This window comes from Calonectris borealis, chromosome 1 (genome assembly GCF_964195595.1).
Source record: "Calonectris borealis chromosome 1, bCalBor7.hap1.2, whole genome shotgun sequence".
Lineage (NCBI taxonomy): Eukaryota > Metazoa > Chordata > Aves > Procellariiformes > Procellariidae > Calonectris > Calonectris borealis.
Genome location: NC_134312.1, coordinates 150,280,611 through 150,351,976, shown reverse-complemented (window position 1 = coordinate 150,351,976; position 71,366 = coordinate 150,280,611). Strand labels below are relative to the sequence as shown.

The window sequence follows — 71,366 nt, the reverse complement described above, 5'->3', positions numbered from 1 at the left end:
GGTGGAAGGGAAAGAAGGAAGGAAGGAAGGAAAGGAGGGAGGGAGGGAGGGAGGAAGGAAGGAAGCGGGGGGAGGAAGGGAGGGGGGGAGGGAGGAAGCGAACCTTGGATGCATTTTGTCTGCCCAAGTCAAGTCACTACCATACTTCTTCAGATTCACTTACAATTAAGTCTGTTGTTTTCTTACATATTTGCCATTGTTATGAAGTCACTCATATTCTAGGCAGTTTTTTATAGCTTAACATGATCAAAATATTAGTTTGCCAGAAGTGGCTGCTGAGCTTTTGTTGAGCCCACGGCTCAGAAACACTGACTCTTGAGGAAGTTCTGTGAGCAGAGGACATTCACAAGGGCATCCACTGTAGCCTTTTTTAGTTCCATGTGAGCTGTTCCTGCCCTTTCTCACATCACATTCATTTCTACCCAAAACTGGTGTGTTCCTAAAGCCACCCCCACTAAATCATCCTCCAAAGCAGAACAGACACGGTGTAGTCCCTGCTCTCTGCTGTTCCGTTAGACCTTGTTCACTACACATGAAAGGGCTTGCCAGCAAAGCTACACTAATATAATACCAACAGAGCCACCTCAGTGGAACAGTTTTGATGAACAAAATAATAAACCAGCAAAAAGACTGGTTTTTTTTTTCACTGATATTGTTCTGTCTACCTCAGGCAATTGTTTTCATGCTCCTGACTGACACAGCAAGGATGGCAAAACTCTCTGCGTAGACAAGAAATCCTGAGGGGGGGAACAGAATATTCACTGCTGGTTCTGGTTGCATCTCACTTGTCTCTCTGGGCTGGCTGCTTGCATGAGGGAGTTTGCTTTTAGAACTGTATTACTAGAGATTTGGGGCAAATGTCATTATTATTTTTTAATTCTCCTTTTTTAATATTGCTCATTTAAAAACAGCACTAAGGTCTAGCATTTTCTGATGCTATAGGAAATAAAAACTGGGCCAAAAAAAAAGGTGCTTTGAGAAAGATCAACAGATAGCCGAAGGACTGGCAATGTTTGACCATTGGGATGTATTTACTGAAAGAAGACCCTTTTTGAAGGACAGACTCCGTCTGAGCATCTGTGGAAATAGCCTTCTGGAAGCAAGTCTGGCAGAACTGATAAGCAGAGCTTTGAACTGAGAAATGAAGGGTACAGAGTCAAAGACTTGAATAATCTCCACATGCCTGTAGAACACCAGAAGAGAAAGCCTAGGTACGCGAGGGTATGCCAAAGGATAAAGAAATTTCAGTGATCAGAATGGCGGGGAATAAGAAGAAAGAAAGTGCAAACTGTGATGAGAACCGCTTCCAAATCGGCAATACAGTGAGTGTCAGGAGCAGATCTTAACAAAGCTGTGGTATGGGGTACAGAAATATTTAACAACAGTATATGTACCAAAAAAGGGAAAAGCATGAACTAAGCTGGCAGGGCATTAGGCAGGACAGGTATACACTGGTAACACAACAGAATAGCAATCACGGCTGCAACACTGGTCTCGAAGCGTATGCATTATTCAGGAAGGCAGAGATAAAGGTGAAGGTGGTGGCAGAGAACTGCATTAATGATACGAAAGACTGCAAAAGATGTGCAGAAGGGATAGCTGGCGAAAAGCAGAATTTGTTCCAGTTAAAATCACTTTGGGGAAAGCTGGTAGAAGAGAGTACTTGGAAAGTGCAAGCCCCCTGATTTGGTTCTGGTTATGGGTAAAGTCAGCAGTAATGCCATTAGAGAGACAAGTTCTGTTGGGTTTGTATCACGCAGGGAAATTTTTACCTTCCCAAATACAGATCAAAGAACAAATGCCACTAATGATGATAGAATCCAGATACTTCTGGATGTAGTAGTCAGCAAATTTCTTAATAAAATTCTCACAGAACCAGTGAAAAGTGATGCTGATTGAGACTTGGTTTTTGTAACTGATGATTGCAGCAAAAAATGACCTTGGCTGAAGTGGTCAGGGACTGACACTTCCTAATTAAATGGAACAGATAAATGAGTCTGTTAATAAGGTTTTGCATTTCAAAAGGGCAAAGTTTGGTAAACTCATGGAATTGATTAGTAAAGTCAGATGGATTGCAGAGTCTGGGCATTAAAATGTGAAAGAGGCCTGGAGCTTCTATAGGTCTGAGAGAATAAAGTTTTGGGAATCTGCGTAACAGGCAAAAGAGAAAGCCTGGTTGTATAACCACTTCAAGAGAGGTACTAGCACATTAGCTTATGTCTTTTAAAAGGAAGACTGGGTGCTAAACAGGGAATGGACTGAAATGTGACAGGAAAGATCACACCAAAGTCCTCCTAAGCTTTCTTGGACAAGATGATATCCCACACAGAGAGAACAAGGTAAATGCTGTCTATTTGCATTTTACTACATCATTTGATACAGTAGCACAGAAGACGTTATTTGTTAGCTGGAGCGCAGCAGAAAAACTGTATGTATAATAAGGATCTGGCTCGTAGCATACAGACACCACTGGAAAAAAGCATTACAAGGCTGGAGAGAAGCAATTAGGAGAGCTCTTCAAACTAAGTGTTGGGACCAATCTTGTTTAATATTTTCATAAATGATCATAACATAAGTACAGACTTTTAAATTTTTGATGATGCAACATTGAGAGGTGTCATTAATGCAATGAAAAGCATATCAAGACTCTGAAAACAGATAAAGATTAAAAAAAAAAAATTTAAATGCAAAGTTACGACTAACAGTACAATTTCCCTTAGTTGCTCCAAGCTTGTTAGTGAACAGAAATACCTGGCCACGCTATCAAAGGTGACTGTCATGCTATAGTATGACTCAGCCTTCAAAACAGGTGACTAAAATCCAGTGAGACAGAGATCAGAAAGTGTTAATGCTTTAGTACGAAACCTGATGGGACCTTGTGTGCAGCTCTGAGCACCCATGGGCAGGAAACCTCGATTCCAGCTGGAAGCACTGTGCAGAAACACAGCTAACTTGACCAAGAGGAAACAAGAAGAGGCCTGAATAACTTGGCTTGTTAAGCCGGAAAAAAAAAATGAGGACTGAGAAGACACAAGCTAGCCACAAGAAATCAGCAAAATCAGAAAATATTTCCTAGCTGTTAGAGTCATCAGTCTTGCTGTGGGAGAGAGTGAGCACCAAGAATCTGATGGCATTTAAGACTCAACCTGACACATCATTGAAAGCAAATCTATGTGTTTGTGATAGGAGCAAGTCTTGCTAGTCCAAGAATTCTCTTCTAGGCTGGTGGGCCTAACTGTGGCTGAGTATCTGAGGGAGAGATTAGAAGGAAAGATTTGTGTGATGAGAGAAGACTGCAGGTCTCCTTCAGTGTTTGATAAATCTTTTAGCTGCTTCTCAATTCTAAACTTTTGCTGTTTTGCCAAACATGAACTAAAACAGAAAGACCTAAATCTTGCAAAAAACTTTTCAAGTTTGAGCAATATTCAGTAGCTTGAATGGTGAAAGGGGAAGAACATGGATTTTCACGTAAAATTTAAAACATTTTTCTCAGACGTGTCTGACTACTCAGCTGAACTTCAGCATCTGAAATGTTCAGGCTGGCTTTGTCCTACGTAGAGAACAAGCCCCATTCACTACCTGCCTGCCAGCCAAACATCGCAAGTGAAAACAAAGTGACCTAGGACATTTGTTTAATACCATCTCATATGTATGCAGTGCTGCTGTTTGCCAGTTTGAAGCTAAACCTACTTGCAGAGCTAAGGGCTTGGGCTTGTTCTTGCAAGAGGCCATAGGAAACTACCCATTGGCTTCACTGGGATAATACATATGGAGTTCTTATAGCTGAGCAGGTGGATATTTTCTCCTCTGTCCACAGGGTCCATCTGCTTCTGCTGCTTCTCCAGAAAGGTCCTTGGAGTGAAATTTTCAATAAAGGTGACAGAGTCCGCCGAGATATGTTCTTCTGAAGAAACTGGTGCTTGGTTATTCTTCTGCTTCTGCCACTGTTAATCAGCCATTCCCTGTGTCATGCTCTGCTCTTGAGTCTCACCTGCCCGGCCCCCGTCTTGCACCGTGGCTCTGGCATCTTGCTTGTTTCCAGCCCAGTGCTGCAGGCTGCCTCAGGCTGCTGACCTCCCAGGCTAGGTGTGATTGATCCCCCCACCACCTGGCTCCAGCTGACACACGAACCCTTGGAGCGAAACACACAAAAAAAGGCTTTTGGGTATGTATATCTCTTCCACCACAGCCCAGCACAGCAGCTCCCTTGCCTTCATACCTCCCAGTTCATGGGGTCTCACTAACTGGGTAGAGAGAGAAAAGTTTGAGTTTATTATTTCGTAAATCTAACTCCGTACAAGCTGTGTGTGCCAGCCCTCGGTAAATGGGTGTATTTCACCCCAGCACAACCACGTGAGAAGATATTCCTGTATCCATTTCTGCCAGGTTTTAGTTTGGGGTTTGGAGGTCTTTGTTTTGTGTTTTATGACCAGTCTCATGCTGCTTGGCATTTCCTTTAATGCCTGGCTCCTAGACTCATATGGTTATGCAGAAAATATTTGAACAAAAGGGAGGGTCCAACTCACCTTTTTTCATGAAGAAAAACTAGAAGACCTCATGCTTCAGAGAAGCACCACAGCCTGGATGGCAAATAAAGAGGTGCCAAAGTAAAACTGCATTTCAGTCAGCATGACTGTAAATTGATCTGTAATTGAGCTGAGGGCTGGGGTCATGTTTCCTGAGCATTTTGCCACTGGCTACAGTATAAGTCAGGCCCCTTTTTTAAAAGTGAGCCCGTCCAAGAGATTTTGTTTGATATGGGCAAAATGCATTCACACCCAGTAATAACAGCTCATCTTGACTAGTCCTGAGTCCTGAGACAGTGCTGAATGCAGCTTGTCCTTGTCTTCACTGCCTACAGAGGATCCATCTACCCTAACTTCAGCCATCTGGACAGGTACGCTATAACTAAGCTAGCTGTCTGGCCTCCTGCTATAACTGACTGAGCAATGCAGGCAAGTTCAAAAGGTGACTCATCCCTCGCTTTAATAGGTGCCTAAGCTAGCTGGCATCAATCGCCCTCCGTCTTTCTCCGTTGAATACAGAGGGACCCCAGACTTGGCCTACACATTAACCAGTATATGGCTAAAGTTAGCGAAGATAAATCCCATCTGCAATCAGTGCTGGATCTGATAACTCAACTGCTAAAGCCACATTTGAAATGCAGGCATTGCTTTTAGAAATAGGTATCATAAACTTATTGGGATCAGATGTTCTCCATAAATGGGCAGTCCTAAAGGGGGGACAGGAGGGAGAGGAGGGATAGTAACCCCTTGATTGTGAAATTACATGATTACTAAATGAATATGATTCTTCAGCAGGCTGTTTTTAATGTCTAGGTTGTGTTTCTAATGAAGGAAAACATGTTGTATCACTGATCCATATCACAGTGCTCATGCTGTCTGCCATCAAGGGAAGGGAAGGCAAGCTCTAAACACAGGATCTCTTGGATTTTTATTCATACCTGCAGAAATAAAACCAGAAGGTTGTTCTTTTTTAAAATCAAAATAGTCTCTGTGCAGTGTATCTGATTCAAACCATATTGCCAGCAAGGTGGAACCTTGAAAACATTAAGATTTTTCTATGGTAAAAGTTAAAGATTAGAGGGCCCTGAGGAAACAGAACACATGGGCCAAAAGTTTTAAACCCAAATATTAAAGGTAGTCAGCCAAGTCAAAACATTGGCATCTACATGAAGGGCTCGTGAATTACAGAGGGACTGAGCACCCACTGAGTCTATTTATTCCCTAGCACTTCTGAAAACCACTCCAATTTTAATTAAATACCTTCATGTGGATGAAGCTGCTTCAATTTTGTACAAAGGAATTCATGTACTCCTTGCTTTACTAGGAAAAAAAACCAAAGAGTTTGATCCCTAATCTTTCTACACTGGAAAGGGAAGAACGACGAGAGAAGCCTTTGGGGCTGACAGAGGTTTTTTCAGCTGAATCAGAACTAACCCCCCGGAAAAAAAACAAAGGGACCCCTCACATAATCTCACATAATTCACCAATGGCTCAGCAAAAGGACTTTGGAGGAACAGAAACCTTCCACCACAACTTTAGCAGGTTCAGGATCAAAAGCTTAGGATGAGCTAACCTCCGTGAGTTGCACAGCAAAAGGTACCTTTGACTTGCCACAGCAGATCCTGCCTATGGCCCTCCCAGGACTGATCTGGGAAATGCATTGCCTTGACTTAGCTCAAGGAGCTGTTCTCATCTTTCGAGGATGAGAAAACTCACAACACTGAAATAATTTCAAAACCAAAGCTTAACTTCTTTGAATGATAAAGAAAAACCCAAGGTGCTCCAGATTATATAGTAAAAGAAAATAGGTGCCATATTTTAGGTCAAATTACAATGTTTGTGTCCCACCTGAAACAAATGAGTATCTGCTACTGGAGAGCTAAAAGTAGGTCTCCCTCACCAATGTCAGGAGGACCTTTCCTAAGCTGGAAGTTGTGACAGCAAAAAGTGCCATTTGCCATCCTTCTGGCCTTACGCTCCTTGTGGGGTGACTGAAGAACAAGCATGGGGAATGCTCCATCTGAAAGACATCGAACAGCTGTCATTCCATCACTCTTCACATAAAAGTGGAGGAAAAAATTTTCCTTTCTTAGTTTAAAAGATACTTTCAGGTGAAACCAGTAATTCACATTTCCCAATGTAACCACAAGCCTGGGCTTCTCTGCTGTTCCTGTCCTTCGCTGGACAGTATGGCTTTGGACAAGGCACAAAGGATTTGTCTGTATGTACTTTCTCCATTCACAGTATAGTGAGCCCTGGTGCCAAACACAACATCAGGGATGCCAGTCGCAGGGCAAGGCACTTGGAAGTTAAGTACTGAGACAACTAACTTTTAAGACATGTAAATCCTTCACTGGATTGAGTCATAGACCTCTCTAACCTAAATCTTCATAGGTGGCTACTGAACTCTGATGTGTCTGATTTTTCACGCCTATTGTGAGACATCCTAGCCTGACTATCGTAGGTTGTCTATTGTCCATATACCTGAAAATGCATTCTTATTTCAGTGTAGACAGAAATTGCCCTTCCTCCCAATCATTGAACAAGATGAGCATTCCCAGACTCAAGAATGAAAATCTATTCCTGTCTGAGAATATACACATTAAAATTTCTTGTCTATAAAACCAGTTCAGTGACAGTATTCTATTTCATTTTTGTCACGCAAAGTTTAGTTTGTATTTACAAGCCTTGTTTTCATACTGGAATAAATGTGTATTATTTTTAATTATTAGTGCTCATAAGGTGTCAGAAGATTACATGGGACAGGGATTATGAATCACACTTTCACCTCTGAAAATGCGAAACCCGATAAAATTTGACCGAGCAGCAGAGAATTGATCAGGCAGTCGTTACCGACACTTAATTGTCTGCTTTATGTAGTGGCCTGTGGTGCAGCACAATCAGAAAGGATAAAGTCCTGGTAACCTTGCACTTCAGATTCCTTCTGGTGTGTAGGAAGTTTTTGCTCCATATGATAAAGCAGGAAAGAGCACTTAAAAAGTCTGCTTCTGTCTGCCAGGGGACTTCAGAATTGAATTTCGAGGTGTAGGTTTTTCGACATATTTAGTCATTCTTCTGTTCAGAAGACATAGGCAACCTAGGTGGATGAATCCCATTTCCAAACGGTGTGGGTCCCATCAAAGATGTTTCAGACGTTACATCAAAATAAAAAGGGATTTAGAACCTAAATATTTTAGTATGGGCTTTAAGACAAAGGAAAGGATTTAGACTTGTAACTCTTGTTTAGGCTTTTATCTCCCTATTGGTGTCTGGAGGAAGTCAGGACCTCACAAAGGAGTTCGCAGCCTAAACCCTTGGGCTTGGGCTGGGCCTTAAATGCCTTACTTAGTAGTGGTAAACTTCAGCATCAACGGATGTCAGTGGCCTCAGGTACCTAATCTGCCAAAATCACTTCAGCAAATGTAACCTGGCCATCTAAGTCACATAGGATTTGCCACAGGCAGAAGTGATACCCAAGGGCATTGGACAACCTGGGCTGAAAAATAAATACAGTTTGAGTGGCTGATGCAAATACAGTTGTTGCTAGTCAAAGGCTACACTCCCATTTTATGACTTGAGGCATGGACAGAAAGATTTCTGTGCTTCTTTGGGGCTCCCTGCCAACATGCATGTACAGAAGACCTAGGTAAACACAGCAAAATTAGTATGTGTAATCGAAGACATAGCTCGTATTCTGTATCTGTAACAGAAATACAGAAGCAGAAGGAAGGTAAACTTCAAACCTAAAGAAAAACCTCTACCCTGGTTCAGCAGAAATGCCTGTATTCTCTCATTCTAACTTGAGCACTTAGAGGTGGCAAGAGCTGCAGAGAGGCAGGCACCTGTAGAGACTGGCTGTGATCTTACGTGAGCCCAAACGTGTGCTGGAGAGTCTCCGTTTCTTTTTGTTGCCCATGCCACGGGCCGGGGGTGAGCAGGATCCTAATCTGGGCAGCTCACTTGGTGCCTTAAATGAACTGGAGTGACCAGGTCAGCTGCCTCCCAAAATAAGTGTCACTCTGGCTGTGAACGCTGGTTTTTGCTTTTTTGGCTTCCCAGGATACCTGAGTAGTAGCAGAAATGGGGGCCCTATTCACTTGTAAGAAGCAGCAACTTGCTGGGGCCCTTCCTGACCTCCCAGAAAAGGGGCACAAGCAAAGGTGTTGGGTTGGGAGGGGCTCATCCCACCCACACTCTAGTCTGTCTGGCTTTGCTGAGACTTACTCATTCCACTTTTTCCTCTCCCTCCCCCCAATCCCCCCCCCCCCCAAAAAAAAAGAAGTAGCTCTATCAGCTCTTCACAGCTACAATAACATAAAAACTAAAAACGCAGAGGCTGGGGGAAGCCCCTGGGGGATAACCCGTCGGTCGGGTTACAAAGCACCTTTTGGGCAGGTTTTGCGCAGAGGATCAGCGCCCTTCCTCTTGCCACGGGCACCTCCTCGCTGCCAAGAGCGATCCCACCCCAGCCCCTCTCCCCACCGCCCCGCTCCCGCGCCCCTCCGCGCCCTTCCGCGCCCCGCGGGCGGTGCGGTTGAAGCCGCCGGCTGTCAGGGCAGCAGCCTGGGACGTGCCATTAAAGAAATCAGCTCGCCACGCAGCCGGCGCCTGCGTTCCCTGGGACAGGGGTGCTTAAAAAAAAAAAAAAAAAAAAAAAAGGAGCAAATAAAAAAAAGCAGCAAATCGATCCCCCCACTCCGAGCCCGGGCCCGTTAGGTGGCGCTACAGACTGTACAACGCGCGGGGCGGGGGGGATAATACCAAAAAATAGCCCTCTTATTGCCCGAAACGCGGAGACCCAGCCCCGCGGCGCCCGACGGCGGGATGCCCTTTCCTCGCGGGGAGCGCCCGGGGCTGCCCGCACCTCCGCGGCCCCCGGGGCCCCCCAAGGGCAAGGCAGGGGGCGAATGGGGGCCCGGGGGAAGATCCTGCCAGGGCCGGGGGAGGGGGGAGCCGCCTGCCTGTTCCCAGCCGGGGAGCTCGGTGAAACCCGTGTGCAGGTTCCCGTTTCCCGCCCCGCGGTAGTTTTCCTTTCCGAAAAGCTGCTGAGACAATCGGCACAGCCTGCCTGGGCTCTGTCGGTTGATTGTTTCATCAATTCTCCCCCCCTTTTTTAAAAATTTTATTTCGGAGTCCCACGTTTTCCCCCGGCTTAGGACCCGGTGCTGTAAACCCGGGAGTTTTCGGGCAGCCGGTCGGTGGCGGCCGCGGGGACCGGCCGGAGCGGGACTGCCCTCGGTGCGCGGCTCTGCCCCTCACCCATCCCGGCCGAGGAAGGGGGGAGACGGGAACGGTGCTGCCGGCTGAAAGCGCTGGTCTGCTGAAACGCGACTTATTAAGCCAGGGACCGACTTGCCATCGCTTCTCCGGCCAGTCCCGAGCAGAAAGGCGGCCGGGTCTCCCCAGCCCTGCTGCTGAGCGTGTAGACGAACACCTGGGGAAGGGGTTAGGGCTGTCCCGATGCAAAGGCCACCCCCGCACCCCTCGCCCCGCGCCTGCCGTCGGGCTGTGAACTTTCCGGTGGGGTAAGTTCTCCTTTAAGAAAGCGAACTGTTCCTTATGCATATTTAACGCTGTTTGTCTGCAGTGCCCAGCTGACGCGGGGCTGGAGGCTCACACGCGGGACCTGAATTGTAGGGGAGTAAATCATCCACACTTTAAACGCACCCTCTGCCAGGGCTCCAGTTGGGAGCCCCTTACCATTGCTCTAACCACATTTAAGTCAGAACCGAGGGGGCTGGGGAGGAGGAGGGGAGGCTGAGTCTGGTTTGGGAGATGAGTAGGCTATTTTGCTCATTCCCATCACAAAAAAAAAAAAAACAACACAAAACCAACCCAAAAAAAAAAACAACCCACAACAAACCAAAAAACACCAACCTGATAATACAGTTCAGGGTAAGAAATCTTGTCCATGGACTTTTTTTTTTTCTTTTTTTTTTTTTCGTATTATTTTCCGCCGAGCCCAGGGGCTCCTGACATGAAGCATGCGTGTGTCCCTAAGGTAGCCGAGCGGTGGGGTTTCGGGGCTCCCTCCCTCCTTTTGCCCTCCACCAGAGCGCTCTGCGGGGTGCGCAAGTGTGCGTGTGAGGGGCGGAGAGGAGCGCCGGGAGGGTAAGCGAGCCCTCGGCTTCAGACGGGGAGGGCAGGAGGCGAGCTCTCCTGTCACGGCGCATCAGAGGGCTCCTCCGCCACGCTGGGGGTGGGATCCCGAGCAGCCTCTTCAATCTGGAGCGAGCGGGGGGAGCCCCCCGGGGAAGCGAGCGCCTCGGAAAAGCCCCCTCCACGGCCAGGCACCCTGCCACCTATATGTGTATGTACTTCTGTACGTGTACGAAACGACAAAGCGTCTGTGAAGGTCAGACGGGCGATCTTCCACTGCAACTCAAGTGGGAAGGAGCAACTTTCAGTGCTGTGCTCTTAGCGGTTTCCTGCCTTTTAAAGTGAACTTGTTCGAGTGTGTTATTCAAAATGTGGTTCAGTAGTTATGCCTTCAAATTAAGTTGCTTCTCGGTCCTCATTGGGAAAAGCAGACATGTGTCCTCAATTGTATAGTATAAAAAAAAAATCTACTAGGTACTTTATGATTCCATCTGGAGAAATTAAAAGCCCAGAGCTGTAATGTTTATTCTTACATAGTTTACAAAAAAAGGGGGAAATGTGTGAGACACATGTCTCCAAATATAACCAAAGTGCTTTCCCTTCTGGTTAAAAAGTTGCATGCAAATGTTTTCATTTTAACACTCCCTGCCACCTGTACTTCGCAGGGAAACTTTTCTTGGAGTAAGTGATGAAGCACCAATAGTACTTATTAATGAATTAATTATTATTATGGCTGCTGAATTGACTTTGGAGTGCTTTGGAGGCCAAACTAATCCATGTTAATCAGTTACAATTAATTGTGTTTCAGCTGCTGTTTCAAACAGTTTCAAAGAGAGAGGCGAGGAGGCGGTGTATGGGGTGTAGGGGTGGGGGGGTGCTCCGGGGTGCCCTCCCCGGCCCCCAGCACTGAGATTTCCTTTCGGGTTGCGGAAACCGGCGCAACTTTGTCCCGGTGCCCGCGTCAGGTCACACAAAGGTGCGAGGGGCAACTTAGGTGACAAACTCCTCTTTCTCCTGGCGAAAGCTGCGAAGATTAAGGGACTCCCGGGCTTAGGAGGGAGATTTCCTTCTGGAGTTCGCATCGTGGAGAGGGCAGCGGGCGTGGGCTTTGCTGTGCCGTCTTTGCTCGACCGCTTTGGTCCGGGGCTTTTGTTTTGTCGGCGGAGACAAGGAGGAACCGGTGGGCAGCGGGGCTGAGCCGCGCTCTGCGGGGAGCTGAGCCCTCCCCAGAGGGCCCGGCTGCAGCCCGTGCCCGGGAGGGTTTGGGGAGAGGGAAGGGGGGAGAGAAGAAAAAACCCCCCCCGAGGGGACAAGCGGCAGCTGGGCCGGGCTCTGTGGGTGCCAGGGAGGGCAGGAAAAGCCGGGGCGTGCACGCAGGCAGCCGAGACACCAAGGGGATGGTCACCCCCTGCCCTGCCCGCTCCCCGGCCGCCCCGCCGCCGGCGGGACCTGGGTGCTGGGGGCGCCGGGCTCAGCGGTGCGGCGGCGGCGGGGAGAGCTGGGGAAGGGCAAGGCCGGGGAGCGGAGTTGGGAGAGTTTGGCAAAGCCTGGGAAAGCCCCCGGGGGCGATGGGCCGGGGGCGGGGCACGAGGGCCGCGGTTTGGCCAGCTGGTCTCAGGGTGGCCCGTTCGTGCCCGGCCAGGCGGCTGCGGGGAAGCATCCCCTCCCCGAGGGGTGAAACGCGAAAGCAGAGCGGGCCCTGGCTCAGGTGGACCGGGCGAAGGCGGGGGTTGGCCCGGCGGAGCCGGGGGCCGCGCACCGACTGCCCGTACCCCCGGAGGGAGCTGGCGGCGGGGGGGCTGGTCGCCCAGCTGCCTCTCTTCTGCCAGGGAAACGGGCTTTTCCGTAATAATAACGATCCCCATCCCTCCCAAAGTTAGGGGCGGGAGGGAGGGAGGGGGAGAGCCGGCGGTTCCCCCCCGGGCTGAGCACCGCACCCGCGCCCTGCCTGCTCCTGGGCCTCCGGCGGCCCCGGGAGGGGGGGGAGCCTGCCCCGGGGGGGCACCAGGTGTCACGAAGGATTGCTTGTCGTTAGAGACACTTCCACTTCGCAAAAGTAAAATTCTCCCCCCGCCACCTCCAGCTTTCAATGTGATTTTTTTCTTTTCCGAATGGCAGTCCGCAGAATGGCAATTGGGAAACTGTACTCCTTCCCATCTTTGGAATTGGGTTGCTGGGATTTTTTTGCGGTTTGATTTCTTCTTTTCCCACTCCGGCTCTTTCTCAAAGATTCACCCTCTTTTATATTTTTTTTCCTTCATCCCATTGACCCTACTCTGCTTTCGCTTAAGACGGGAAGCAAAAAACCAAACAACCCTCCTTCTCTACGTGCAAACAGACCTTTCGTGGAGAGCAGTAAAACAAACAAACAAAAAAACTTTTACCTGGAAGAGAAGATAGTGTACAAAATTATCCCCCCCCCCCCCCGTCCCGTATCGAATACAGCTGTAATTCAATGAAAATTGAGGGAAGAGCTGCATTTTCCACGTGGGAACGGAACAAGTAAGGTGGCAGCGGGCGGCCGGGTAGGTAGGACACCTCGTTCCTGCTCATCACGCGTGGAATCGTTTTCTCCAGCTGGGGCGGGTGGTGGTGTTCTCGCAGAGGTGCAGGAAACAAATCCCCGGCTCTCTACCACAAAAGCTGGCTGTGTTTGATAAAACATGCGTATTAACCAACTTTCTCCCCCTCCCTCCCTATTTTTATTTGTTTCCCTTGGTTGCGGGACCTAGGTGGTCAAAAAAAAGAATGCACTTGCGTTTGTGGCGGCACTTTGTCGCCGGGGCAGCACACCCGCATTAGATTATTGCCGGGGATTTATTTGCATGCAGCTGCAAACCCACAGCCCGGCTGCTGACCGCTGCGCATAAAGGGCTGCCGGGGCCGGCCCCTTGCCCGGCCGCCGCGGATCCCAGCGGGAGCGCGCCCCGGGCGCGCCGCGGGGGCGGGGGAAGGATTTGGGGGGTTGCTCCCGACACAGTCCGGAGGGGGGGTCCGAGCCGGCAGCGGCCGGGTTCCGAGCGCAGCCAGAGGCTGCAGGTGCGTGGGGGGGGGGGGCAGAGGGCAGCCCCGCGGCCCCAGCCCGCAGCCCCCCTCCCCGCCGCTCGGCTCGCCCCCAAAGGCAGCCGCAGGTCCCGCTGGCCTTGCTCACAAGCACCTCCGAGAAAGGCTTCCCCTAGTGCATATGTCCGGGAAAAAAGAACCGGTGGCGGATCCTCGGGATTTCTTAGCGCTATTTTCAGTGTTTTGAAATTTGCAGTAATGTTGATGTTCTTTTTTACCCCTCCTTCTCCCCTCTCTTCAGCCCAGTAGCGTCTGGCAACGTTTGATGAGGAAGCTCTTAACCTTTGAAGCAAAGGCTTTAGGTTCAAAACGCCTCCTTAGCTATCCTCTATATCCCCCCCGCCACACACCCCCCCCCACGTTGCGAGGATGGATTTGGCTGCATCTGGGATCGATGCATCTGTCTCCTAAGGCCTCCATCTACCCCGGGCTACGCTACCAGGTCTCCTTCATCTTCTCCCGGAGAGCCAGGCGAAGGCGCGGGATTCCCGGGGTTTGAACTTGCTCCCCTCCGAGTGCAGCGGGAACAAAAGCGGGTCCGGCTCGGAGGCGAGCAGCGGCAGCGCTGCCGTGGCCTGGCCCGGCTCCCCCTCCGTGCGGGGAAGGACGGGGTCAAACCAGCCCTCCGCAAACTTGGAGGGGCTCCTATCCGTCCCTCTGCCCCGAGGGCATGCGGCTGTAGGAGAAGGGGAAGACAAAACTGGATGCGGGGAGCTTAATTATTTTGGCAGGGAAAGAGACGTTCCCACTCCACGCAGGCTCCTTCGACCGGGCGTGAGCAGGGGGGCTGCTCCGGGCGTTTCTGCCTAATACAGGGGGCTACGGAGCGGGGTCTGCCAGGCAGTGAGCAGGCAGCGAAGGCAGCGCCGGGTGGGCCCCTCCACGGGGAAAACCGCCCCGAGAGGGCGAAGCCGGAGGGACAATGGAGATCACACACACACACACAGGGACACGCTCGCCCACCACCCCCTTCTCCTTCGCATCCCCACGGCGGTGCGTGAGGATGTCGCGCTGCCCCTGGGCCAGGCCACGCCGCCGGGGGGGATGAGTCCCTTCTGCCTGCTGACAGGCCGGGGGGGCGGACACGGCTCGGGCGGCTGGCGGGCAGCCAGCCCCGCCGGGCCGCGCCGTCTAACGCGGAGCCCCCCGGGTGCGGCCCGGCCGCGGGAGGGATCCGGGCGGGCTGCCGAGGCAGAGGAGCGCACAGCGCCCTCGTCCTCCCCAGGGCACAGGGGGGGTTTCTCCTACCCCCTTGCCCCTAGAAATTGGGGAATAGTGCTTGCGTCAACTGGGGAGCTCCTGTGGGCTGCAGCCGGGAGCCGGTCAGCAGTAAGAGTGGCCAGGAGAAGTGCAGGGAAAGGCAGGAGGGGATGAAACCATCCGCAGGCTCGGTGAGGAGCGGGGGTGTGTTGTCATCTTTGTTTTGGTTGTGTTGTTTTGTTTTCCAGGGGATTTGGGACAATGGCTGGAGTGGATTATTCATTCCCGTAGGCAATACTTCCCTGTATGGGCTTCAGGATGCAGTTGGAGGCTCGGGAACAAAGCGGGCATCTAATGTCAAGGTAACTGGTCCCCTTCCTTTGTTTATGCTATTGTTAATGACGGGGCTCACTCAGCCCTGGCCTCAGCCGTGCTCCATGGCATTAATATTGACTTGAGAGAATAGGCAGGACAATTAAAAAACAAAACCCAAACCCAGAACAACAGCAGCATCCAGCCCAAGCCCAGTTCTTCAGGTAAAACATGCCTCTTCTGGGCTACTGAGAATGATATTTTCATCTCGCCTGGTATTCACAGAAATACACGTACCGTTCGTAAGATTAATCACATCTGTATCCATCGTTAACACCTAAGGGAGACACCGTAACCCTGTCCTTCAGTCCAAAATCAAAAGGGAAAGAGCATTATTTTCAAATACCCACTATTAGAGCATGAGGGAATTCTAAAAAAAATAAAAATTAAAAAATTTTTAAAAATCTAACAAAATAATTCTTTTAATTACAATAATCTAAACGTAGCAGAAACCTGAGCATTTATTGACTCGTTTTCTTCTTCTCGAGGTAGCGGATGGTATTTAAAGTTCAACATTTCACACAGCTCCTTGTTTAGTTTAATTTCCTCGACAATCTAGGCGATTTCAGCAAACTGAGTTAAGAATTTTGGTACACATTTGAGTATGGATCTGCATAAAAATAGCGAAGGCAGCAGAACTAGAGAGAGGATATTTTATTATTTTAGGAAGAGAAGGGAGTGTATGTTTGCATGTGTGTGGGGATGCACGAGAGAGAGAGAGAAACAAATGGAGAGCCTTGCACCTTACATTTGGTCTGTGGCTTTAGTGTGGACTCTGGAACAAATATCTATTAGATTTCTCTGAGAAATGTCCCACTCGGGCAGATGGGCCCCTGTTTTCAATGAGAGATCCAGAAGATGAAAGAAATGTATGTTACTCCAGCACAATTCTTCACCAACCCATTTTTCCCCCCCCTTTAGAAAGATTAGTTTCAGCTCTGCTATCCTGGGCCCATTTTCTGTCAGGGAAGGGATATAACAATGATCAATGCCCAGCACTTCTCATTTCTTTTGTACTTGGTAAATATTCGCGATGTCTTGAACTTGGAGGGGAAGTGGAGAGGTGAGCCCAAACCCAGCTTCAGAGGATGTCCCCGTCCTCTGGCTCTCACCAGCACTCACACAGGGCAGGAAAAAATCCAAACAACCAAACCAACCCATTCAGAAGACCCTCCAGCCCACACCTCCCCTACAGCCACACGCTTGCTTTTTGTGTTTTAGCTGCCTGCTCGGTGAAGTGGTCTACATACATCGGGCTATCTGGGTTTATGCGACCAGCTCAGGGTGTACATTAGTACTCCAGTTGGAAATGGAACCTGGAGTTGTTGAGCAAACAGTTCCCGCTCGACTGTAGCGCAGACTGAATGCTGTATAGTCAGCTCTATGGAGCGCTGGCAGGGAAGTCGCACCAAGCATTTCCAAAACTAATAACAAAAAGGTTACTATATATAAAACGTTTATACAGCCCACACTGCCTCAAGTTGTTTAAATTTCGGTTTGTTGCACATAAATATAGCAGCCATGCGGTTCCCCATTAGCCAGTCCCTGCTTTTTTAAATCAATTCATTTCAATTTGAAAGGATGGCCCCGGACATAAGACAGTCAACAACTCTTTGGCTTTCTCCACTCAACGTGGACCTCAGGAAGAAATAGTGTCTGTCTTTGTCATTTCACACGCATATCTCAGTGCCTTGACGTTGTGTTTAAGAGCAGGCCTACTACCAGTGAGGGTAACAGTCCCCAGCTGGTTTCCCCTTTCTAATCCATTTTCCCCCTTCTCCTCTTAGGCTCCTTCTGAGGAAAGAATAATTCTGCTGGGACCCCGTGCCTGGACTTTGGAGGGCATGGCGCAGCAGTCTGACCTGAAAGCACCGTCCCTGTGGGTAGAAACGCTCCTCTGTGTCATGCGCCTTGCAAGGAAGGCAGCGAGGGGACACGGAGTGACCAGGCACCTGGCATCAAGGAGCAGCGATCCACTTCACGCTACTGCAGAGGAAAGTTTGTTCCCAAACCAAACACTTTGTGGTGCTCAGTGCTGGTGTCGAATGGGTTTGAGCCATCCCAAACCTAAAATAATGATCTCCGTTCAGGTATGCCAGTGAGCTTGTCTTGCTAAACCTTCCCTGTTTGCGTTGAAGGTATCAAGCTGATGTAATGCGGTCTTTTCACCCCACTGATGTGCGCAATAGGAACAATTCAGAAAAGTTCTGTTTAGCTTTTTTTCCCTTGTAGTTGAAGAAATGCAAGCTATCAGAAACAAGCCTATGTTTGAAGGTACAGTTTTCAACATGTGAGTGGAAAACATATGTACTGGCACAATTCAACTGCTCTGTAAGGGCTGCGCTCGAATTTTGGCTTTTAATCTCAACTCTGTTAGAGAGAGAGAGAGATGCAAAATGGAAGGGAATGTGATTATTTTTGCTGTAGCCTTGTGATACTCATCCTATAACTATTGAGGAGAGAAGCAAAACACTCTGCTAAAGCCTTGGGTGAGCCTGAATTTCAGGGGGGCTCTAGTCTTCACAGGTTCTCACTTCACTGCCTTTCTTCCCTTGGTGTTTGCTATATGGGAATATTTTTTTTGTCTGCTGTTCTACGTTTTAAAGTGAGTAGAGACTAAATCCTGCTGAGAGGGAGAGCTCCCTCCATCACAAACGCGCATTTGGAAAATGCCTACCCCCTCGACCACCCCCCTTCAAGCCGTCCTCCCCCTTTCAGGGGAGAAAAGAAAACCTTGAAAGAGAAAGAACGGGGGGGGGGGGAAGGGGGGCGGGGAGGGGGGACCCCCTGATTCCTCAGTGACCTGCACAGCTCGGACAGCTCTCCAAGTTTCCTTTTCCCCCTTGCAGACAAACCCCATCGGAAAAAAAAGCACATGCCTGAACTTTTAATGTGGCTTGGGGTTTTTAGCTCAATTCAGGGTCAATTTTAGCACTTTCAAGGGGTCAAAAAAAAAAAAAAAAAAACCAGGAAAAAAAAAGGGGGGAGGGGGAGAAAGAAAGAAGTTTGGATTTAACTGTCTATTGCTAAAAAAGCACCACAACCAAGCTCCCAGCCATCAATAAAAGCGACCGGCGGCCCCCGTCCCAGAGGCAGCCCTTCCCGCGGGCAGCGGCCTCACACAATGGCGGGCAAGGAGCGGCCGCTCCAGCCCCGGCTGCCCGCACCCCGCGCTGCCGCCGCGCCCGAGGGCCCCCGCGGGAAGGGCCGCCCTGCAGAGAGGGGCCACCCTCCCTCCCAACGCTGCGGGGGAAGTCAGCCCTGCCTGGAGGCTTCGGGGCTGGCAGGACAGTTTTTTGGTACTGCTAAAGGCAGATACACACACACACGTATATATATCTCTCATACACACACATCTTTATATATAGATTTATATGTAGGTGTCTAGTCTATGTTTAAATAATCCTATCTATACACACAGTCCTCCTCTGATGAGGTCATTCTCCCATATATACGAGACTGGGTGCATGATGCCAGAATCTAACGCCAAGATCTTATCTCCACCGATCTCAGAGCAATATGAAGTAAATGTTAGCAGAAGGGGAAATACGTTTTGGAGAGAAACGTCCAACAAGGTGTCACTGGAGGCTTCTCTCCTGCCCTCCCCAGCCGAAGTGTCTAGGCACTTTATGCCAAAGCGAGCCATTTCGGCGCAAGAGCCTCCTGCTTCAGAGCAAGGACAGACTGCACCCCGGGCCGTGGGGCTGAGCCTGACTGGAGCTGCACCTTGACATTTTTAATCCCCCCTTCCCTTTCCTGAGCGACGCTCGCCTCTCTAACGCGCTGGTCGGCTGCAGCTTATTTATTTTTAATTTTTCCCCCCTGTGGCTCCAAATGTCTTAATGTTTTTTGATTTCAGGAAACTCAAAACGGAAGGGGGGATGCTACTTGAAAGTGTGACTCAGAAAAAGGTTTCGCTTTACAGTCATCAGTAGCACCAGGAGACAGCTCCATTAAAAAAGTAGTTTTCCACTGCTCTTGAAAAGCCGTTATTTTTTACATCGCTTTTAGGAAGATAGATTAACAAAACATCACATTTCAAGCCACTCTGATCTGTAATTAAATGGAGGAGCCGGTTTGTATTCTCCTATGGCTTTTACAGAAGTTGCAGTGATCCAAAGTCAGGTTGCTGTGTCAGAGTGGCATTTTTATTAATGAGAATACAAAAAGCTTGCATATTCTTAGCCCGGCTTGAATTTAGTTGCTAAGCAACCGCTGTATGGTAATTCATCCGCGAAATTTAAATCTTGGAGAAAGGATCCTGCGTTTTGCTGAATGGTCGCCACGAGGAAAACAACTTGTGGGACCCGCAGCAGCTGCCGCCGCGGCACCGCGCCGCCCGCCCGCCGCGCCCCGCCAGCCCGCCCGCCGCCTCCCCCGGGCCGCCCGCTGGCCCGGGACGGCCCGCCGCCCGCCGGGAGCACCGGCCCGGCCGCCCCTCCCGGGTCGCTCCGCCTCCCGGGCCGCCCCGCCGGGGAGGGAGCGCGGCCGGGCGCCGGCGGCCGCCCCGTCGGCGCTGCCCCGGACTGGCCTTCCACGCGTGGGGAAACGCGGCGCCCCCGTTTCCCCGCGCGAGGCGCGGCCCGGGCTCCGCCACAGCCGCCCCCGGCGAAGGGGGGGACGGGCGAGGGGGTGCCGGGTCCCGGCGCGGCCCCGACGGCGCGGCCCCGTGTTCGCCCCCGCGGCCCCGGCTGCTCCTTTGGCGTCGGGGAGGCCAGGATGGGCGGCGAGCCTTCCCCCGCTCGGCCTTCACCCCTTAGCTTTTTGTCTCGCCAAAGCCTCTCAGCCAAAAAAGCTCCCTACCGCTGTGTCATTGATACCGCGGGGTCGCCGGCTGCCTCTCCCCCCGCTCTCCCGCCGCCTATTGAGGGCTGCGCCCGCTCCATTATTCCAAACTGCAACTGAAAATACCGAGGGGGTGAGCACCTCCCCGCACCTCCTCCGCTCGCTCCATCCGTCCCTCTCGCCACAGGCCACCGAGCTCCTCGCCATCCCTGGTTTCAGCCAGATCGGTCCCTGTCCTAAAGCGCTCGCTCCACGCCTGCCTCCGAGGCCGGGACTTGTTGCATCCCTTTTAGAGTTTGATTAATTACCCTGGAACTTAAGCAAACTGAAGTGCATGTGGCGAAGAAGCTCACGCCTACAGCTTGGTCCTGCAGCCTGCCAGTCACAGGCGTAATCTTTACACTCTCGCGCAGATCGGAACAAGCACCTCTGCGCCTCAAAAAGGTATCCCTGTGTAAATATATAGAAGTATCGCTTTTGCTGTCGCTTGAAGGTGTTGATCATTTATTACAAAAATAAACGAATAAATACAACAATATATTGTTGCTTTCAACAGGATAAATATTTTACAAATATATAATTTAAAAAAACAAATTTAATTGTTAAAATTATTTAAAATATTACACTTATTGATAAAATTATCAATAGTATATACCGCATTTCATATTAGAACCAATTATTCTCTAAACGTTCCATTTAAAACCATTCATACAAAACAAGTCATGAGCATTGTAATGTGCAAACACGAGTCACTACATTAAAGCATAAGGATTCTGTAAAGATCCGATAGGAACCGCTGCGTTTTTAAACCAAGGTAGAGCTCTTTGCTAAATTCCGGAAAATATGCAGATCAACAGCAGTTAGATGACTATTTTAAATACACCTGAAAATGATTTATTGTGTACAGACTCGACGGGGGAAGGATGGGATGTGAGTGAGAAAACTGGGGCGTAGTAGAGGACCGCAGGATATGAAAATGTAAACTATAAATAATCACATCTCGGGATTACCCAGACTGATCAAACATAACTTTGTAAAACATTTGGCTTTCCTTTAGGCAGGAAAAAAAAAAAAAGAGACAAAAAAAAAAAAAAAGTAAGGAAAATGATGCCGACTCAGTTACCGAGCACAGAACACTGATATTATAAATGAATACAATTACTAAATTCATTAAGAGATCTGGCGATATATAACAATATTTTCATTATTTACACGTGTAACAACATAACCCTTAGCGCAAACCCTCTCAGTTATTATCTACCTCTTGTTATCTCACAGACTCACAACCCTGAAATTCCCAAATACATTCAAAGGGTTCAGTTTCTCGGGGGAGGGAGGGGGAAGCGGGGGGGGGGGGGGGGGGGGAGCGCCCACGACCTCACTTTTTGTGCATAACAAGTTCACGGAACGGGCAGGTTTTGCCAGTCCCTCCGACCAAAGGTTACTGCTCCAGCCTAAACCCCGGCTTTTCTTAGGCTGCAACCCGCCAAGGTTGCCTTCTCATAGAAACCAGTGTGAAGCCTAACGTTAGCTCTTTGTTGCCATCCAAATCCAGTAACCAAACACCGCTCCGAAATTTAAATAGACCTTCTCCGTGTCTAACAAACCGCTCCCCTTCATGTGTGAAAAACAGGATCCCACCTCACGCGTTCACGGTAGCCGGCGCCCGGCGAGGAGCCCGGCGCTGCCCGCCTGCCCGCCGGCCTCCTGCGCCCGGCCCTTCCCCTCCGAGCTGCAAAATTAGCCAGGAGCTTTTGCTGAAACGAACAAAAGAAAGACCGTCCTTTACCCTTTCGGGTTTTCTTCCCCTTTGTTGGGTTGTTCCCCCCCCCCCCCCTTCTTCCCCCCCCTCCCCCTTTCCTCCGTGTCAGTGGGGCCTTTCGGATTTCACAAATCAAACCGACGGTGATATTTACTACGAGCTGGCGTTAAAATAACACATCCCGGTGCACGGCTCTCAGGTTGGCTTTGATTTACGGACTGACACAAGGCCTATCTGAAAGGAAGAAACGTTTGTTGTTCCTACAGCAGTTTTCTGGAGGTTTAACCCCTGCCTCAACAGCACGTGGAGAAGCAAGGGGGGGGGGGCGCGGACGGGGGGAGGGAGAGGAAGGTGAGGAAGGAGCCACGGACGAGATGGGTCGTAAAAGAAAACCTTATTCTCCGGTAGACTATCAGTGGGGGCGGGTGGAGGCGTCAGATGCAGCTCTCTAGTTCCCACAACCTCCCCGCTTCAAAATGAAGAGAGTTGAAACGGTCATTCACTTGTCCCTATATTGCAATAAATTATAGCGGGTAAATATGACAGGCTAGCTAGTGCATCTATTGGCATCTCCGACGTTACTAACACACGCGTGTGTTTGCAAAGGAGGTATGGCAGCGCTATGGCAGAGTGGAGGAGAAACCTAGACTACACCACTTCACACCCCATAGAAAAACCCTAAAACAACAACAACAACAGCAACAACAGAAACGGTGAACTAGGCAGACCGCACGTAGGATGCTGAAAGTATTATTCTATATATCCTTTTGGAAAAAAAGAAGTACTTTATCCTTAAATTATAAAGATAAATTAAATACAAATATTTACACAGACATAAAATGCGTCAAAATAAATGACAGCTTAGCCCCCCTCCCCCCCAAGCCTCGGTTTGAAAAGAGAGAAAACCAGGCTGAACTTTAGGAAACCTCCCTGCTCTCCGCATCGGCCACCCCCGGTCGGCGGGGAGGCTCGGGCATCGCCCGCACCCGGGTGCCAGCCCAAACCAAACCGGCACGGCCCTTTCTGGGAGAAGGTGGCCTTCCGCGGCCTCTGATCTCGCCTTCCTTCCCCGCGACAGGGGGTCCCTGGGCTGATGGAAGAGGCGGTGGACTTGGCCCGGCGGAGGGACGGGCGCAGGGCGAGCCGGGCGCCCAGCAGCCCGCGGCGGGGATGCCGGAGGGCGGCACCGCCGGGGAGCACAGGGGGCGAGCAGCGAGCGGGTCGGGCCCTGGGCATTCCTCTCACTTCAGAGCATTTGCAGGATTTCCCTTCAGAGAACTTTTTTTTTTTTTTTTTTTTTCCGACACAGCGTTTATGCATCAGACACAGACTATTTCATTCTAACAAATTTATTTTCTCAATCAGCTCTTACGGAATCACTACTCAAATTAAATTACAATCAAATTATCACATCAAAAGATACCCTTATTACCTAACAACTGTCCATATTTTCATTTCATTTTGATTTGTGCTCGTCTGAAAAAAACACGTAATACAAGATCTGGGGAAAAAATAAATTACCGTTTTGCAGCAGTTCATAGGTATTCTGAATAAAATATTAAAAGAAGTCATTTAATGAAAATATAAAGCAAATTTTTTTTAGATCAACAACGGATCTAACAATTCTATATTGCCGTCTTTTTGAAAAGTCTGTTTATTAAAACCTACCAAAAACACTGCTTGGAAATGGCAGTATTATATAATCACATCCACAGCACCCATTCAATCAAAGTTGGCAACGGATTTAGGAGAGGAGAAGTTCAGATAAGTGCAGCTGCAGATGCTCAGTCCTTCTAAATCCCTTTATCTGAATCAGTCCAGAAATAAAAAATAAAAATATTAATAAAAAAAATATTAGCAGTGGATTTTTTTTTTTAATGACTCTTCCATGATGATTGGCAGCCGTCAGGAGCAGGACTTTGACAGCCCTAAATTATTTCCCTTTCTCTCGCTGGTTCCCTTAATTCATGCAAAGTCCTTCTTACAGAGCTCGAACTTTAGGGACCAACAACCTCTCCTTCTCCCACCCTCCCCCCGGCGCCTGTCCCTCCCCCCTTTCTCCTCAGGGTCAGTTTTTCAGCGTGCGGGCATTTATTTCCATATTTTTGTTCTATAGCTATACCTATATATATAGATAAATATATATATATGTATTTGCTTCCCTATGCAGTCTGCTTGTTTTTAGTGCTGTGTGCATATTTTTTTTTTCCTGGAAAAAGTGGCCCCTTTCATTTTTGCAGAATATATAGATATATAGATATATATGTTTTCAGAGTGGATGTCTCTGCCTTGCACCAAAATTCTACGGTTTGGCCAAGAAAAACAGGGTGCTGGAATGCAGCAGGCACCCTCTGATTAACCAGATTATTTTGCTTCTGCTTCCCTTTTTTGGATTGCTCCCATTAAAAAAAAAAAAAAAAAAAAAAGAAAGAAAAGAAAAAAGAGGGAGAGAGAAAGGAGAAAAAAAGTTTCCGTGATTCATAGAAGAGAGCCCTTTTGGGGATAGGGGGGAGAGTGCGGGGAGGGGGGGAGGAGGGGAGAGAAGAGGTGCAGACATCAGTGGTGTTCCTCGCTGCGAGAGGGGGCTAATTTGGAGAGTGAAGAATAAAAATAATAATAATAATAATAATAAAAAAAAAAAGCCCAAGCCCACCCGCCCAAGCCCTCTCCCCACAACCAACCCCCGGCACATCTGCAGTTTTGGTGCATTACGCATCTCCACCCCGTTTTCCCAACACGGTCTAAACGCTCTCGCTCGGATCGACCTTCTCCACCACTCCCTATTGGTATCGATCTTATATATATATAGATGCACGCATATATCCATATATATATAAACACAAGCAGTCTGAACGAGCCTGGATCGTGTGTGTGTGTGTGTGTGTGTGCGTGCGTGCGTGCGTGTGAGTGTGTCTGTGTGAGCGTGCGGGTGTGCGCGGCGGTGCCGGTGCCGGTGCCGGTGCTGATGCCGGTGCCGGCGGCGGTGGTCGGCCCGGCCCGCGCTGCCCCCGCGCCCCCGGCCCGCCCGCGGTGCCCCTCACTGCACGCTGGTCTGCAGTCCGTGGTGAGGGGGCGGCGTGTCGGAGTTGACGGTGCCGACCTGGGAGTAGACATCGTCGGGGGTCTGCTGCTGGATCCCCGGGGGGGTCATCCGTTTCTCTTTCTGCCTCCGATTGCAAAACCAAACCCTGACCACCTCCTTCTCCAGCTGCAGGCTGTCCGCTAGGTTCGTAATCTCCTGGGCGGAGGGCTTGGGGCATTTCAGAAAGTGGCTCTCCAAGGCCCCCTTGACACTCACCTCGATGGAGGTCCGCTTCTTCCTCTTCCTGCCCTGGGCGGCGATCTTGTCGATGCTGGTGGGGCTGCCCGTGGAGGAGTCGGCTTCCTCCAGCCACTTGTTCAACAAAGGCTTCAGCTTGCACATGTTCTTGAAGCTGAGCTGCAGGGCCTCGAAGCGGCAGATGGTGGTCTGCGAGAAGACGTTGCCGTAGAGGGTGCCCAGCGCCAGCCCCACGTCGGCCTGGGTGAAGCCCAGCTTAATCCGCCGCTGCTTGAACTGCTTGGCGAACTGCTCCAGGTCGTCGGAGGTCGGCGTGTCCTCGTCCGAGTGCGGGTCGTGGCTGTTGACGCCGCCGTGGTGCGGCGGGTGGTGCCCGGGGTGCTGGTGGTGGTGATGGTGGTGGTGCCCGGGGTGCTCGCCCAGCTCCGGCGTCTCGCCGCGCACCAGCCCGGGGTGCACCAGGCTCTGCCCGCCGGGGGGGGGGCTCAGCATGCCGTTCACCGTGAAGCCCCCGGGCTGCGAGTAGAGGAGCGACTGCTGCTGCTGCTGCCCGCCGGCCATGGAGGGCAGGTGGGCGGCCGCCGCCGCCCCCCAGGCCGCCGGGTGCCCCTGGTGCGGGGGGCCCAGGTGGGGCGGCCGGTGGTGCAGCGCCGCGCCCGAGTGCAGGTCGTCGCGCCCGCCGCTGCCCTTGACGTCGGGCGGCGGCGGCGGCTGCTGGGGGCTGCCCGTCATGCCCACGGGGCTGCCGGACCAGGGCGAGCCCGCTTCGGCGGCGGCGGCGGCGGCGGCGGCGGCGGCGGCGGCGGCGTGGGGCAGGGCTGTCACCCACTGGTGGGCATGGCTCAGCATATGGCCGCCGTTGCTGGCGGCCATGGCGCCCGGCATGAAGTCGCTCTGGACCATCTTGGCCGCCGGGTCGCCGCGGTAGCCGCCCGCCACCGAGGTGACGGCCACGCTGCCCGGCTGCATGCCGCCGCCGCCGCCGCCGCCGCCGCCGCCCGAGTCCGCGTGGACGATGGAGCCGGCCGCCAGGATGCCGTTGCCGGGGAGGTAGGGGTTAGAGGTGGCCGCGGCCATCCCGCGCCCGCCGCCCGCCGCTCGCCCCCGCCGCGCCGCCGCCGCCGCCGCGCCGCCGCCGCCGCCGGCTGCCGGGCGCCCGCCGCGAGCGCCCTTGCCCGGCGCTGCCGGGGCCGCTGCCGGGGCCGCCGCCCGCGCCGCCGCCGCCGCCGCCGCCTTCCCAGCCTCGCCGGGGCGCCGGGGCGCGGGGTTCACCTGCTAGCGCTCCGCGGCGCGCTCTCCTCCGCCCGTCCGCCGGCCGTCCTGCCTCCGCTCCGCTCCGCTCCGCTCCGCGGCGCGCTCTTGGCCGTCGCCGGCTCTCGCTTCGCCTTTTTTTTTTTTATCGCTTGGCTTTTCTTTTTTTTTTTTCCCCAAAAAAAGAGAAATGTTTAGCTGTACATATATTTTTCCTCCGCCGCCTTCTCGCCCGAGTTCGCTGCTCGCAGGGAGGAAACCAAACAAAGGCTAAAAAGCGAAAAAGAGGGGGGGGATCCAAAAGCCCCCGTGCCTTCTCCCCTCCGCTCCCCTAGGAGTACATCTCCACCTCGCAGCCTTCCCCTCTCAGGGCGAAACTTTTCCTTTTCTTCTTCCTTTAAGGCTTTGTGGGGGGGTATATTTTCCTTTTTCTCTCTTTCTCTCTCTCTCTTTCTCTGTCTCCTCGGCTCCTCGGTCTCCTTTTGCTCTTTTATTTGCAAGTTTTGTTGGTGTCCTAAGAAAACTTCCTGTGATGATGATGGTGGTGATGGTGGTGATGATGCATTTCTCAAAGTTGTGCTGTTGCTGGAGCACTTTGTCCCCTTTGAAACAAGAGTCCTGTCGGAGCCTTCTTGCTAGAGTCACGCTCTGGGAAAGACATTTTTTCTCCCTACCTTTCCTTCAGGCGGTTGGAAAAAAAAAAGAAAGAAGTAAAAAAAAAAAAAGTTGAAATTTCTCGTTACCTCGCGAATTGTTTCTCTCCCTCTCCCGCTCGCTCGCTCTCTCGCTTGGTTTGTTGTTTTTTGGTTGTTTTTTTTTTTTTTTGGTGTTTGTTTTGCTTTTTATTTTAATTCCAGCAGTTGGTCGAGGGAGGAGGCGGAGGAGGAGCGCCTTGGTGGAGAGGTGTGTGTATGTGTGTGTGCATATATGGTATCCTTTATACACTAACTCCGGCGGGGAAGTTGGCTGCCGGGCTGGCAGCGCGCACTGGCGATGCCGGAGTCCCGCCGCTCGCCTCTCCCCGCCTCCCTCTCCCGGGCCGTGCCCGCGCCCTCCCCTCCTTCCCTCCCTCCCTCCCTCCTCTCCCTCCCTCCCTCCCTCCCGCCGTCTGCCCGCCGCCGCCGCCGCCCGCGCCGCCACCGCCCGGCCCCGCCGCGAGGAAGCCGGCCGCCGCCGCCCCCGCCGATTGGCTGTTCGCCCCGTGACGGACAGCCCACCGCCGGCCGCGCGGCCCCCCTTCCGGCCGTTCCGATTGGCTGCTTTTTAATTTAGGCAAAGTGGCGTCGGAGCTGGAAGTCACCCCCCCCTCCCCTCCCCTCCCTCCCTCCCTCCCTCCCTCCTCCCTTTCCCCTCCCTCCTCCCCCCCGCCCTCCCTGCCCTCTCCCTCCGCCTCTTAACTCTTCCTGCCCGGCAGATGCACGCACCTCGCCGCTCGGGCAGGGGCGGGCGGGGGGGCAGGCGGTAATAATTAATAATAACAATAATAATAATAACAACAATAACGACGCCGAAGTCGGGCGGGGGTGGGAGCGGCGCGGATGCCACCGCCGTGCACACGCATCCCCCCGCCCCCGGCACTGCCCGCACCGGCACCCAGAGCTGCCCCCGCGCCGCCCGCCCCGCCCCCCCCCACTTTGTCCGTCCCCGCACCCCGGGGTGCGCCCAGGGGCCCGCCCGCCCGCAGCCGTCACGCCGGGAGGCCGGGCCGGCAACCCCGGGGAAGGGCCGCCCCGTCGGCGGGGGAGGCGGCGGCCGGGCTCGCCCTGCGAGCCGCGGTTTCTCGCGGGGAGCCGGCCCCGCGGCGTGAAACGCTGTATTATTCCTCGTCCAGCGGAAAGAGTTAAGGGGGGCGGGGGCAGGCGGGGGAGCGGGGGGGGAGATGCGACCGAGCGGAAAGGCTGCGCGCAGGCAACCCCAGCGAACCGCGGAAAAAGAGAAAGTGGCAACAAAAACAAGGGCAAATTGAGCGCTCCTCGGGGACTGCGGTGCAGTGACACCCTTCGGACACCCAGGGGACACGGCGCGGCTAAGGACCGCCGCCCCACGCACGCTTCCCCAGCGGGGGCCCGGCGCAGGGAAAACACGCGCAGTGCCGGCATTAAAATAGGGAGCGTCGCCATCTCCCCGCCTGGCCTTGCCAGCCCCGCTCCGCTCCCCTCCTCCGCCCGCTGAAGAATTTGGCCCCGGGGGGTCGGCGAGCCGCGTCCCGCTCGCAGCGCCCTCGTCCGCGCCCCTGCGCGCCCCTCCGCGCCCCTCCGCTCCCGCCGAGCGATCCCTGCCGGCCGCCCAGCAGCCGGTGTTCAGGGCTGCGTCCAGCCCCCGGCTGGCACGGCGAAAAATACCAGGGTAGGTAGGTTTAGAAAAACCATTAAAGTGAAGCGTAGGGATATGAAGGGCACGGGTAACCAAACCCCAAACATAACGATTATATATTTTTTTTTTTGTTCCCATGCGTCCTCCAAAGGTTTCTTTTTTATACATAAAAGATCCAACACAGATTTCATTGAATAAATCTGAGATCTCCAGGTGCAGACGTTTGAATAGTCAGTGCCAGAACCCCATGTTTTCCTTTCCAGCCGATTTTGCTTGGATCAGGCTCAAAAACCGAGTGAGTCTCGTGGTTTTGTTTACACTGAATGGGGAGGATAGGAACGGTGCCATGGGGCCGTCTTTCATTAATATACAGTGAGGATTTTGTCTAAATTACTGCTATGAATTTCACAGTACACGCTTTCAAAAGCCGTCTCAGGTGGCCTGATGAAACGTGATAGCGCCTCTGCAAACAGATCTACTTTCTTAATAAAAAAGGAAGGGGGGGCAGAAATCCCCCCGAAATAAAAAAAAAAATGTACACCCTCATAACAGCGACAACAAAAAATAAAGCTCGAGCTGCAGTAATGTCTTTTATTTAAAGGAAAAAAAAAACCAACCAACTTAGTTCCCCAACTCTTCCCACCCCCTCCCTTGCAGAGTGTGATTGTTTTGTCTGGAAAAAAATCCAAAGTATAACAAGGGGAGAACAGTTAGTGCTGATTTTCATTTGCATAAATTTTCATATATTTTGGTGAAAATAATAGACTAGTGGAGAGCGGGGCTTAGTGGAGTCAGTGCAAAGGAAAATCTTAACATGGATCGTTTCGCTGGAGTTGAGAACATGCTTTTTTCCCCCTGTCACCTTATTAAAATCAAAAATTAAAAAAAATCTCTAAATCCTGGAAGTATGATCGGTAAGTGTTTTACATTTTTTATCTACTTTTGTTTTCTTTAAAGTCTTCTGGATATATATTTTCAAAAGCTTAGGACAAGACAGGGAAACCCATGGTAACTGCCTGGAAGGAAACAGGCTTAAAAAAAAAAAAAAAAAGGGAAAGGGAAAGGAAAAAAAAAAATCCCACCAGCAACAAAAAGCACCTTAGTGAAATATTACATAAAAAGCGTGGATTCATTCCAAAGCTCAAGGCAGCAAAGCAATTCTTCAGCGCTGGAAAGTCTTTCTGGTTACTACTTCACTTTTCTGGGCACTGTTAATTATTGTAACACCAGGACTCGGGGGGGGAAGGAAAGCTCTCGAAAATATTACGGATTTGGAGAGGAGAGGAGAAGCAGAGATGCGGGCTGTTTTCAAACGCTGCTTCGGGGAGGGGGGGGGGATCGCCCGGCGGGCGGGGAGGGGGCCCGGCCGGTGCAGCGGGCGGGAGAGGGGCCGGGGCCGGGGCCGGAGCCGGGGCCGGGGCCGGGCCGGGGCGCGGGTGACCCGGGCACCTGCTGGCAGCGCGGGTGGCGAGGGACGGGCGCGGGGGGAGGCAGGGGAAGGTGCGGAGCGGCGGTGCACGCAGAGGGTTAATATTGTAACTAGGGAACAGACGGTTAAGCACAACATCTAGAGCTCTGTAGTGAAAGTCCATCAGAAAGAGTATAATCAATCAAAACTAACCAGGACATCCCTTCATTTTATTCTCCAAGGAGATTGGGGCTGGAGGATTACAGACCAGATCTCACTTTGTTTCTCTCTCCTGACAGTCTTGCCTGTCTCTCCGCTTTCCCCGAATCCCGTCTAATTGAGAGGTATAGGCTAATGATCTGAAACTCTTTTATAGCGTTTGGGTCAGTGTGATAGATAATGTGATAAATAATGTAGGATGAAATTAGTAGGCCAGATACCGCTCCTGAAAACTTTACCGAGGCTTAAATATCCCATTACGTGACTTCCATTTATTTTAATTTTGCCGTGTTATTTGCATAATTTTTTTTCTCCCCCCCCCCCGCCCCCGCCCCGTTGCTGCTCTTTTGGACACACAATAGCTGGTGATCATTGTAATTTCCTAGAATTAGTTACTTCTTTGGAAACGGTCGATAGTCAAATCAATAAAATGGCTTGTAAAACTAGGGAGGTATAGGTTTCAATTTGGGGGGGAGAAGAATCGCTCATTTTCCACTTCTTGTTGACGTGCCCAGCGTCTCTTTTGACTGGGGTTAACTCTGTGTGCTCCATCGGAACAGATGCCGTATAGAGCTGCTCCCTCAAGATCATTTGTTTCCTTGATGGGGGAACATTTCTGAGCAGAACATATTGGTTGCCATAGAGAAAGAAATAAAAGGAAGAACACTAGTCACATTAAGCTATATGTTTGTGCACTGGGCTTTAGATAAAAGGACCCCAGTTCAAGCCAGAGAGAACGGGGCCAAACCCGCGCTTCTTAGCTTCACTAAAACTAGCTTTATTTTGTTTTGGACTTTTACGGTTGAAACATGTAAGCTAATTTTATTGGCTGTCGTTAATTTTATACGATACGGCTTGCTGAACAAAATCAACTTTCGCCGCGCTCCGCCAGGCGCCGGCCGCCCGCCAGGGGGCGCCCTGCAGCCCCCGCCCCCCCCCCCGGCCCGTCCCCGCCCCGCCCGGGGGGGGGGGGCGCGGCAACCTCGGGCTCCCCCGGTCCCCGGCCGCTGCTCCCCCCCCCCCCGCCCCCGCCGCCCAGGCACCCCGGCCGGGGGAGAGAGCCCGAACACTCCCGCGGCCGGCAGGGCGGGAGGAGCGGGGCGGGGGGCCGGGGGGTGGGCTGCCGGTTCAAAGGCCGCCCCAAAAGTGTCCCAGTTGGTGCGATGCCTCCCACGGACCCGAGGCCTGCGAGGGAGCGAGAGCAGCTAATTAAACGCGGGCACCACGGCTCGGGGTAACCCGAGGTGCCACGCAGGTTCTTTTTTTTTTTCTGTCCAAATAAGGCGCTTAAGCCTCTGGAGATGCAATAAAACCACTCGGGTTTTTTTAGATCATTTAATATTTAATCGCCGTATTAAACCTGGAAAAGTAGCTTTTTTTTTTTTTCCTCCCCCCCCCCCCCCCCGGCTGGCCACTCCCCGCCCCCCCGACTTCTCTATCTGCGAGAGTCAGCGCCGGGCTCCCCCCGCCTCCCGCCCTGCCCACACCGGCCGCACAGCGGCCGCACACCGGGCACAAGTTGTCGCCGTCCGGGACGCTCGGGGGCTTTAACCTCAACTAAAAACAACAACATCGACGGCGACCGCTGCTTAGCTCGACACACCTCGGCTCTCTGTCCCTTCCCAAACACGCATAGTCTCAGTCCCTTACCCCAAGCGCCCGCTTCTTTTCTTCGATTCCCTCCCTAAGTGGTTGCAAGAGGGGACAGGAGTGAGAAAATTAGTCTTTTTGTGGTATTCCTGCCTAAGCACGGCTGCTTCTTCCCCCCGCGCCTCCCGCCCGCCGGCAGGGAGCTGGGCATAGGCGGACAAGCGTGGCTGCAGCATCCCCTACGCACCTGCACCGGGGATGTCCCGGGCAGCCCGGGGAGCGGGGGTGGGGGGGGGGGGAGAAAGCGGCGGCCCCGGGGAAGGGGGGGAGGTTTGAAGCCACTTTGTTCCCCCGCGCTGGAGCCCCAGCAGTTTCCGTGCGACTGGGAAAGTTTTATTCCTTGCCTCCGTAAAGGAAAGACCAATTGGAGCCCTGGAAATCATACAGCCCATAAATATGATAGATCCTGGCAGGATGAACTCCCCGCCTAAAAATCATACACCTCCCCCCCCCAACAAAAAAAAAAAAAGAAAAAAAAAAGGGGGTGGTAAAAAAAAGAGAGAAAAGTAATCAAAGAGAGAAAACGACCTACGAGAATATGCACTTTTCATTTAAAGTGTTCGTGGGTCTTCATTTGGAAAACGGAGTCAAGTCTCCGTGTGTATTGACCGTGCGGGAAAATGGTTGAGATATTTACATGAACAAAACTTTCCACCCACCGCATTTGGCGAAATAAGCACTAGCAATATTCCAGACCAGTAAAACACATTTCCAGAGCGCAATTCTCCTCAGAAACGTGGTCGCTTACTTGAGATTTGCCGTAGTTTAGCGAATATTTCCCTCGCCTCTGAAGCGGGCGGGTTTTGGAGTTGAAAGAGCCCAGCAAAGTTCAGCACCCCGGGTTTGGGACTGAGCGGATTTCCCCCCCGCTTTCCTCTGCCTCCCCCTTCCCCCAAGCCTCCAAGTGTAACCTGCGTTATATATTAAACAAAACAAGAGTTAGCAGCTCGGCTCCTCTGCTGCATGTCTGCATCAGCTAGCAGCAGCAGACCTCGGGGTACCGCAAGCGAACAGGAAAAACTAACGCTAAAACGAGCAACAAGTTAATTCGCAAAACTGAACTTTGCTGGCCGCCTTCGGGGAAGCCCGGTCCGGCCCGGCGGGCCGGATTGGCGCCTGCAGCGGCACCGCCGCTGTCGGAATGCGACAGAGAGCAGCTTTTCCCACCCCCCTTCTTTTAATAAATGCCTATTTTGTCCGAACGGACGCCTTTGTCAAACGGATGTAGAAGCGATACTGTCGCGGAGGTAGGGAAAGGAAAGTGACTGTTTACCGTGTTTAGTATTCATTTACTTATGGTGGGAAATGATTAGATATCTACTAATATAACCGTGGAGACCAACTGCCTAATTAGCATTTACAAATTAAAATGTTAAACATAAAGACGTATTCCGTATACAGCCTGCTATATGTAAAACACATTCGTGCATAATACAGCAGTCAGCTGAAAACGTGAAGTTGACTGGCTTCCAGATATGTAGCGTTCTTGGCTAATGTGATCTGCTCTGGGTTTTTCAAGCTTACCCATGCTGTAGTTCATGGTTCTTATGACCACGTTGATAGCTGCGCTAGGGATATTACACTAACCAATCTGGAGGAAATAGGAAAATATACAAATTACTTTTAAAGGCTGGCGATAATACCGATAAACACAATAGGCAGGCGGATCATTTCTCCATACCTTTTATTCCGAAGGCTTCTCTCGGAACCTTATTTATTGTTTTGCGCCTAACAAAGCATTTCGGGTTCTGTAATAAATTAGAACAATAATGCAGAACTGCACATGCAAAGCAAGATAGCTTTTAAAATCGGGGTCCTTTCTTTCCCAGCTGCATAATTCTGATATTACCCAACGTGTCGTGCTTAGGGTTCACCTCACACGGACTGTAATGAAAGTTGCCAAATGAATGGAACAATCTATCTGTTGACTTGAGCTCAACGTAGACACATTACATATGATGGAAACCTAATGCTCCCATCGACGTTAAAATCAGAGGGATATATAGTTCCAGTCCAGCTCCTTGAACATGTAGATTTTTATTTATAAGAATAATTGTGCATGTAGCGACATAAAAAGGGGATTTACAAGTTGGAGTCTTTTAAAAGAGACTGTGAAAACCTTAGCCCCGCTTTTATTAGACATGATATCATTCTGATTTGCGTGCTTGCCATCTCAATAGCGTTTCACATGTGAAAAAAAAAAAAAAGATCCATATGCATTACATAGATTTTCTTTTACGCGCATAAGGACTGGCAGTCTCTTAGTGGATAAGAGGGTGAATAATTGTGATACACCAGAAAACAGTTCGTGCAGTTTGGCAGCTCTGTTTTTTATTATTAGATTTTTTGACATTTGAACTTGTCTATTGTCTGAGGAGCTCAGTGCAGATTGCAGTAGGTCAACCTTAAGGCTGCTCTTTTTGGCATTGCACACAAACATGCACACGCTGTCTGTTCTCCTTGCGTGAATGCAGCAGCTACAGTTTTACCGTGCATTTTTTTTTTTTAAATGCACATATATTTATATTTATCTAATCCGCTTGGGGTGTTCACAGTCGTGTGGTTAGTTTGTACGCGCGTTCATTTTACACCCGTTCCTCCGACCTATATAGTTGCCTGATGTTGGATACTTGTAAGTACTCAGTCGCTTTTACAGCAGTATAATTCCAGCATCACGATGTTTGATAAAAGGGACTTCGGTAGCCCTGGGATTAAATGACATATTTCCCCGCAGCTTCGCTCAACTCCATCATGACTCCTACAGTCAAAAGTTAACATTATTCATCATCTCCTCGCATCTATTCCCTTCTCCCCTCGCTAAATTCAGCCCCGCCATCCGACTTCTGAAACAATTTCTTGCCGCCTGCTAGAGCTGGGGGGGGAAGGAGGGGGGAGCGGAGGCGGGGACCCGAAAGCCCGGCGGGGAGCCCGCCGCCACCCCGCGGCCTCGGGGGCGGCCCCCGCTCCGCCGGCCCTTCCGCGGGCGCGGAGCGGGCCGCGGCCGCGGCGAGGTCCCAGCAAACGCCCTCCCAGGCGGGGCGCCGGGGGGAGAGGGAGCCGCTGCTGGGAAGGAAAATGCAAAATAGGGATGGGTCCCCCCGGGGTGGGAGGGGGAAGGGGAGCGGGAAAACTGGATCAAGCCCGGGTAGGAGAGTCAGTTTGCGCCGGGAAAATCCAGAGATTGCGCCTAAATAACTTTTCCCTGGAGTGATTTGCGCCTCTTCCTCTTTCTTCTCTCGTTCGGTTGGTGCTGTTTTAAATTGAGACTCTTCCCTCATCTGCCTGGGTGCAGGGACTCAGGCCGAACGCAGCCGATCTCTTCCTCCAGCAGTCTTTCATTTAAATATGTATCTAAATACCTATATAAGTATACGCATAGGCGTATATAGGTACACGTACACCCAGGCATGCACAGACGCATACACGTCCAGATTTGTTCCCCTCTCCTCTTCACTCCCCGCTTCCTTCTTTAACAAGCGCCTGATAACACGTTTAAGGCTTGTTATTTGAACTCTCAGATCAGCATGCAGAAATGTAATTGCATCGTTTTTCATCAGGAAAGAAAAGAAGGAGGAAGGGGAGGGAAGCCCCCCCCTCCCAGACAGACACCTAGTGCTCGGTAATCGCTGAGTCACCGTATTGGGGGTCAGTGGGTAAACACGAAGGAGAGAGCAGCATCTTATTGAAAACCCCGGCGCAAGCAAACCGCATCCCTCCTAATCTCCTGCCTGGAGATCTCTCCCCTCCTCCTTCCGCTGGATTTATTAATCCGGACTTGGAAGAAAGTGGCCCAAGTACGGCCAGAGCCCTCTTTTGGGGCTGGATGTCCTCCTCAGGCGCAGTGGGACCCGCTTTGTTGCGGCGGGGGAGGCGGGAGGGAGAAAACCAACATTAAACTGCTATTTGGGCTGTCGGTGATGGGCTTCGTTTTGGGGGAAGAGAGGAGGAGGAGGAAAGGGGGAAACACCAGCCAGTTCACCTAGGGATGTAAAGAAAAGGAAAGCTTTCTCTGGGGCTGGGCTCTGATCTGGGCATGTTTATTCCTGTTTAAACGCTATTGTTCCTGCCAGCCTTTGACACAAACAGAAGGGGCGGGGGGGGGGGGGGGGGGCGGGGGGCTGGCTGGAACAAAGCTGCTCAAACCCAAGCAACCCCCAAAGGCGGAGGAATACTTTCTTTTCTTCCCTTTAAAAATGTATGTGACAAGACTTTCTGTTTGAGGTTGTTTTCTGGGGGTCCCCCCGCTCCCCCTATGAGCTGAGCAGAGTGCCTGGCTGTGATTCACTTACCAGGGCCCGTTTTGAGAGTACATGTCCCCCCAGGTGGGCGCCAGGGAGCCTCGCAGGGACAGGTTCTTGGGCCCCTGGGCTGCCGGTGGGTCCAAGGAGCAGACTTGAAATCAGTTTGCAGCAAGGCCTGCAGTGGGAAACAAAGAGGCAGAAATGATGGGAGCCCAAGGAGAGCCTGAAATACAGAGAGGCATTGAGCTTCCCAGAGATGCTTCAGCTTCTCAGTGGGGGACAGAGCAGGATCCTTTTTGGGCTGGCTCTGTGCAGTTGAGGGCTGGACTGTACAGCCCACGCTGAATCAGAGGCATTGTGTGCAAATGAATAAGTGCACATTGTTTTGAGATGCTGCTATTGTATTTGGGGCTAGGGGGAGGAGAGGGTTATATTTTGTGTGCTTGTGTGAGTGCGGGTCTGTGTGCTTTCGAAAGGTGAGTGCAGATTGCAATAGTTGCTGCTCTGTTTTTGTTTGTCAAACAGGGCCCTTCTCTTGGGAGAGGGGCATGTGGCGGATCCCAGCCCAGGATTACATTAATCAAAGCATTATTTCCCCAGGGATGCGCAGCACAAATGATAGTAAATCCTAATAAAATTGGATCGCTGAGAAATAGAACGCTTAAAGTAATCTGCTCTGCCTGATAAAAACTTCAAATTTATAAGATATTATGGATCCCCACCCCCAAACACCTTAGGTATCATCACTATGTGTGTGTATTATACATCTATAGGTAGGAGAGAAATCACTGCTCAGTTTAACAGGCCCATCACTATTGAATGTATACATATACATAGATGTAAGTGTATGTGCGTGTGTGCACATGCACATGTATTGCACACACACACACATGCGGAGCCATAAAATAAGCTAAAATCTATATGCTTATAACAATAATGACTATAGTCAACATTTTAAGGCCTTTGCATACGCCACCCCTGCTGTGGCAGGTGCTGTAGAAGGCTGGGACGAGGCTGTACGTGGTTGTGTATCAGTGCTGTAATCTTGCCTGGGGACTCTATTTTCTCTTGCTTTTTACTGACGCTCACCATGGGCCTCCATGACGGCACCTGCGATCTCAGCCCCACTAAGAGCAGCTTTGCTTTTTAAAGCTGAGACCACGGGGCTGGTAGGGAAATAAAAAAAACCTAAACAAACAAACCATGGACATGAGCATCTGAAGCTGAGTTTAGAAAGCCTTTGAGGGGATGAACTTCAGAAGGAAACTGCCTTGGACCGGTGGGCATAGTTGAAAGAAGGGAAAGTGTTCCCGGGCCAGTTATTTTGCCTCGGATGTGCATCGTGTTGCACCCGCAGCCCCTCGCGCAGGGCCAGGCCACCACCTCCCCTGCCCCTTGGCAAGGGCCAGCGAAGGCCAGGGTAGCTGCTGGCCACTTGCTAGCTTCAGAACCTCAGTCTCAGCTGCTTCCTCTCTGCAGAAGGAAAGTTTGTTTATAATTGCAGCCATAGGACACGACAGTAGGCTCAAAGAGACCCACTGTCCAGCTTTTTCCCCCTCCTCCCCCTAAAACACCACTGCGCTTCCAAATGTGAAAGGGGCAGAAGGCATTTCCACTCACCCAGCTGAAACTCTTTGAAAGGCTGCGAGTTTCCCCCGCAGTTATAAATGCCGATCATTCTTCCCACCCCCGTCCTCCCCGGAGCCCGACCGGCGGTAGGACCCCGTTCTCCCCGCGGGAGCCGGCCCCGCCGAGGGCCTCCACGCGTGACCGTGACCGGTCCTGCTCACTGCCCTGCGGCGGGCGCGTCCCGTACGCCTCTCCCTGCCCCTTTCTTTTCCGGCATCGCTAGGCAAACTGAAGACGGCTTATCCTTTCCGCTGGCGCGGGGTTTTCCTGCCCTGTCCCGGCCCCGGGGGCTTGCGGGGAAGTGGGGGGGGAGGCGGCCCCGGCCCCGCAGCGCTCCGCGGAGGGTGTGGGGGGTGGCATCCTGCCCTCCCCAGCCGGTAGCTGCCCCCGCTGCGTGCGGGCAGGGAGGCGGCGGGGGGAGGCTGAGCCCTCTCCCAGCCCCGAAATGACGCAGCCCTTGCTCCAGCATCGTCTCCCGTTTGGGCTGGCTCCATTTCAGGAGCTCCGTCTCCCCCCACCTCCTTCTTCCCAGCCTTCCTCCTTCCTCCTCCTCCTCGCCTCACCGTCACTCTCAAACATCACCCCCCCCCCCCGCCCGCTCCCCCGCTCCCCCCGCCGCCCCAAACTCCTTCCTCAGGACCGTGGGATGCTGGTGAGCTCTGGTGAGAGTTGCCGGTCTCCATTTCCAAGCGGGGAGCCGCCGGGAGCGGTGAGGCAGCCGCGGGAGGAGGGGGGGGGGGCTGTGCGGGCCGGGAGGAGCAGCGTGGGGGGGGGTGAGAGAGGCGATGAATGACGGAGGGGGAGAGGGGGCGGCCCCGCACCCGCGGCCCCCTCCCCGAAGCACCCCCGCTCCCGGGAAGGGGCAGCCCCCGCGCCCCTCCCGCACCTGCCCGCAGCCGACGCGGCGCAGCGGCGGCTCCGCACCGCTCCGCGCCGCTCCGCGTCCCCCGGCAGGCAGCGCTGCCCCGCGCCCCGCGGCGGGGCTCCCGCCGCGCCCCGCACGATTCCCCTCGCCCTCCCCCAGGCGTGTGCGGAGGGTGCGGGCGGAGACCCGCTCACCCCGCCACTGACGGTGCCGCTTTTCCTCTATCCCCCGCTTCTTTTCCTAACCCCCCCCCCAACCTACCACTCCCCCCAAAAAAAAACCATTTATTTGCATCCTCGCTCGGTATTTCCCGCCCCCCCCCAGACGGGCCGTTCTCCCCCTCCCGCATCCCGGGTGCAACCGGATGACAAAAATCAGAGCTGGTTCCAATTTACCCCAGTTGTCTTCCTTTGAACACTCACAAGGTAGGTATGGCTCGGGGTGGGATACTGCGCTCCCACTCCCCATGTGTTCAGTAAGGTGCCTTCCCCCCCCTCCCCCCCCCCCCCCCCGCTTTCTTTTCCTTAATTGGCTCTATCTTGATGTGCACTTGTTTTGTTTAGCCTATTTTAACATTGCGGACGAGATAGGCAGAAAAAGGAGCGTTTGACGTGGTATGTCTCTCTGATTTTTTTTTTTTTTTCCCTCTCCCTCCCCTCTCCGAGGTTAATTTGCATTTGAGGTCTAATTCATATTTCAAAATCCTGACGTTTGAGGACCATATAGGAACAGGGCATTCATTTCTGTTTCTGAGCAGGAGACTCTCCTGTTGTTCACTCTTCTCCGTATAATTTCATTTTGTTCACAAGTGACAGGGATTTGTATCAGTTATTTTGCAATTTATTTTTTTAAAGAGTTGGATCAAATTTTAAGAAAAAAAAATCGTATTTTTTTCACATTGCAAAGGGGGCAAACACCAGGTATTAAAAAAGGAGCATACATTATTAACAATGTTGCGAACTTAAAGTTTCAGGCACAGACTATATATTCATATAAATTATTATTAATTTATATGAATTATTAATCTGCATTCCTTGGAGTTGGATTTCTAGCTCCTGAACATCTGATTTTGATGACAGTCAGAGAAAGTCAACTATACAAATATTGAGGTATATTTATAGTTCCTTACATCTATTTACAGGTGATTTTACTGCTGTTTGCTACTCTTGCTCCAGCGCTTTGTAATTATTTCACTCCTGAAAGGCATTTCATAGGATTAGATGCTGCTTTACTCATTAAAGATTTTCAGCCTGCCCAGGTATAACTTCCATCCACATCTCTGGAAACAGTTATGTGGCCATGTGGATTTTATGGAAAGATTATAAAAGATACATGGTCATATAAAAAGATTCTGGTTTATATCCACGGTTCTTTCAGGTCTTTGGATGTGATGAAGAATCTGTCTACGTTTAGGCCTTTATAGGTCCTTTAAGGATTTCCTTCCCATATTTTATTTGTATATATAAAATGAATTTTATTTATAACAATTACATGAATGGCATATGTTGCATAACATGCACATGAGGCATTTCAAGTATTTCTACACGCACACAAATTTATTTTTCACAAATGTATATGTGTGCGTACCTGCGTGTTTATACACGTGTGTGATGAAATACATGCTGGAAGAGGAAACTACCCAAAATAAAAAATGTTCATAAAGGAAAACTTGTTAAGGTAGTTCACTGGGAGTTTGCATCTGGTGCCTTGCAAAAGTCACTTAAGTTACAGACTTTACTGTAAATATCTACATACACCCGCATCTCAGCATAAAAATATTTGTGCATATATTTGTCCTTCTAGAACTAACTAAACAGGGCTATGAATTATGCCTAAAAAGATGCTACTGAGATAAAAAACTTATAAAATAGTAATGGAAAATGGAATTTTATATAATGCCAACAACTTTAGCATGATTCTTGGCATAAGCAATTTAGTGCAATTTCATTTGTCTGAACCAGAGTGATATTACAAAGTGAATTAATAGAACATTAGTACTGAAAAAAAGAAACACTTCTTCCTTTGAAATATGAAGTGCCACTAACTTGAGATGAAACCTGAAAGTCAGTGAATAATATATGGGAAATATTAATATTTTAAATGTATCATATTTAAAATTGCTGTGAACTTAAACAAGGTTTCATATCAAGAAAAAACAAGTAATTCATTTTAGGTTCCAATTTTGTATGCAACATTTTACAAATGAAGCAATTCACTAAAGAAGTGAAGTCAGGTATGTAAGCATATTTTGTTATTTTGCACATGAAATATGGTCATTATGGAATATGAATTTAATTTGGGAAATGATAAAAAAGAACATTTGTTTTATTTTTCTAGTGCGCTGCAAGGAAAACATTTTTAAGTAGCTGATTAATGAGATGAAATGAACTGGTACGGCCTGTAATACCTGCATGGGCTTTTATACCTCGTGAAACCGCACCACAACGGGACCTTTATAAAAAGTATGAAGTCAAGTAATGCAATCGTATTTTAAATTTAGAATGGGAGTTGATATGATTCAGCTTGATGTTGTAAAAAGTGAGCCCTCTGGCACTTGGCATTACATTATTTAAAAATTACTCCTGCAAGGAAAGTTAATAGAAAGAGCCTAGCAGAGTTGAATCCCTTCGCTTCAGTTCGGGGGCAAATTGCGGTGCCACCGCCTGCCTTGCTGTTGGTTTTAGTGGGGAGAAAGCGTAGCCCTCGGTCCTCTCCTTATCACAAGGTCTATTGACCCCAGCGTTTCAGTGCCCTGCTCCAACGAGCAGGTACAGCTCAGCCTCTGGAAGCCAAACCTTGAGCTCCTCAAGATGGGCCAAATCCAGCTTATCCCGTTCGTTGAAGCCACCTGGAGTTCTGTCTCATTGGAACGAGCAGGGTCTGGCCCTTACTCCACTCCCTGGTGTACCTCCATTGGCCCTTAATGTCAACGGAGGGATTATTTTTGCATTTATTGGATGTGGATGGAGTTAGGTCTGAGGGCCACACTGACCTTGCGCTTACGCCTAAGCCATCTCAGGGTTACATCCTACCCATTTTGGCTCTGGTGAACCAGGCCAGCAATAATTGCGGTCGCTGCGTATGATACATAGGATACATATGACTGGACATTTTGAACAGTTGGGCAAAAAAAATGCGTCTCTGCACCGGTGGAAAGCGCTGGATGCGTGTGAGCTGAGTGAAAAGGGCAGTGGCATGTTCTGGGGAAGACTCAGGCTGTCATGAGGACTGTAAGCCCTTAGGAACTGTCTTGTTGAAGGACAGCAAAAGTCTGGTTAGCCCATAACCTGGTTCCCAGCAGAAGCTGGTCGCAGGTGCCACGGAGGAAGGCAGGTTGTTGGTGGTGGGGAGGGGACACGCTTGTCACCCGCCACACAGCAGATCTCTTTCTGGCCACTTTTGCCCAAAGCCCTGGGACAGTTGCTATTATCTCCCATTCATTTCAGTAGCTTGTGTTTTCATTACAAATGCCCAGCGCCCTTCTGAAACTCACTACAGCTATTTTAAATTCAGAATAACTCTGATTCCCGCTTTTCCTTTTTAAACAGTTTTATAATTTTATCGCAATTTGTTTAAATATACATTTCTCTGCTGTGAAATTACCTTTCTTTCCACATTTATACCCAGATGCACAATGCTAACTCATAGCAGAAACAACATTTTAAAACACTGTGTCATGCTTGTAGGATAATTATTAATCTTGTCAGAATAAAAAGCATACTAAAAGTACTCCATACAAAGGTTTGTGCCTTAACGTTTTTGAAAGTTTTTTTTTTAAGTAATCGGAGATGTCATAACAGAGGGAGAAACTATACGATATATAGCACGTAGTAAAAGGATATGACTCCTACAGGACTATTTAGAAATATACAAAGATGATTTTTTCTCCTTTTGGTTTGCAGACTACTTGATGAAAAGGTATGTTTTGATTTTTATTCCTGCTTGTGTCTTACAGTTCTATGAAGACAATGTGAAACTACAAATTCCAAATTTTAGTAGCTATAAATGATATAAAAATAAGGAAGAGAAATGTTCATGATATGTATCTGGAGGGATAAATACACAATAATCATGCAATCTGATAGCAGAAAGAATAACTATTTGACAATAAAACCAACACTAAATACAAACAGAATAATATTGTTCTAGTGAGAAATATAGCAAATAAAATGATACAACAAAAGGACACTTTTGAAACTCTCTCTATGTTTAGATCTTTTCCAGTGGAATGTTCATTTTTAATGTTTTGTGACTGCCTGAGATATAGTTAGCGAACAAGTTAGTCACAACTTCTCCGTCTTGATTTTCATATCCCGTATCTACAAATCCAAAAACGTAACCTGTAGCAACCCCACTTAACGTTAGGAAGGTGGTTTTGCTGTTCGTTGCTTGGGTTTTGCTTGAGACCTGATTTTGCACACTCTGACTTGTGTGCTGAAATTACTGGGGCAGGTGAGCAGTGTTTGTAGGGTCATCCTCTGATTTTGTGTAGGAGGACCAGCTTTTTCATACTGGGGGTTCATACAGGCACAGGAAAGGGGTACCGCAGGAAAGGGACTATTTTACAAGGGCATTGGGCATTTACCCCTTCATTTGACTTCAGCGAGAACTGTCAAAACTCAGTATTTAAAAAAAAAAAAGGCCACTTTTCTTTAGAAGTCAAACGTGGACATAGAAATCTGACTTCTGGTATCTCTGGCTGAAAAAAAATGGTCGAATGATACCGCTGGAAATTTCTGGTTTTATCTTTGTATAGGTTTAGCATCAGCCCTACGGATATAAAGTGCAAACTTACCTTTCCCCATGCGATAACTGTTTGCTTTGCCTTTTCCTTCAGAGAGGTAGGAGAAACGATTAAAGCACTACCGCCCTGAAAAAAACAGACATCAATAATAGAAATTATTGTTCATTACTCAATTAAGAAAATAAGAAGTCTGGAATGTGCATAGAGTGAATTATGATTTTAATGCTAATGTTTTGACTTTCTGAAATTAGGATCTTAGTACTGAACTCTTCTAGCTATTTCTTACTACGGTTAGGAAAGAATAAGATGCAAATTTTAAAGACCTGTTAGAGGAACAGCTTTCTGCACCGTGACATGCTGAAACCTAAGGAAAATATAGCAAACGTTTTGAGAGGCAGCCAATGGCTGGGGAGAGGAGAATATGCCGTAGACGCCTCTGCGCCGGTGAACCCCGTAGCAGGTTGCGTGTGCCTGGGGTTACGGGCTCCTCTTCAGAAGAGGAGAAGCAGGAGAACTGCAGCCTGCAACTGGTTATCGGTCAAAGTCCCCTCAGTGCAGCGCCATCAATTTTGGGGATTAATTTTGTCTGGATGGTGTCGAGCAGAAAGTGGGAAAAGGGCCCAATCCAAAGCTCTGCGCGCCCCCGGTGCCCGTACTCCGGGGATAATTGCTTTGAATGCAAGTGATGGGTGAAGCCATGACCCTCCTCCCAGCAAAACCAGGGACAAGCCGGCCCCACGGCCCCCGGCAGGAGCTGGGGTCCCTGGGGCGGGTGCGGTGCCCCTCTTTGTTGTGCCGAACACGTAAGGACGGGGCTCCCCTCCGCATCCCGGCCCCAACTTCGCTCTTTGGTTTCATCTCTAACCACGCTGTTAGGTTTTTATTTTATTTTAAATCCTGGCTTCGTCTAGAAATGATTGGGCTGTGCTCAGCACCGTCTTGATAGGTTCGAAATTCCTGGGAAACCTCAATACTGGCATTTTATAAACACAGTAAACAAAGCACGCTGGAATATTAGTGGGTGAAACACATTTTAAAGGGGAACCATCACTTTGTAATTTCGTCTGCTAAAATATATCGGCTAGGGGCAGTTTGGGGGAGTTGCAGCAAAGCCACAAGTGTTCTTTGCAATTTAAAGCTTCTGCATTTTAATTATTTCTTTTTTTCCTGCCACTGTGAAAGATCCCTGGAGACAATGGGGGCTGTGACACTGAGGAACAGGTTATCCTACTGTGCAGGGAGCGCCATAAAAACCACAAAATGAACACACAGAATAAAATACACACACCCCCCCACACGCTTCCCAGTTTCTCTAATTTCTGGCGTTTATAGTAGTTACGTTACATCAGCAGCAGGTAAAAAGGAAAAAAAAACCAGATGGAAATGTGGCCCCTAAACTGACAGAGCCTCTTTAAATTTGCTTGAAGAACCATCTCAGGAAAAAAAAAAAAGACATACTACATTATTCTGGATTTTATTTGTTTAAATGCAAATTTATGGAGCTGGCCACTCACCAAAAATTGGAGAGTTTGGTACTGCAGTTGCTTTGGTGTATTTTTCAGCATTGTAATGGGCTACAGGGAGACAAAGGAGAATATGAATATATGGCAGTTGATATTTAGATTTGGGTGACATTTTTGCTTGTTGTAACTGTCATTTTTAAAAATCCATTTTCCTTCTATCATGCTATTGAATCGCAGCAGACGTTGATATAGAAAAGCTAGAATTATTTAATAACCAAAATTAGGCGTGATTTTTGTACTATATTTCTCATTGCCGACCTCTTGACTGATGAGGAATCCTGAGGTCCGGGCTAGACTCGCCCATGGGGTAGAATGGGCCATTAGAGAGTGAGAAAATAGACGGACCTCTTCCTCGCCCCCCAAAACCGGTTTCTTTACAAAGCAGTAGAAAGCAAACCCTTTCACAGAGCATCGAAAAGCAAGCTCAAGCATGACACTACTATCACACCTTTCACGGTATTTTTTTTCAGGAGTCTACCCCCGATTTTAGTCCTGCTTTTGGGAATTGCATGTCCGGCTCCCAAAAGGAGCTGCTTTTGGGAATTGCATGTCCGGCTCCGGTGCTTGCCTGCTGAGGAAGAGGTATGCCCTTTGTCCCTCACCTGCAGATGGCTTGGATGCTTTTACTTTTCCGAGGCGAGCACTTCCCAGTGGGCTGCGTTCAGAAAGTGCTTTTCATAGCATTAGTACAGAACCAAGTTACAAAAGAATATTAATCTAATACATTCCAAAATTCAAATATGTGTGATTAATAAGCATTATTATCTATAAATAAGGCTCTAATGATACTTTGGCAGTGTTGTAAACACAAGAATCAGAAGCAATTATTGTCATTATTGTTCTGCAAGTACTTTCCATGAATACCAAATGGATATTACTGTCCAGCTCCTTGGCACATAGAAATCCTGTAAAGAAACAGTTGTCAGTCAGTGAGGTCTGGCCGGCTGCTGTTAACTACGTTTGCCTAAAATGCAGTGTACCTAAAGACAAAGCCCGCAAGTTATTGAAAGCAAGACGCTTGTTGATTAAAAAAATTCTTCTTTGTCTTTTGCAACCCCCCAAATGATGTTAAATAAAGCCTATGAGAAAGTTTCCACATCCTGTGAGATGAACTGTTTGTGTGATGGCTGTGATTAAAAATGGAAACGGATTCTCTGCCAAAAAAGCTGCCCTTCTTTGTGTGAAACCCACAAAGGTGAGAACGTCCCAGCTGAAAGGTGGTGTGAAAATCATGACAAAGACCCCCCCCAGCCGTTAGAGGTAACCCACGGCTAGTGTTCAAGGATGCGGGATGAAAGGGGCGTTCATCCCCATCACGTTTACCTCTCCCGAGTTTGTACAGGTCCTGAAGACGCGAGTCACACTGGTGGCCGGGTCCCACTCGCTGTGACACCCCCACTCGCCTTCCTTTGGCAGTCTCACCTCCCTCACCAAACCTCACCGCTTTAGACGGCGCCAGCCAACAGCAGCATTTTGTGGTGGGTGTCATGTTGTTCTTCAGATGCCAGGGTGTCATCGCGAGCGGGAACAGTGTGGGTCTGACTCTCCGAAGCTGCAGTAAGAAAAAGAAAAAAAAAAAAAACAAACCCCAAACAGTAAGCTTTACTTTCCAAATGTGTTCAATTCTTCTTTCCTCTCCTTGATATTTGGGGCGTGCAGCACCCTATACCATGTGGTTTAACATTTTGTTCTCTATTTGTAGGTCAACATTTCCATGATTAAACTTCATCCTTTATTCAGCCTGTTCTGGCTAGGCTTTGCAGCACATGTGATATAAGCTGTTTTCACAGCTAGTAGGCCAAATCTTACTCTGGATAAAGGAGCCAAACATATGTGACTGAGTCAGACACTTAAATCAGCTCCCTGGTAAATGGGAGATAACTCCAGGTGCAGTGTTGAACACTGAGAACCAAAAAAGTGGGAAGGGTGGCCAGCGTTCCTCCGTGTGGGAAAGGAGACATCCTATGCACACAGACAGTGAAATCATAGCCCTGCCCAAACTTTGCTCTCCCACGTTTGCCTGAGGGTACGGAGCCCTCGTCACTGAAGTCACTGCGAATCTTTCCATTAACTTTGGGGGCTTGGGATCAGGCCGGCCTGGGGCAGGCTCAGCTGCAGCTGGGCATGGGACGGGCTTGCGGAGGAGGGGGACGAGGTGGAAGGAAGCGAGGCCCTTCTTGGAGAGCCCACCTTGCGCTTGCAGCGTGCACAAGGTGATTGCTGGGGGACACGGAGCACCCTGCCTATGGCACCGTGTTTCTTTCACTCGCCCTCTCTTCATCGCCCTTACGTATCTGACTCATTTACTGACTGAGGCTGGTGACTCTTCTTTCGCCTGGTGGCAGGTATCAGTTGCTCTGATGCAGGGTTGGACTGGGCGACCTCTCCTCATAAATCAGGGGAACAATTCCTGGCAGTCCCGGCTGCCCGGAGTGAGCATTACCCAACCCAGTAATCCTCGGTGCAGAGGATTTGCATTAAAGGACTCTGTTTCTGGCTGCGTGGCCAGCAGCCTTCCTTCTCCTGTCCTTCTTTGCCATTGCCTGGTAACTCCGGTAAGTACAGGGAAGCCTACAGGGCTTGTTAAGTGCAAACAGAAGAGCCAGCTGAGCAGGTGCATGTCATATATGATCCAGAACTGCTATGTCATTGCTGTGTGACATTCCTACTTTCACCAGGACTGGACTGGTCCTGGCTATTGGGCTGCTACACAACAAGTACCAGGGTTGACTGGAGTGAATAGCGAAGGAGAGTTCCTGCAGCAAGTCCAGGGAGGACACATTTTCCTCAAATGGGCAAGGCGGTACCCATGATGTTGCAGAGAGAGGACTGCGCTTCAACTATTATTCGGTGATGAACTGCGGCATCACACAAGGGAGGTGGCAATGAACTGTTTCCCTTGGGAATAAGCCCTTCCAGCGCTCCACTTAGGCTCTCCCTCAGCTAAAGGGAATACTGGCAATGTAGATAGCAGGACTTTCAGTGACTTTTGCTTTTATCTTTTTTTATGGCACCCATCCTTTAGCTTTTGTTCATTTTCTTTGATTTTTCAATAGCTTTTTTCATTTAGAAAAAAACATCTCCTGCCCAAAACTGAATCTGCTTGCTAGATCTTCAGTGGATAAGCTCAAATAATGAATACTGTGCCTCTGTGAGCACTGCGTTACCCACTGTTTAGAAAGTCCTGTCCTGATAACACACACGGTGGCACGAAGGATGAAGTGGATGCACTACTCTGAGGCTTTGAGGACCTGCCTCATGGTTGGGCAAATCCCTGGGCATGCATGTGGGCATCTGATCGACTTCCCTGCCATTGCATTGGGAAGAAAAGCCTGCTGGCTACAAGAAGAAACTTGCTGAGGACTTAATAGAGGGCAGGTGCCTTCAGTGCTTGTCAAGCGGTTAGGGGATGCTGTCCTGAAGTGAGGCACAGAAGTAGACGATCTGGTCTGGTGTGCCTGGGGACATGAAATGGTGCAAGGCAGAGGGAGGATGAATCGCACGCTCCTGGAAAGCAACAGGGAGAGTATCGTGATTCTGCCCTCACTGGTGTGAAAGTTAATCAAGAATATGCTGGAATAAATCCATATGTGCTTCGAAGGCACATCGGTGTCAAATTAGTGGAAAGGAGAGGGGAATTCAGGCCAGTAAGATCTGCCGACAGGGCCAAGTGGCCTCCCTGTCCCTGGGTCTGCCTTTTGGAAACACAGACTGCACTTTGGTTTCACTTTTAAAAGTGTGAGCCCAATCGTGGTGCTTACAAGAGCAAGAGGAGTGGAAGAAGATGGGAAAGTCCTGTGGTCAGGGTGCGAGAGGATCACACCACAGTTTGGTGACGTGAAGTTGAGGAAAAGCAAACCAAGCTTTCTCTCTGCGGTCATTTAGACAAAGGAAGTTAAGTCACCATTTTCTTATGCTTAAATAACAGTCTCCCTCTTCCATGGTATAAAAGATCTCGGGATCACACAGGAATGAATTAAGACTGTGGTACCAGACGTAATTTCAAGTTAGTGAAGAGACAGTGTATTTTGTATTATCTTTTCTCTTGTTTCTGATTATCTTTTTTGGGGGTTGATATTACTGTAAGTAAATACATTTGTCTTTTGTTTCATTTTCCCCTTGTGACCTATTTCATTTAATTAGAAGGAAATGTATGATAGGAAATGAGTAGCATCACACTGGGCTCCATCCAAAGCCTGTGAAATCATCAGGAACCTTTCCTGGGCTTTTCACGATCTGGCCCAGCAGAAAAGAGGGGATATTTCCACCTTATCTGGAAGACTGTGTGCTGCCAGCATAAAAATATTACAGTCCTGGTTTTAAGATCTGGCCCAGATACTAGGGAAGGATTTTGCTACTGCATATGCCTCTCTGTGCCACATGTTTCACATCTGCGGCAGCACGTTAAAGGATAAAGGTTCCTAAAACCTTAACTCGGAATATACATATAAAAACAAGATACAAATTAAGGAAAAGATAAAAGATATTGATGGAAGTACAGGAGATGCTCTTTAACATGCATATTATTGACTCAATAGATTGTTACGGCTGCAGAGCTATTAGGGTCTGCTGTGTCAATGTGTACTTAGGGACTGTTTAATATGCAGATGGTTGACATGACAGACCGAAGCCATTACAGTCTATCATGTCAGGGGGGATACATGAATACGCACTTTGCCAACACTGTAAAAAGTCCCTTTAAAATATAGTTGCTGTGCATACTTAGCTGCTTTTGAAAATAATTTAATAGGCTTGGTTATTCGGATGCCCAGAGACTACAGAGTCTGGATTTATCAGCAACAAAATTTATTTCCAAATAAAGCCATTTTCCATGTGGAATGTGCAGTCAGGAGGACAGGGTGTAATCTCAGATACGCAGCTCCTATCAAATCTTGTAAAATTAGCTACTGCACTTGTGTGTGTGTAGAAGAGATGAGAATCTATCTGTCGGCATGTGTCTTCTTGAAGAATATAGTTTTGTCTTTTTGAGGGGTAAGGGAGAAAGTCGTCTCTTTTTTCATTCAAATAATCTTCAGTAGCAATTAAATAGCTTATGCTACCTAAGAGATCAGTTATTACAAGATAAGCAGCATGACAGTTTGGAAAAACTGAATAAGTCTTTGATTATTTACTAAGTTTTGATATCTGCTATTTGCCTCAAAATGCTAAGGAGTGAAGTATAAGATACAAACATGAAAGGCTCATTTGATCATCATAAGGAAAGGAATCAGTAGTTTTGCTTTTCTTTTCCTCAACAACTTATTTTTTATTAAAATAGCAAAGCCAAGTGTTGTGTTTAATAAGATACATTTTTTTCATTTGAATATCAAATGGAAAAATACAATTAAAATATTTCTGCTTTTACATTAGTCGTAGGCTATATTTCAGCAACCCATATATCTAAGAAGCTGAGCATACACATTTGGTATATATTAGATGCTTCTAACAGATGCCCAGACCTCTTCCCCTGATTTTTAATGTTCTTTTTTATGGCAGAGATCCAGGGACATTCTAATTTGCAAGCCTGTGAACTTGGAAATAATACTTGTAGTGGGGCATTACATCTAGTCCATTCCCTCTAAGTTTATTGTCATGTGTCACCTAGCTCTGATTTTAGCTGATTTGCTGGACTGAGGCGCACGGTGCAACTCCAGCACGAAATTCACAGAGCAAAAGCACTCTGCCTTGTGAATATTAGTAACTGTGCAACATTATAAAGGCCTTTCCTCTTATCTGTGGGACAACTGGGGGGGCAAATCTTGCAAAGAAGTGCATTTTCAGGCAAATGTGATGGTTGATTTTCTGATGGCTCCTTTTACTGCCCGGTGCTAACAGGGAGACCATCGGGGCAGTCGGGATGCGGTGGCGATGGGTAGGGCAAGTGCCAGGAGAGAGAAAGTGTGGAGTGGACATTTCCCATAGCCCATCACACCCATGCTCCTGAGTCTTCTGCGAGATTTCTGCAGTGACACAGGAGAGCCAGGAAGAGCTTGGAGGAAAAAAGGGGTCCAAGAAAGCCCAGGAGGTGGCTGTTCTTACAGCTGAATGAATTCACCCTGCACTCCAGGAGAGGTCCCTAACGGGACATGTCTCTCCTGCACTGAGTTACTTCTGCAAGGAGGAAGGACCAAGCAGAAGGAACCCGAGCCACAGGAAAACATAGTATAGCCTTAAACAGCATCAGTGCCAGTGGGAAAGGTCTGCTTTGCTTCCTCCCCATACCTGGGAAGGTGGGTGCGTCTCTGTGGTTGCCTCTTGGCAATGGGTGGTGACCATGGCCGCGAGAGCATCAGCCCCCGCATCCCTTCCCGCTCCACCTCTGGCTGTCCGGGGTGGCCAGGAGGGCACATCTGGCTCTCCAGGGCTCTGCCCTCCTCCTTCCCCGGGGCAGCCCTTGGAGCTCCATGCCCCTCTCTGTGTACCCACATGCTGGCAAACATCAGCTGAAACAGGCACGTATGAGGGTGCGATGCAGAGCGCTGCGTTACCTGGTGCAAATCAATAAAGCAAAAATGTAGCTTTTTGACAGCGCTTGTAATTTTGACTATTGCAATGGTGTGCCATTTCTTTGAATGCAGTACGCTTGTGTGCCCCATTAAAGCATGGCTGGCATCGCTTTCAACTATTCACAAATGCTGAGATGTTGAAAAATGTAACATTTACAAAAGATACATCTGGTGTATATTTACAAGGCTCAGGAATCTTTTAAATAGTGCCTGTGCCATCACCATATTAGGAGAAAAGTTAGTCTCAGCCCCATATGTGAAATCAGTAGTCAAATGTGTGCTGGTTGAAATTCCACTGGTATGGTATAGTATTTTGGGGTATTAAATGTGAACATACCATACTGGGTGTAACACCCATATGAGAGAAGTACAGACCTGCATAACATGTGTGATAATTGCCAGTATACACCTGTTTCAATCTATATGGTCAGAAGAGGATTATGGGCTTTGAGGGACAAATGCTTAATTTTTTAACTCAAGAAGAATCTTTGACTTCTAATTGTGAGAGGTCATCGTATTTTTTCCTATTCTTCAATGAGAATTGTAAGACCTACCTAGGCATTGAGGAAAAAGATGTTGGGCAGCTTCCTTTATATCACATAACATGTCGAGGACAAAAAAGTGTTTGTCTCCTCCTGCCACTTAAGCTAGATTTGAAAACTAGTTTTTAATGAATGCGATGGGTCATGTTTTCACCACACTAAGGCAGGAAATTCAAAGTAAACCAGATACTCCCTTTCTCAGTCACACAAACATGAATTAAGCATGTAACATCAGACTTAATTTCAATTTCTAGGTCTGTAATTGAATCTAGCTCAATGTGAACTTTTTTTTTCTGCACCATCACATTGATATCTGGATGTTAGTGACATTATTTAAAGCAACAAATCAACCTATAGAACTGTGTTCAGCTATACTTTCTTTATGTCATTTGACAGTAAATGGAATAAAAAAAAGTTACTTTTCTCTAGGGGCAGATTTGTTAAAGGGTTTTCATCTTTTGTCAAGATATTTAATCTTGGAATGTTACAAAAAAAATGCACAGTTTGTACAAGTGCAGATTTCTGCATGCACAGTTTGCCTGATTACTAATTTGGATGAACGTGCTTAGGCTTATCACAGGCAAATGAGAGGAAAGATAATTTTTGCATGTATCCTCTGAGTCAAGTGTGAGTCCCCGGACTCTAAGGGAAGCAGGTATCCACTTTTGGGGCTGAAGGCTGTCACTCTGGATCACCCCATACATCAGTCTCAGCTCATGCATGCCAGTGAGAACAAATCCTAACAATGAGCTGTTGAGTGATGCCAACAGAAACGAATGTTTCTGAAAGCTTCGGGGTTTTGGAGAAAGAAGCTGAAGCCGACTCCGTGGCACTCACTACTGCTGACTAACTGAAGGAGGGTGAGATTTTGGTGAAAACCTCCCACGTAATAGACAATTTTGAACACACCTTTGTTTTCCAACGGGCTGAGTAAAGCTGATATGGGACTATAGAATTCAGCCAAAATACCCAACCATGTCATTTCCTCATAGGGGTTCACTACAGAATGACCTATCCAAAATTATTAGCGCTCCTACTAATTATTATTATTAATTCCTGTTGGTAAGCCTGTCCCTCCATCACGGTAACGATCACGTGCTGGGATGTCTACTGCTCAGGACATCATATGCCTTTGGAAATGGATGATTGTTTAATTGTTAGATTGTAAAGATGGGCTGACCTATTGCCTTTTCGTGTTTTGCTTTGCTTCAGTTGCCCGGACTCTCGCAGCTCCTTAGTAGCTTTTCTGATCCATCATGTCAGGCTGGCAGCTGTGCCTCTGCACTCTGCCTGCCTGCCCACCGTGAGCCAGATTTCGATCTCAGATGTGTGGCATACCCTCCTCCCTCGCTGCCCTCTCACCGGAGAGCTGATTTTACCTCTACCTCTACTAAACGGCTTGATTTTAACCGGAACAACTGCTTTTCTCCTGTCCTCTCACTCCAGGGTAGTAGGTGTGCAAGGACAGAGGAGGACACGTTCCCAGATGTCCGAGGTCTGTGCTACACATCCGCGGGCTGAGCCCCCCACCCACCCCAGTGAATGGTCCCGCTCAGTACCGTGGCCATTTTCATTTGGAGATATTTCCCCCACGCTGTGTAACTTCTGCCCTGACTGTGGTCTCCCCACTTCTTTCAAGCTTAATTTCTCTATGGCCTGCAAAGGGCAGCCGCTCAAATGAATAAACTGCATTTTACACCAGTCCACCTGCAAAAATTGTCCTCGGAAGTTTCCACCCCCTCCCCAACACTAGGAAAAAGTGATTGGAACATGGTTGAAATTCTATAAGCAAATTTTCAAGAAGGAATAGATTTTTTTACTGCCAAGCTGTATAATAGGTGTTTTTGAGAGGTCGTTAACTTCAACAGTATAGTCAAAACCAGTTACACCCTACATTGCATCCTTCGTTAAACAATTAAGTTACTGATAGGCTTTTACATTTATTTACCTTGATGGAAAGATATGTTTACTCAACCTGAGTACAAATCAACGTAAGGAGGTGGAAGTTCAGAGTAAATTTGACTAATGATGTTGTGTTTTCATCCTTAAAAGAAAGAAAAAAAGCCTCCCTACTTTTGATGCTATTTTATCTTCATTGGAAGGGATCCGAAATGATCCCAACTGTCATGTGAGCGCTCAGTTAGGCTCAGATCCTCTTTGATTGCAGCTGAACATCTCTCTCCGTTGGCTCATACCTTCCTTTATATGAATACAGCGTACAGCACTGCAGGTTGTTTGTTGAACTGTGCTTTAACTTTTCCTCTGTGGACGCTCTCACGATTATATCTTTAAGCAAAATACGGGCTGTGGCCACCTTTGCCCCGGGAGATATTAACGTGGCCGCATCGCTGATGTGAAGGAAGAATTTCCTCTCGGTTTCAGAATAACTTCTAAAATACAAACCTGGCTGGTACAAGTCATATTTCTTTCAGTGAATCTTAATTATCTCTCCTTTTCTTTTAGGCCCACTCTGTTCTCCAGTCTTGTTACGTGGATTTCTCTCTCTCCAAGTAATTCCTCAGCATACCCTTGAATGGCATCTACCGCACGTGAGCATCCTCCACTGTCTCTAAGATACTTTTGTTGTTTTTCTTTTTTGAACATTTGTTTTTTTGAGATGACATTGATAGACGTGAGGCCTAAGTCTGGAGATGTTCTGTGGGTAGAGCTCACATTTGTTTCAGTATGTCGAGCAGTTTTAGGATCTGATCCATATTGAAGACTAGCACCGCGTAACGAGGCCTGGGCATATAAAACAATATGTATTCTAACACAGCTCACTCAAAACAAATATGTTCCCTTCTCTTTGGCTGGTGTAAACAAACGATCTCCATTGCGTTCGGCACGGCTCTGCTGCGCCGCCTCGTGCACGGGCGAGCTTGGCTTCCCAGTTCAGGCAACAGCATCTCCATCCTGCGACATGGGTCTTGCCCAGAGAAACCTATGACTTAGGACGCCGGTCCTAAAAGCTGACATCGGGCCTGGTGTTAAGTCCTAGGTGCTTTATGGGGAGAACTTTTCTCGCTACGGATATGCTAAAAGGGGTCTAATTTCTGAACCCTGTGCTCCTCAGTCAGACAGAGCTGACTCTGGATCGCGGGCCAGTTTTGCCCAGTGGGAAAGCAGAGGGTCGGTGTAATAGTTGTGGCAAGATACTCTCACGCTGACCCCCACAATCTTCTCCTCTGATATCTAAATTTCCTTGTGATAAAAATTGGCAGCCGCATGAAAAATTCGTTGTGACTCGAGGTGGAAACATTAGCAGTCCAAAACTCACGTGCGAGATTCCGTGTCTCTGTGAAGCGCAGTGAAAAATTTGAGCCCAGGTGTTCCTTCCGCGACTGAACTCAGACTTTTCTGCTGTTCTGCAAAACCTCTCCTGCAACTTGTGCTGGAAGCGGAGTGAGCTGTTTTGGCGCTGAAATGATTTCATTGTTAGGCTAAGTGTTACACAGATGGCATTCTTAAATGTAAAATTCTTTTTATGAGTCTTTCGATTTCATATTTATTTCATTAGATCATTATTTATGTTAAAGAGACACCATTAATATGAAACGTGCTCAGCTTGAAAGAAAATGTTGAGAGGAGTTTCAGGTATCTGATCCTCAATCCTTTAGTTTTTGTGTTTCGCATTTTCTTATTTAAAATGTTTTTTTGTGTCTCTAGGTGCTATGTGACAGATCCACACAAACAACAGAGGGGAAAGAGCCTCACTTAACTGATTAGAGGAGAGAAGCAGTGAAAGGGAATATGCACAAAGAGCTGCCAAGTTCACAGAGCAAAGGAAAAGATAAAAAATAGAATCATTTCATCAGCCTCTTTTTTTTTATTTAGAGTAATTCGAGGTATTTCTTATACTAGCAGCAGGGAAACAATTTTCAGACAAAAATGTGATTTCTTAATCAAGGGTCTCTAATTCAAAATATATTTATTTAATAAACAGTAATTATGATAGCTGCAACTACTCATTCATATCAATAATTCATTCAGAAGTAAACCATATCAACATATTAGCATTTATTTTTCCATTTAATAGGCTGTGATTTAAAATAAATGTAAATCATCATAATAATTCAGCTCCATATGCTGGGAAAGGAAAAGTCACCTTAAACCAGATGCATATTATGAAAAAAAAAAGGGGAACACAAGTTGTTCTAAAGAAACAGCATATGGGGGCAGATCTTAAGCTGGGGTAAAGATGCTCTGCTCTGTAGACATCAAAATAGCGAGGCTGAGTTACACCAGATTAGATTCTGGTCAGTAATTTTGAAGAACTGGATGTTTTAGAGAGTTTTTCACCGAGTCATATACTGATTTCTTTCTTTAAGAAAAGAGATAAATATGATTTCTTCCAGTTTTAATCAGGAAAAGGCAATAAATGTGATCAAGAAATTTGAGGATTTTTATGTATGGAAACAATAGACTCTTTGCCTGAGTGGTAGGTTGGCTCTGCACGTGTACGTGCTTGTGTGCGTGGAGCTGTATTTATTTTTTCCTGTTGCTAGTTTGTTAGCCAAACCCTCTCCTAACTTGTATCCCTAACCACCCACCTCCTTTTGTCAGCTGACAGCTCTTTTTAAGCTCCCTAACCCATCAGCACTCCCGCAGCAAGCTCTGTTGAAAATCTTTCTTTCTGTCCCCTGCCTGAGGTCCAGGGAGCCGCGTTTGGAGGCTGTGGAGCATGCTTGTACTTGTTAGAAAAATCTCCGTTTTTGCTTTGGGCATAGGGAAAAAGCGACGAAGGGCTCGAGCCCCAGTCAGCTCGTGCTACTGCTGCTTGAGCATCTCAAGCGCTTGGTGCAGATCTTGTCTTGCAGCTTTTTTTGTTGCTTTTGCTTTCAGTAGGTGAGGCCAGAGCCTGTGAGGGGGAGCGGGGTTCTACCGCGCTGCCCGTTCTGCTCCCACGTCCGAGCCAGCGCCGATGGCACGCCCTTCGGGCCTCGCCACAGCCGTAGGGCCCTCTTGTCCTCCGATGAGCTCAGCAAAGCCCTTTTCCTCCCTCAAACAGAGAGCCCTGTGTTCTGGCTGGGAAAATAAGGCTGCGCACCCCTTCTCGCCCTGAACGCTGGCAGCGATGCTTTCAGGGGACGTCTCGAGGCGGTGGCTGCAGCCACAGTGCTGTGAGTACGGTGTGGGTTAACCCTGCAAAAAGGTGTTTTCAGAGCCTGGCAGGTGAGTTTTGCCTCCCGTGCAGTTATTGTGCTCTTCCACGGCTGCCGGTGCTGTCCCAGCAGTGACCGCCCTGCACATGTCACCTGCGGGGACGTACGGCCACAGGGCAGGCAAGTTAAGGTGGTACCTGACTTTTGTTTTTTCCAGTCTCTGCCGTGCTTTGCGCTGTTAACATTCCTCCTACAGTTTTTAAGGAGAAAAGTGAGTCATGTTGTTTAATTTTCCCCATCCTAATAGAGAGGAGCTATGCTTTTTCCACAAGTTATTGCATTATTCCTCTCTCCGGTGTGGCTCTGATTTAGTGCTGGATGAAGCTCAAAAGGAGGATTAGTGTGGCTATACTCCCATATGCTTGGATGCATTTCTGAACTCTGTCTGTACCATCCTCACTGCTTTTGATGGAAAAAGCTGGGCTATAAACCTGATGAGAACAGGCTTCCATGCAAGATATTTAGTATTTCCTGCTTCCATTTGGGCCAGGAATACGGCACATCCAGCCCCTTTTGGCCCTGCAGCTCTCGGTCATGGACTCGCCTGAGATTCAGAAAAACACAGTGACAGAAAATGAATGGGGGAATAAAAGGAAGTTGATTTTTCTCCACTTTAATAAAGGCTAGATTAGAGTTTAGTTCCAGCTTTAGCTGCAACTTTGCTGGGGGATGGGCACAGGTAGAATGTTTTTATTTTAACAGAATTGGTTCATCCATCTTTTAGATGGTCGCACTGGAGTGCGAGTCCATTTTTATGGTCCTGAGTAAAAGAACCTGTGCTGCTTTTTAAGAGCTGCACCTTCTGGGAAAATTAGGGCTGACTGTAAAACCCCGACTGTATTGTATTCAAGCAAATCAGGAGCACAAGAAGAGAAAGAAGAACAGAAAGATCCAAAGAGGGAGAGAGGCAGGCTTTCCCAAAGGTATGCTGCTACAGTGAGTAGTGCTTCTCCTCGGTGCCACACATGGGGGCTTCGCTATGCCTAATACCTGGTCATTTTTCTAGCTGGTAATCACATCGTTAAATAGTCAAACACCAAGCCACATTGAAATTGATCCTAAAACTGCTGTTCTACTGTCATTTGGGGGCTTTCTCCTTTAGTCATTTTTTTAAAGAATTTCCCAATAGTACTGTAATCAGCCAATCATTTTGCTGATTCTCCTTTCTCCGTTACAAGGGTTTCCGAGTTTATGAATGAAAGGCTATGTTTTCTCAACCACTCCTCGGCCTGTTAGTAAACTAATGTTAACTTACAAGATTTGACTGAAACCTCAGGCTCTGCCAGCTGGATGCTTGAGGAGTCCAAGCTGGCTAGGTAAAGAAACACCTTTTTCACATGCCCCGGCCCGGCTCCCGCGTTGCCCCACAAGTTTCTATCAGTACAAAGGCTGACATTGTCTGCAAGGAGCAACTCAGATTACGGCCCCTTCCAGCTGCGTTGCCCCTGACCCCGATCCTGCCCCGGGCTGCCCACGCTCTGCCCTCCCCGCATGCACGGAGACTTCAGCTGCAGCCCCGCTGCCTGCCGGTGTTGAGTCTGGTCTTGAGGGTGGCCTTGGATGCATTTTAAAAGGCAGTACAGACGCTCTGCGGGGATAACATGGAATGATTATTTTAGGGCAGATTTTCCCCTAAAAAAAAATAATGGTTCTACATGCGCTCAGTTTGATCTTCACACAAAGGATTTATATAAGAACTCACTTCTTTCTGTCGGTTACAGAAAAAAAAGCGTACTGGTGGGATTTAGGGAAGTGTGCAGGCTAGAGGATAGCGGCAGACAAAAGGGAGTTTTTCTTCTAAGAACATCTGCACAGCTGGAGCTCTGGCAGCGCTGCGGTTAGAAAGCCTAGGTGTTGCCTGGCCGGGGCAAGGGACAATGTCTGTTCGGCACCCTCCTGACACACAAATTTGGCCAGCGGTTCTTAGCCCTGTCCCCTGCCATGTACACAGAGAGGTATAGGCATCATTTTGCCATCAAATGCCTGGTTTTGGGAATCTGCCACCCTGGAGGTAAACTCTACGTAAAGGATCTGAGGGTAAGGGCGGAGGAAGAAACTGTGACTCCTTTACATGCTAAAGTAGATGTAAAACAGGCATTGCTGCAGTGGCTCTAGACCAGCACAAACCCAACACCCCAACTCCTAGATGTCCTGCAAAAATGTGCCTATAGCTCAGGGTGGAGAGACTTACCAACAGGTCTGCTAGAGGAACAGCCCTGGCAGCCAGCAAGGACCCAGCAGGATAGGAAAGATGTTCCCTTTCGGCGCCAGGACACCCAAAAGTCTTTCTAAGGTCAGGTCACCACCTCCGAGCATAGCACTGGCTAACTCTGTCCGATCTGCTTTGTGGCCTGAAGGAAACGTGCGCGTGAGTCTGAAGGTGCTCAGATTTTTGTCTGTCTCGGGCTGGCCCCATTCAGCCATCTCTGCCCTCCCAGGGGAGTGAGTCCCAAATCCAAAGACAGATCCTAACAATACAACCTGTGTGCTTGCCTTTAATGTAGCATGATGCTTAAAACTGAATATAAGCAGGGATAAGGCTTTAGATCTTCCTCAAATCTCAGTGTAACTTTGAGGTTGTCAGATAGTACTGAAGTGAGAGATCTGGAGTAGGAAAATTAGTGAACACAAAAGTCATGATATTTACTCAGTTTATGCATTTTCTCTCTTTTTTTCATAAAACCTGCATAACTGGCGTGTAATTGTTTTGCTAAGTGAGTCTTGAAAGCAAAAGTCTTGATAGCTGTCACATATCTTCTTTGTAGTACAGTGTGTTGTCCTTAGAAGCTAATCAGTAGAACTTGCTCAGAAGAACTTAATCAGCAGAACTGAGCACATTGTCAGTGCTTAACAAATAATAAATTATAATAATAACAGCAGTTCCTTTTGACACAACCTATCAAACTTTTGCTTTATTTGCAGGAGTGCCTTCCTTGCCTCTAGTTAGGATTTAATACCTACTACAGCTTTGCTTACTATGGTTGAGAGGACTGGTGATACAATCTAACAAGATGGAAGTATTGATCGAAATGAAATTTTGACAAACAGCAGAAAAAGAATCCCAAGAAAGTTCTTAGGCTGTTCCTTTTCACTTACCGGTGTTGCTTACGAGACTTAAAAATTGAATTCAAGAATAGATTTGGTCTGCTCAATTGTTAAAACATAAAACACTATGTTTACAAGTTGATAGAATCACATTTGAATTTCCTGATAGTCTCTTTTTTAAAAGACAGACTCATTAGGCTTTCCTTACAGAAAGGTGACTGTATCCAGAAGCACATCTATTATTATTAATTATTTTTATTATAAGGAGCTTGGATCGCTCAGAGATTTGTTAACATATCTGGGACTATCACTTCTTTGTCACCATTGTAATTTGGCCTGGGCTGGGAGTTACTGACAATAATTTCATTTTCGGACTGTTTGGTAGTTTATATGCAATTAGTTGGTGGGTTTTATTCACTTTCAACAAGATGTAATTCCACATTACAAAGAAAACCACCAGGTCAGCTCTAAGCTGCCGCTAATTGTCACAGGCTTAAATGGAACCGTGTCAATTTATCCCAGTTGAGGATCTGACCAATGATCACAACTGGCATTAATTAGCAGATGTGTTATCAGACTCTGCGGAGATGCCCCGGGTTGAGTGACAACAGAGGTGCTCAGCCGCCGCGGCCAGTGGAGCCATGCCAGTTTGGCAGCAGACGGTGCTGTGCCCGACGCTGGCAGGTGGAAAGACCACGTCACCCCTGACGAAGGCACGATGGTGGCTTCTGCTGCCAGTCCCCACGCAGAAGGAGCCCCAGAGCTCAGGGCAGCTGGCTGTATTAAAACACAAGCAACACGAGGCATCTAGGATGGGGGAAGGTGGGGAAGGAAGAGGAGGAGGATGCTCCAGTGCTGAACTGACTCATCCCTGGAGCCGAGTATGAACGAGAGATTGCACTGCTAGTGCGATGCGAAAGCCACCGGCAAATGTGTTGGGACTCTGTCTTTCTGGGGTTATGTGTGCACCGTCTGAGCTGACACTGTAATGCCAGTTGCACGTGTGTGACAGAAGGGTGGGGGACACACCTCTAAAAAGAGGGGATCCAAAAAAGCAGTAGCATTTCACAGTGGCAGCTACTGACACCTGCAGCACTATTATAGCTGTAAACTAGGGATTTGGACCATGACAGGAGAAACGTCTTGAGCAGGTCATGTGGGTGAATGAAGAGCAGGAACATGAAAAATTTGAGAGGTTGCACCTTTATCAGGAGAAAGGAAGAACGTACCATTGTCCCTTTGCATTTACCTGGGTGGAGCGTGAGTTAAAACCAAGCCAATAACCTGTGCAGATACTCCTTGCTCAATAACAGCCACCCCATCTCCTTTCTCATTCCCACTTGCCACCACGGGATGCTGGAAAGGAACAAGCTGACAAGTTAATGCTGTGGGACCTTTGTAAAGGTTTCTGGTCTCTCGACATTCACAGGACAAACCCAGACCTCATGTAGCTCAGGGAGTAATCTTTTCAGCCTTCACCAGCTACTGATACAGTTTCAAAATTGGCTCAAGTTAACTGACCCATGCAGTTTGGCGCACTGGGAAAAATTTTCTTTTCACTGTGAAATCTTTTTGTTGTAACCCAGGAAAGGAAAACAGCAGGAGAGTGAGAGTTAAATAGTACTGGGAAAGCAGAGGTCTTTAGGCTGGTCCCAGGCCTCTGACACAGCCAATGGGAAGAGGCGGAATATCTGAGGAAGGTGCAACAGTAATCACCAGCCGCAAATCCTCTGTCACCCTTTCTGCACACTTTTCCCACCATTTTAAGCAAGGTATGAAAAGATATTTAGGCATCTATTTGCTGTGACAAATCTGGGTCCTTCTCTAAATAGTCATCTCTGGCCCAAAGCCACAACAGGAGACGAGCGAGAGTCGTGTGGCATATAGATGTCCAGTCCTGATCCACACCCCCCCTAAGTTCATCACCCACATTTTTGCTAATAAAGATCTCAAGACGCCTAAAAGCCCTTCTTCTGCTCATGCCTCTTGGCCAGGCAGTCACCAGCTCAGCTGAGCTGAACTCAGCAGCTAATCCTGATTCGTTTCCTCAAACTACGCGTTGCTTTGCCGATGGCTCTTCAAAGAGCGACCTGGCGAAGCACGTCTAACACATGATCAGGACTGAGCAGTACACAAAGTACAGCAGCTGGTCTTCCCTTTCACTCAGAGTAAACACCTTTGAAGTCCACCTGAGCTTCAGGGGGTTCAAGCCCTTATCTCTTATCTGCAAAGAGAGTGGGAACCCTAGCCAGGAAGCTACAAGCTAAATATTCATGGGGGAAGATATTTTCCATACTTCCTGCAGAAGTGGTGCTGATACGCATAAGGTTCTCTGGGAGGAGTTTAAGGCAATAAGGTGGAGAATAAGATACCTTCTCCAGCCTTCCTCTGCTGAATTAGCTTGCTCTACACTTAGCTCTTTTGGATTGGCACAAGATGATAGAGGATCTTGTTCAGTATACTCATTGCTGCGTAAGGTGTTTCTAAAACATTGGCTTCACAGCCTAATGAAAAAATTTTTCAGAAAAATCGGTAGAACATATCCTCAAAGGATACACAGACGTGATGATTATTGGAGTTTTAATTAAAATAGCAGGTAAAATAAGTATTATGGTGTGTTATTATTTCTAAGATAACAATAGAATAAAGGTGCCCATTTCTTTCTTGAGTGCAATTTTCTAAATGAAGAAGTAAACATTAATATCTTCAGAGATCTTACTGATCTTGTACGATAATTTAGAAAAATATCTCTATTAGGGATAGTTATATATGCTTTTTGTTGGAAATGCAATCACAGGATATGCACATAGCTGCAATCTGTAGACAGATTAAGTAAATTAAATCACTCAATGTCTTTTTTCAATAGCTCTAAAGTTAAAAGTAATTTGCAAAGAAAATACTCAGTTTCAATTGGTTTGTAATATCTGTTAATGATCTTTGGAAAAATTTCTGATAACATGCAGGAATTCCCTCAGGGACAGGGTTGTGAATAAGTGGATTTTTTTAAGTTTGAGATGTCATTAGCTAGTGATTTCTTTGAAGTAAAAAGCTGTTACAGAATAAATTGCAGAGGTATACAAGTGAACAGGACAATCATTTTTATGAATAATATAAATTTTTTCCACTGTGCTTTCTGCCCCCCCAAAGAAATGATTTACAATCTAACTTGCCATTACAAACATCCTGGAATCACAACTGCGTGTGCATTTTGTACTTACTTTATGTATATGCTCTGTCTTTATAGGAAAGTACAGATTGCTGGTGTAAAACCGCTAGTGTAAGGAGCTGATTTGTTCCTTTTAATTTTTTTTCTTTTCTTTTTTTTCTTTTCTTTTTTTTCCCCCAGTAGATAACTTTTCCAACCCACAAGGCAGAAACAACTTCCCATAACTGAAATGGCTGCAGCACAGCTATTCTCTAGAAGGCATCCTCCCTGATTTCTTGTGGGGCCTGTAAGATGACTGAAGTTGTAGGTAAGTGCAATCATGCAAAAAAGGGCCTCTATTCTCTTGGTACCCTGTTAGCATTAACATCTGTTTAACAGTTCAGAGATGAACCAGATGTCTACCATGCATCACCACAATAAGGTAACATTTTTCAGGACAAATGAGATCTCCTGGCCTCTGCCCCCATCTGAGGATATCTGAAGTAAAAAAGAGTGCCAGAGGCACCATGGACTACACCTGCCCATGGGGAACATTGTCCTGCTTCTGAGGTTCAGTTGTACAATTCAGCCATGGGCAGTTGAAGATGGGCCTTATATCTCCATAAGCTCCTGTGGGTAGGTCTGGGTTTATCAGACAGGGACTGGGGACACTCTGAAGGGATGCTGGTCTGGATGATGGGGCACTAGGACTCCAGGGTATGCTGTCACATAGATCAAAAGATAAGGCTAGTTGCAGCCGTTGAGCCTTTGGTTTCCTCACCTTCCTCCAAACCTCTTTTGCCCAAGACCTTATTGATCTTGGTCTGCTTTTTCCTGAACTGCAGACAGGGCTGTAAGGCACACTGTGCTAGCGTGAATATGACTGCTGCCTCCAGGGGTTCCCACACAGGGTTGGAGGAGCAAGGATTTGTCCAGCTCTAGAAAGAGACGTGAACAGCCACCAGTTTGAAAAGCCTCCTAGTCTTTCCTGATCCTCTGAAGGCCCAGCGTGGGAATCCATACCTACCCTGATAATCCATCAGTAGGTCAGACAGCCCCTCACTTCCCAGATGTAGGTGTTCAATGATGCTCTGCAGTTACTCTGAGAGTAGTAGGACTCCTTCCTGGCTGCTCCTTAGCAGTCACTGGCACCGGTCAATCCTAAGATACCCTGACTTTGACAGAGGCCAATACCAGACAATATGGAAGTAGACTCTCCCTCCTCACTGTGCGTTTAAGAGTGTAACAGTTTACCATGGACAAAGGTGCCTTCCTGAGCCTATCTATTGACTGGCATATGCCAAGAACTGCTGGGATGTGTAGACGTTATTACATAATGCCAGCTAGTAAAACTCTCACAGATTTTTTTAAGGCTAGGAGCAACCATTATTATCATCTAATCTGATCTTCTGCATAATACAGGCTACTGAATTTAACCCAATCTGAACTTTGTGTGAAGATTTGCTTTTATGCCTAAAAAAGCCTCCTCATTTACAAATATGATGCTGTTTCTCTCAGTACTATCCGTGCAGCAGCAAGTTCCATTAATTAACTGTACATTGTTTGGAAAAGCAATACCTCTTCTCCGTTTGAAATTTGATACCTCTTCGTTTCACCTTGCAGGATAGGAAAGGTTTTTTTTTCCTTTGCTGTTAATTAGGTTGGAAGATCATGAGGATGAAACGTTATTTATATTATAGGCATGCTTAAGTAGAGCTCTGACGAAGCTTGGGGATCCCATCGCACAAAGTGAGGGAGACTGTGCAAGTCCTTCGGGGCTGAGACTATTTGAATAGACAAATGGCACTTTTTCGAGGGAGCTGAGTGATTTAACTGAAAAGATTGCCAGGCAAGTCAGTGGATTTTACCTCTGAATCACCTATGCTTTTCTGAAAAACTCATCCAAAGTTTGAAAGGAAGGTATGGAAAAGTGAAGTTTCTAAAACTGAGACAAGAAAAGGAGTTTGGGATATAGTCAGCAAAGGAAAAAAGGTGTTGCTAATATTAGCTCCGTGTCCTGTCCACTGTCCATAGGTCACATCAGCATCCAGTGGCTGAAAGTCCTCTAAGAGAACAGGGTACACTGAGGAAAATATCTGCAACGTCTGCATCATGCAAGGGCCCAAAGCCTTCCAGAAGAACTGCTAGGGTCCAAGGACATCTTCTAGATTATCTCAGGCAGCAGTGCTTGTTCCAAGTTTATGGAGAGGGTTCGTGTATGATTTGCAGTCCCATGAGGGTGAATCTTCCCTGAGAGACAAGCTGGTGCTTGTGTTCTTTATCTCTTCTCAAGAAATTTCCCATCCTTTTGACTTTTGTCATTTTTATTGCCACTCTCTGGACTTGTTCTGTTTCTACTTTCTTTTTTCAGGGATGAGGTGACCAAATTTGAAGATAGTATTGAAAGTGAGGATGTGCCACTGATTTATATAATAGCATTATAATATTTTCCATATTATTCTCTAAAAGTCTTTTCTTCGTACAAACCCCATAAGATTCTTTTTAATTCTTTGAACTACAGTGCCTTTTAACATCTGTAGTTTACTCTGATCAGATTTTGACAAAAGAATAAAAGGCCCCATTTTTCACACAGAATTTTATTTATTGTTTGAACTTTAGAGGAGAAATTGGTTAACTTACAATTTAAAATTCTTGGCAATGTAGACCATTGGGCAAGGATTTAATTATAAGCCCTTCTATACTTTCTGTAGAAATGTGTGAGGCTGAAAGTTGGTGTACAAAGTCTTGGCTTAATAGACTTGTCTTTTGTTTTATAAACGCAGCCAAAGACTTAATTTGGAGCTGCCAGCATCCCCAAAGATGTCAGAAATGTCGTTCACCTGTACCCCCTTCCTGATGAAACATGCTGGGGCCATGCATTTACATGCCGTTCAACCAGGACCACGCACACGTGCAAGCCGTACCCGAGTTCTGCGGTCTCCTGTTTACTGTACCGCACACCTCCATGCCAGGTCAGGGGAAGACCCCTTTGAAAATGAGGCGCTTGATGACTGCAGAGGGTGAGGATCTCGCTCTCGTGTCACAGCTGGGCGTTATGCCTTCATCAGGGTATTAGAAAAGGCTCAGGGAAAACAGTTACATCTATTCTATTGCCTAAGACACTTCCTGCAGCCACTGCCTTCCCTTAGAGTTACCAATCCAAGTGCTGACCCTGCCTGACCCTACTTATCTTGTAAAAGCTGACAAGATCACAGCCTGAAGCAGTATAGCCACAGGCTCAATACTGGGTACCAAAATGTCTGTTTAGTATTTTTGAGAAACGCTGCTCTAAAGGTTTACAATACCAGCTGCTAGATACACGGGCAACACCAACACACAGCCCTGACCCCTGAACATTCAGCCCCACTTACACAGAAATTTGTGCCCCCCTCAAGGGGCCAACACTGAGCTGCCACAAAATAGTGATTCCCTACCTGCAAGAATTTAAGCGTCATATGATTATATACACTCAGATATTGGGTAAAAGTATTTGAAAACTACAGTCTTGAGTTCAGAATTCAGTGTTAGCTTCTTTCATCTGTTGTATTACTGCTTTAGCAATAGAAAGACCTTTGCCATTTCTGTGTAATATATTTTTTTTTAGTTTAGTATAGAGAATTGCCTTAATTCTTCCGTGACCACAGCAGTTTTACATGAGAAGTTATTTTCAGATGAACTATAAGTTTCTTCCCTAGCAAACAATTTAGCTCCACCATATGAAAGCAAATGCACATTTTGCCAGATATCTTTGAGGATAAACACAGATTTAAATATCCAAGAAATATTAAGGGACCGATCTGGTTTAGTTGTATATACATTCATACACAATATACATTAATAGTTCTTGCAGCGTGGTGGTTTTTTTTTTTTTCCTTTTCTTTTTAGAACAGCAAAGACATGGAAAAGACATTGAGGTCCTATTGCTCCTGTTGGAAACTTCTGCTGACTACAGCATGAGTTGGATTGGGCCCAGAGAAACCAAATACACACAAGTAACAATGAGTTGGCCATACAAGCGAGGAAAATCACAGATAACAGGCGCACACAAATTAGCAATATCCCTTTTAGGTCATCCAGTACAGCTCCCTGACACCATGAGATTGTTTCCTATGGCATATTTTCGGTTGTTTTGTGTGCCTAGATTAAATGTCCTAAGTGATGCCATGTCCCTAGGGAGAGATTGTGCTGCCTAGAGTATCTTCTTGTCAGAAGTTTTTTTTCCTTTCTTAACATCATCATATTACTCCTAGTTATGTCCCTTTGCAAATCTCCTTCTTTTCCTTCATTGATGCTGTTTTTCTCCAGTATCTTTTAACTAGTGTGATGTTGTGTTTAGTTAACATTAAGCCAACCCATAGATATTTAGATATTTAGATAGATATTCATTTAATCTTCCCTAACAAATCAGTCCTTTCAGTCTTCCTCTCCTCTTGTCACACCCTTGCCTGTCAGTATCTTTTTTAGTTATTAGATTTTAAAGATGTGATACATTTCTCTCAACTAATGACAGATCTGGTATAGAGCTGAGCACCCTCAATGTCTTCTCACTGAGAAACCCTCCTGATCTGCCCAGGAGAAAGCTGCCAGCGCTCTGGACAGACACACAGGTAGAGTATCCTGCTCAAACCACTTCCTTGGTGCCACTTATTCTATTGGCCAACAAAACCCTATTAAAACAGTTAACCTTGTAGTTCAAAAAACAAATACATGTCGTTATGGATTTATTTTATTTCTCACAATGTTAGGAGATAGAGTAGCACAGATAAAAAGATCTTTGTTGCTGTTGCTGAGATTTTCTGACTCTTGGTCATGGACATCACAGTCTAAAATTATGGAAGACGTCATCTTCCATAACTATATCTGAGTGTTAGGAGAGTACACTGTAGAAAGTAATTATATACATAGTCACAAGCCTAGCTGTTCACTTCAGGCAATAAATTCTGATCAACAAACAACACTCCTTTAGTGCTAAATAAGATCTTGGTTGTAATTGAATGTCTTTACCTTTGTGTTCTGTTGGATTGGAGGAATATCATTTTAATCTGCTCTCTTTAAATTTTCATTAAGGAACGTTTCAGCTACCTGCAGCCTCATCTGATGATGTTTAATGATATCAGCAAGCTCGGTCTTCCGTGCACCAGCAGGGGCTTCTTGAAATTGGTCCACTGTATGGAACATTGTTTCCAAGTTTAATGTACTTGGAATCAACCTTTTAAAATAATGGCATCTCTAAAGAGAGTTTATATACATAGTGCACACACATACATGCATGCATTTGTATGTGCATGTGCGTGTATGCATATATATATGCGTAAGTGCACACATATGTACAGAAGCACTGATCCTATTCACCTTCTTGAAACCATTTCAGCTAGTATTAACATAAATGTGCTGTTAAATTGGCAGTGTTATACATTTTTGTTGGAGTTTACTTCTGTAACATAAAATCAGAAAGATAAGCTGTGAAACTCATGCAGCTGATGACATAATGCTAGGATCTCGTGATGCTGAATCTCGTATTTCTAGGAGTGTGGGACGGATGTTCCTTGATGAAATAATTATACTGCCTATTGCAATATATGTTTCCTTGTTTTCATCTGGGCACTGAGATGTCCAAACCATTAAACGTATATGGTATAATGAGTCCTGTGTTCCTTATTTATTCTAAAGAAGGCATTAACTTTCTATGGTTGTTTTATCGTATAATAAAGGCAACTACTCTAAGAATCTGTGATGAACATAGCAATAATCTGTGACAATATGCATATTTACATTTAATAATGATGTCCAAATGTACATATGTGCATATAAATATGCATATATGTATATACAAACACTCATAGAGAGACATATACACAAATTAAATGGAACCAATTAGAATGTGGCATAAATAGATTCAAAGCTTACCTGTTATGGCTGTGTGAAGGGATAATTTGAGCTACAAAGACATGCAAGAAAGCATAGCTCAATACACTCCATTGGCTCGTTCCCATTATGCTCAACAGCGACAGGCTGTATGCTAAGATGGGGTACCAGCAGACATTCGTAACGACAGCTGGTTCAAAACAGAGCTTTCAAAATAGTGCAACACCCCTAACTTCCTTCCAAATCTTGGTGTTTGCCAGCTCCTAACTGAGGCTGGTTCTTAAGGTCAGATGTTCAGATAAAAGTTATTCTGAAAGAATCTGTTTTTTTATGTTTGAACTGTATATATATTCAACATACAGGCTCTTTGTTGCTTATGAATTTGCATTTGAGCTCACACGTGGATTATACTTGGCTACTACCTGCAAAAATGATGGATGTTTCTCCCTGATACCGTGCCCTATTTGCGTGAGATTGTCCTCTATCAAGTTCTCCACTCTTTTGTGGGCTACATAAACTGAGATCCAGACAGTAGCTGCTTCTTTTTACTGGGACAAAAAATCCCTCAGCCTCTCTGTTGAGAAATGGAGGAAAAGTGGCTTCCCTTTAACATCACCCACATCACACCCTCTATGCTCAGCCACACAGGAACACAGCAAAAAAAATACTTCTGTTGTCCCGTGTGACTTTTCCTGGTGGATGCGTATAGAATCTGGAAATAAACATGTTCCTCCTTTGGAAAGAAATGCAAACAGGGTTTATCTATTTGCATTTGAACTCAGTGAAAAATAACCAGGCACAGAAAGCAAGCTTGAAGATAAAAGACATGAATATAAGTAAAGCTAAATTTCACTAAGCTGCATTCAAGTGAAATGTGCCACATTGTTATAATTGCTACACAGAACATGCGCTGAGTAATTGTTATGCTGTGCTGGTGAAATTGTGAAGTATTACATATGGGGCAAGTAGAGGAGTTTACCCTGGGATGTTATTGACTTTGCTGAGAAGCCAGTATGTGGGGAGCATGCCATGAACAACCTTGTGAAAATGAGGCTGGTGAACTGATTTGGTCTTAGAAATTACTTTTCAGGGTGATTGGAAAAATATTTTAAATCTATGATAAATTTTAGCTGTAGCACTGGACTACTAAGTGTGTGCAGTGTCTTCAAAAGCAGTTTTTCATTTACCATATCACCTGGGGACCCCAAGCGCTAAGACCTTCAGAGCAATTCAGACAGCTAAAAGTGCTGCTGTTCAGGGATCTTCAGAACTGCCTGGACACTTCTCTCCAAATGAAATCAAGGAGACCTGGGCATCACGGTGCTTCAGAAAAGCATTGACCAGGTGCCTATCCGTCCCTTGGGGAGCTGGTACTCATTTCAGGAGTATTGAGCCTGCTTTAGCTGGAGGTGCCTCTGGGGAGGTGTCAAGGGGAACAGGATGAGTCTGTGCTCATTTCTGGAGGCGGTATGGCTCTCTTGCAAACCAGAGGCTTGTGCAGGGCTGCTTCCCTGCGGCAGGCTTGCTTGGCTTACTGACACCCGTCCTGCTAGCTCCAGCGTGGTAGTGTGAGCAGCATTGGCCACGCACTCTGGCTGGCGATGCTCCTGTTTGCCATCATCCTTCCCTCCTGGATCAGGGCCGCTACCGATTGCGGAGGGGTGGCCAGGAGCAGCTCCCTCTGGTGAACCTCTTTTGTGCTTTTATCTCCCTCTTCTTGGCAGTAAGCTGCCACTGGCTCCCAGCCATGGCCCTCTCGCCCTCCCCAGTGCCCAGCTTGCATGCTCAGCCAGTGCCTACATCTCTTCCAGCAGCTGGCCCTACTTTTCCTCCACAGCTGGCTGCTGCCCCCTACTGTGGTAATTATTATTTATTATGGATATTCAGTGTACATTATGTGTCCAGAGTCCAGTACCGTCTGAATCACTACCAGGGTCCCACTGTGTGGGCAGAAGCACACAGCAATACACACTTGTTCCACATCGATATTCACCCGACTCTCACGCAGGGAGAGACTGAGGGGAAGGAGTGAAGGTGGCTGTTGGCACCTATTAGCACTATCTGATGTGACACGTACTCTCTGTCCTGTGTTACATGACTCCAGCAACAGCACAGCTGAGTGCAGAACTGCTTTTTCTCCACCTTGCTATCAATAGCAGGTCTCCTGCTAT

The 71,366-nt window shown here is 47.8% G+C and overlaps 1 protein-coding gene and 1 long non-coding RNA gene across 3 annotated transcripts; one reads left to right on the top strand and one right to left on the bottom strand.

Annotated features, from left to right (window-relative positions):
- Positions 1-24,844: 24,844 nt before the first annotated feature.
- On the bottom strand, positions 24,845-26,164 carry POU3F3 (POU class 3 homeobox 3). The gene has a single exon (XM_075136085.1). It carries the CDS (start codon positions 26,162-26,164, stop codon positions 24,845-24,847), a length of 1,320 nt encoding a protein of 439 aa, XP_074992186.1.
- Positions 26,165-38,362: 12,198 nt separating this feature from the next.
- Positions 38,363-68,972, top strand: LOC142075084 (uncharacterized). 2 transcript variants are annotated; one of them, XR_012670772.1, is made up of 6 exons: positions 38,363-38,507; positions 54,442-54,527; positions 63,532-63,658; positions 66,114-66,350; positions 67,841-67,937; positions 68,398-68,972. It is a non-coding gene; the product is annotated as an uncharacterized LOC142075084 (long non-coding RNA). The 2 variants fall into 2 exon arrangements; XR_012670773.1 differs by lacking the exon at positions 38,363-38,507 and adding an exon at positions 38,697-39,088.
- Positions 68,973-71,366: the final 2,394 nt, after the last annotated feature.

Bases quoted from the DNA above. Each gene is read 5' to 3' on its own strand.
- POU3F3 (XM_075136085.1), bottom strand. From the start codon at position 26,164: ATGGCCGCGGCCACCTCTAACCCCTACCTCCCCGGCAACGGCATCCTG.